The sequence below is a fragment of the Macaca nemestrina genome, unplaced genomic scaffold (assembly GCF_043159975.1).
Source record: "Macaca nemestrina isolate mMacNem1 unplaced genomic scaffold, mMacNem.hap1 Scaffold_84, whole genome shotgun sequence".
NCBI lineage: Eukaryota > Metazoa > Chordata > Mammalia > Primates > Cercopithecidae > Macaca > Macaca nemestrina.
This window is the reverse complement of record NW_027257875.1, coordinates 72,923-145,011: the sequence shown is the minus strand read 5'-3', so window position 1 is coordinate 145,011 and position 72,089 is coordinate 72,923. Positions and strand designations below refer to the sequence as shown.

The window sequence follows — 72,089 nt, the reverse complement described above, 5'->3', positions numbered from 1 at the left end:
AAGGGTCAGAACTGACCCTCCCTCAGTGAAACCTAAGGGCAAATGCAGCAGCATCTGGTAATGAGGGGCGCACCTTCGTGCCCATTCTGTAGTGTTTCCTGTTAGCTATTTTACCTTAAGCTAAAAATGGTTCCCCTTTACCCGGGACACGGTGACACAGACAGCAAAACACATGAGATTCAGTGTGATCCCACGCCCATCACTGCTGACCTCAAATTCTTTATTTTTTCGTTTTGCTTCTAGAGTTTGTACTCTCTCCCGGGGTTCCAGGCCTGTGGATTCAACCAACCATAGATCAAGAACGTTTTTAATGTGTTTGTACTAAACATTCAGATTTTATTATTCATTAAACAACTACTCGCATGGCATGTCCATGGTATAGCTGTTACGAGCAACCCTGACATGACTGTCTGCAGGAGGACGTGCGTATGCCATATGCAAATACCATGCCATTTTATAGCAGGGATCTGAGTGCCCACAGACCTTGGATTCCATAGGCAGTCCTGCTGCCCACCCCCATGGGCACTGTGGAATGGCTATAATAGAAAATATGGAGGTTTAAACAGTTATGTACTAAATCTAATCTTTTGTTAAGAAATTACTGTGTATCACTTGTATTATTTGGAAGTCCTTCCTGGCCCAGAGACTTGACATGTTCTTATCTTTTTGTCCACTGATCTAGTCATTCCAGTAAGTTTATTGAACACAAATCAATTTTACAATTAAATTCTTACAGGAATCACGCTCAATCTGTAAGCTGCTTTGGTTTTTAAAGTGAAATAACCAATACTTTTGCAAACCAGCTATATCATAGAATAACAGGATAAAGCAGCCCCATGACATGCAAAAACATGGGGTTTCAAAGCTAACCAGTATAAAACACGTTACAAACCTCCAAATATGAAAACGTTTATTCCAGAAGAAAACAAGATGTTCAAAAAAGGCCTTTGCAGAAAAGCACTTTCCCCTTCATTTTTCACATGATTTCCAGAAGCTTGTGTTTGGCGATGACCATGAACCAGAAGTAGCATCCGCTGCAACTACTGCCACGGCAACACAGAATATTAAGGCAAAAAAAAAAAAAAAAAAAAAAAAAAAAAAAAAAAAAAGACACAGCATATTTCCTATTGATGAGAACAGGTAAAGTGTTATAAAATGAGTGTGTTCTAAAGTCAACAATGTTCAAATTCTAGGTCTCCTGCAGACACTAGACGGTAACCTCCAAAGCTTATGTACTTGGTAACGTTCAAGGAGACCAAGTTCAGAGCTGTCACAATGCAGCAGTATCCTCACGCGATTATCTCAGGCGGGTTTGAGGGCAAGTGCCCCCGTCACAGTGGGAAAGCTGCCCAGCCCAGCACTTCCTGAGATCACAGACCTCCGCCCTCCCATGTCTTCAATAGTTCCTTTACACTGGGAACCAGACAGCAAAACCTAAAACAATTCCTCAAATCTCAGGACAGTCTTTAGAGCTCTTTTCCTTGCCCCTTCTCTTACTGAAAAAGCCTGTTTTGTACGCAATCTGTAGTGCTTACCAGAGCTGGGGCGGAAGGAGAACTAGTGTTTGGTAGATCGAGTTTCAAGCGTGGGGAGACCAAGAAGTTCTGGAAATGGATGGCCGTGATCGCGGCACGACAGTGTGAACGCACTTAATGCCACCAAACCATACGATTAAAAATAGAGTGCTATGTAATTTTACCACAATCAAAAGACTAACTGAGAAAACTCATCTATAATTACTGTCATTTCCAACATCTTGCATCCTGTAAGTTGCATTTGCTTTTGGAAATCTTCTGAGCAATCATGAAAGACTAATACCATGTCATCTCTGAAACTCAAAGTCGTTCAAGGGTTTTGATGGTAGGAAAGTAGCTGGAAAGCAAAGCATCCATTAGACACGGCAGCCGTGGTAGGACAAACACATGGTAGGAAGGTGGTGGTCATGTTACACACAGATGGGAAGGCTGTGGGGAGCCACAACACCTGATGCTCGGGAGGCACCTGGGCAGGAGCTGAGAATATACCAAACATGTTCGATCACGCAACATTCACGGACCGAGTCCAGCCACCGCCGCTGACATCCACTGTGGCCGGGGTGTCCTCTGCCAGAGATATACACCCTGCCGAGGACAGTGTACAGATTAGATGTCAAAGCACAGATATGCTCAGGTCCAGCTGTTCAGATAGAAGCAAACACATTTCCCAGACCGCAGCAGCATCACTCTCCACCTGACTGCACCCTGGTCCCATTTATTCTCGAACCCATCTCTCCCGGACCCGACAGCATGACTCTCCACCTCACTGCACCCCCTTTTATTCTCGAACCCATCTCTCCCGGACCCCACAGCTTGACTCTTCACCTGACTACACCCCGTCCCGTGCATCCCCGCACCTGTGTCTCGGCCCTCACTCACTCCCTCACTTCCTCATTGGGTCAGGAACCAACAATCTACTGTGTGCCTGGTGCACTGAGCCTTATCAGGGGCCTCTGGGACGCATGCCGGGACAGGCAACTGGGACCTCCCAGTGCACACGTTGCTCTCCTGCAAGACGCTTGGCTTTTATCTGCGGGAGCCAACACCCACCCCTACAACTGACTGCACGCTTAGAAAAGTCACAGAAGGCCCCTCACCAACCCAGCAGCACCGAAGCCACATCCCACTTGCCTGCTGGCTCCTGAGCCTCCCACTCTGTGATTACTTGCTCCTTTGGTTCCCTGCCTTGAATCCACTGGTTCCTCTCCACACAGGCCTCTTTCCTGTCACCTTCCTGTCAGCAAGCACATGTGTCCAGCCTGATCTTGCTGATGTGCTCCAGCTGGCCCTGGACTCGAACCGCGCTGCTGCGGCTTTCCATCAGTGTGGCATCTGCGAGTTACCTCCTGGGAAATGCCAGGTGATGGTAACATCAACTAGGAGGCACCGCTGAGAAGCAGAACGCATAGGTGCGGTGCCCAGAACGTCACGTCCTTGAACAGATGCTCCATGTCTACTCTCCTGGCAGAGCTTCGTTGTAGGAAGGCGGCCATTCCCCCAGTGCTGCTACTTCCAACACCGGGGAAAGCAAGCTTCAGAAACGAACGATGTCAAAGAGGCAGGACCCACCAGCAGGGCTGCCGGCAGCCGGATGACCACAGCCCCAGCGTTCCCCAGCCACCATTGCTGACAGCCCAGGCTCCAGAAACGCACGGCTTCAACCTTTGGAATAAAAACCCTCCCAAGCCAACTATTATTTTCAACAATGGGATTGGGGAGTGGGGTGTTCTAACCCTGCCTCTCTCGACAGCACAGATCATCAGATCCCAGTTCTTAAAGGATTGGGGAGTGGGTGGGGGGGTTCTAACCCTGCCCCCCCTTCATAGAAAATAACTGAGGTCTGATGATCTGTGCTAGGTCAGCACTTTGCTTCCGCCACATGCAGTCCTCATCAGCACCAGGAAAAGTCAGAAGCGTTGAGTGATGACACCAATACCAACACATGCGGTTCTGGCGGCTCCGGTAACTGGCTGCACAGATACAACCCGACAGTGGTGAGATCCACGGACATCACCAGTTTTCCCAAGGATTGTGTTCCTGAATCTTCTGCGTTCGGAATAACGGTCTTGTTTGCCAGGCCTGAGCCATGCTTCCCTCTCACCTGTCCTCTGCCTTCACCAGCTTCGTGCGCGTTTCCAGGCAAGTGTTTGTGCAGGTGCTATCACTTATTTCCACAGTGAGAATATACACAGACACCACACAGAAATGGGCAACCCCGTTCGGAGCTGTGCAGGGACATCTAACTCATCAGATGTGCCAAATTCCTGTTGCCATGGAAATTTAACTAAACTAAAGTTGCTTTGACCTCATCTCTTACTGCACCACTAAAGATCATCCGGGTAAGAGGAATGTGCCTCTGCATAGCATTCAGCTCATGTTTACATGTCGGTTTTTCCTGAATATGGTTATGTGAGATAGAAATCAGTAAGATGGGGTGTAACATCTAGTATAGGATCATTGTGTCACCTAGGCTCAAACACTTCAAGATCCTCAGAAAATGAAGTTTAACTCTGGGGACGTGAGTTACATAGTAACTTGTTTTGGATACTGTCTCTTTCGCCATCTAAATGTCAACACCAAAGAAGTTCTTGAGTTCCTTTTGAAATTGAAAGGAATTTACAAACCATAAAAACCCCAATATTAAAGGATACAATTCAGTCTGTTTAGCGTATTCTCAAAGCTGCACATCAACCACTAGTATGTAATTCTGGGACTTTTTCACCACGGACCAAAGAAACCTTGAACCCATTAAGAGTCAGCACCTGCTCCTTCCTTCCGCCAGCACCTGGCAATCGCCAGCCAACTTCCATTTCTCTGGATTTGCCCATTCTGGACACCTGTTGTGAGGAGAATCGTACAGTGCGTGACCTTTGGCGTGATCTTCGGTGCTGGCATCTTTCACGTCCAAGGTGAGTGGAATTCTCACAATGAGTGACCTGTTGACAGACACCTGGACTGTTTCTACTACTACGAATGCTGATGCTATGAAGATTCTTGCATAAGATTTTTTTTGTAAAAGTGTTTTCAGTTTTCTTGGGCATATGACTAGGAGTGAAATTGCTGGGTCGTCCGGTGATTTCATATTTAACTTTTCTGAGGAACTGCCAGACTTTTCCAAATCAACTGTACCATTTTACTTCCCCTCCCACTAGCAATATGTCAAGACTTCAGTTTTCCCAAATTCACCACGTCACTGTCCAATACTGGGGTTTTACCCCTCCCGGTGGTTGTGAAGTGGTATCTCACAGTGGTTTTGATTTCCATTTCTAAGATGATGAATTCTGGTAACCATCTCATGTGCTTTTTAAGGCATTTATATGTCTTTCTTTGGAGAATGTCTATTCAAATCCTTTGTCCATTTTTACATTGGATTTTTATTAAAAGTTTTTAAATATATTCTTGATATCAGGCTCTCATTGTGACAATGTATCCTGTTCTGTGGGTTATCTTTTAACTTTAATAGTATCCTCTGAAATGAACATTTTAATTTTGATACTGTCTTTTTCCCTTCAGTTGCTTGTTACAGCTTTAGACGTCTCAGCCAAGGAAACATTGCCTAATCCAACGAACCGTTTCTCCAGAATTCTCCTCTAAAGGTGTCATGAGCTGAACTGTCCCCCGCCCCCTCTCCAAGATTCCCATGTTAAAGTCACAACCCCAGAAACTCAAAATGTCACTGTATTTAGATACAGGGCCGTTAACTCGGCAATTTAGGTCCCATGAGATCTTAAGAGTGGGCCCTGATCCAGTATGACTGGTGTTCTTTTAAGAGAATTTAGACACAGTCCTCAGTGCTGCACGCACATAAAAGAAACCTGTGAGGACACAGAGAGGACGCCATCTACACAGCATGGAGTGAGGCCCCAGGGAATCCAACCCTGCCCGCACCTTGATCCCAGGCTTCCAGTCTCCAGGAAAAAGGAAATAAGATGTTGTTGTTTAAGCCGCATGGTCTGTGGTGTCCGTTATGGTACCCAGCAGACTGACAGAATGGGTCTCACAGTCGGCTCCTTACATTGGATCCATGTTGAGCTTTGCCTGTAGGGTGAAGAAGGGTCCAGTCCATCCTTTTCCATGTGGATACCCCAGTTGTCCCAGCACCATTGAGTTGTGAAAGGAAAAAAGAAAAGCAACCCTTACCGTCCTTTCCCCATCAACAGATTAGAAGATACACTGAAGAATCGTGGACAATTTTGTCGGTTTAAGCCAGTGGTTTTCAAACTTTTAAGTCTCAGGAACCCTTGGCACTTTATTAAAGAGCACAGAAAAGCTTTCTCATCAGGCCGGGAGTGGTGGCTGCTCATGCCTGTAATCCCAGCAATTTGGGAGGCAGAGGCAGGTGGATCACTTGAGGTCAGGAGTTCGAGACCAGCCTGGCCAACATGGTGAAACCCCATCTCTACTAAAATCCAAAAATTAGCCTGCATGGTGCCGAACACCTGTAGTACCAGCTACTAGGGAGGCTGAGGCACAAGAATCACTTGAACTCAGGAGGCAGAGGTGAAAGTGAGCTGAGGTCACACCACTGCACTCCAGCCTGGGTGGCAGAGCAAGACTCCGTCTCAAAAAAAAAAAAAAAAAAAAAAAGTAACAATTTAGTTCATTTTATAAGGATAAAGTCATTACATCTTAACACAGTCTTAAAGAAGAAACCACTTTCGAAAATAAGCAGCAGCATGACAACAGTTTGTGCTGCTGTGAAAACACCTAACATCTCTGCACCTCAGACAGCAGGGTTCTCTCATGCCTGCATCTGCGTTCAGTGGGCTGCAGAGCCGTGGCTGAAGTTTATGAAGAAAGTCCGACCCCATGCTGATATACAATTAGGAAGCAGTATTTTCACTGTGTTTTCAGATCACTTTAGGAATTCTCTGCTGCCAAATATAACAAGTGGCACTTCCGTACAGGCTGTCTGCAACACAGTCTGTGCTCTGGTCGTTGGACCTTTCTGCCCCAATTCCTTCTAAGTCGACTGGTACGTCCTGCAACTGAATGGCTTTTACCAGCACACGATTTTGTAATCACACATTGGTTAGATAACACTGATTCAGAGTTATGAGCAGCTTCCACATTTCGTTATATGTAAAAACAAACAAACAAACAAACAAAAAAAACCGCATCAATATCATCATTAATCACATGAGAAACTGGTAGACACAAGATTTTTATATTTTAATATTCGCTGGAAAGCTCAAATGTCTATCATTGGGAATAATGTAAGGTACTTTCCTTGAAAGTCATTTTGTTCATTTTTCAGGCCACAGCTGCAAATACCTCCATCTGAAGTGACATCTTTTGTAAGTCATTCTTTCTATAAAGGCGGCCGTTAGTGGAAGAAGTGGTTCTGCAGGTTCATAGCTCAGAGGCACCAGTGCTCTCCCAAGATAACCACAAAATCCGCAGAAGACGCGCCTGTGCACACTGCCTGTTTCTCACTCACAACGTTCCAGAAGGAACCCTGAATCCCAATGCCGCAGCGGGACTGAAGTTTGCTCTCACCCACACAATAAACCCAGGGAGCTCCCCCAGTCCCCACCCCGAGGCCACAGCCTTGGTCCTCTGTCTGGTCTAGGAGGGCTCCTGCAGCTCCAGGCTAACAGGGAACAGAAGGCACCCACATGTCAGAAAGCCCTCCCAAGGCCTGGCGAGCACTTTTGTTTATGTGCCAGTCAAGTCCGTTTGACAATTCTACAGCCAGCTGTATGGCAGGCAGCGAGGTCCCCAGCAAATACTCAGGGCTCACGTTACTGAGGAAGGGAGGTGGACAGCGAGGTACCCAGCAAGTACTCAAGGCTCACGTTATGGAGGAGGAAGCCAGGCAGATAGTGAGGTACACAGCAGGGTTCACGTTACCGAGGAGGAAAGGAGGGTGGAGACAAGCGGGCTGGACCAGTCTGTCATAACCTTTAGCATTTACAAGGCTCGCTGAAGATTATCCGATTTGATCTTAACAGCTCACAAGATAGGCAGAGCCATGACTGTTTTCACTTCATAAAAAGAGATCCCGAGAACTGATGATGAGCACGTGATAGGCTCCCAGAAATCATCCTCAGATCATCTCTCAGTTGTATACATGTGACAATATCTCAGTCACGTCCCCTCTCTGCAGGGGAATTTTACTGCCGACCTGCTGTTCCTTCGAACCCCTGCCCTCTCCTGCATTTCCGCCATGCCCACCATCCATGGGGAGTCTGCACCACCCCACCCCCACTGCTGCTGATGGCTTGGGTCACCCTGATCTTTCAGTTCCACCGGCAGGGACCTGTTCTTCCTTCAAAGGCAGCTCAAACTCACTCATTATGTGAAACCTTTTCCAGCCATCACAACTGTCATGTGTAAAATCAGTCTATGGAATGCTTCATTTAGGAGGAGCTTATGTTGCCTCATTGGCTGTGAGCAGGGCCAAATTCTGAGCAAACCCGGTGGTCCCCTCTCCCCATCTCTGCTCCAGTGCACTTAAAACAAGGATTCCTGGAAGCACCTTTTGAGTCCAATTCATGCATGAGTCTGCCCCACACCCTACAGAAAAGCCCTGGTGGTCGGCGGTCAGGGCTCGGGGCCCCCAGGTGGGTAAGGAGAGCTTAGCGCCCTCTCTGGACTTGTCGCTCAGAGACCCGCGGCTGGAAGGGAAGAAACTTTCATCCTGTGAAACATCCAGGCCCCAAGACCCACTCAGGAGCAGAAAACGGGAAAGGAGCCTTCAACAGACCCACGGCAGGGTAGACAGCAGGAGTCTCAGAGGCTACCAGGGAGAGAGGGAGGCAGGCAGTGAGGCCAGAGGTGATGTGGCCGGGAGGGAGTTGATGTGACCAGAGGTGACGTGGTGGGGGGATGACACGGCGTGGTGTGGGGAGGAGATGTTGCCAGGGGGAACGTGGCCAGGGAAGGAGACACGGCTGGAAGGAAGTGACGAGAGGGGTCTCCAGGCCTCAGACTATGCCTCAATTATGGATGACATTTTAATTAAGATGTTTTATCTAACTTTAACGAAAAGTAACAATTTAGAATCATTGTGTACATTTAAAGCACGGTACAAATAGAGCCCATTTCCCAAACCAAAGAACAGTGCATTGAAGGAAAAAGTAACAGCTCACCAAAAAAAAAAAAAAAAAAAAAAAAAAAAAAAAAAAAAAAAAAAAAACTGAGTAAAGAAAAAATTCATTTAAGATCAGAAATAGAGATTCTACAGCTCTTCTAGCCCAATCCCCACCCTAACGTGAATGGGGGGGAAAAGGAAGTAGATTCTAGTCAGTCAGAATTAAAGACAAAACCGATCCACTTTACTTTCTACTCGGCAGAAAACAACAAGCTCATGAAGGAATCCCTACAAGCAGTAGCTTTAGTAGTTCCCAAAATGCAAAATTCACCTACAAATTAAATCCACTGCTAAGTGTGTATAGAGTAATTTTTTTCATTATTGCCTTCCTAATCCCCAGGGGCTTTTTTAGACTTTTTTTCCCCAATTGCCTCCAACACCCAGGAAATTTACACCCCACAAGTAAACCGTGTCTCGATTCATGCACAGCGTCCTTTGGAGCAGACAGTCCATTGCTCTAAGACGTTCTTGTCACCTAAGCCCGAGTACAGCCTGAGAACGCACAACACGCACTCACACAAACTCAGACAGACAACAGGTGAGATACGGCACATGAGGAGGAAGACAAGATAAATGAGCTTCACCGACACCCCAGATCCGACAAGAAGTGACACACGCAGCCTGCTCGGGTGCAGGTGATTCCTAGAAAACAGCCAAGGGCAGAATTTGGAGAAGCAGCACCGCAGGCCAGGAGGGTCTGGGGGATTCAGAAGGGAGGGGTGCCCCGACCAGGTGCTGGGGCTTCAGAGGGGATTGGTGCCCCGATCACTTCCTGTGGGGTTCAGAGGGGAGGGGTACCCTGACCACGTGCTGGGACTTCAGACGAGAAGGTGCCCCGACCGGGTCGTGGGGGCGGCAGGACAAGCCCAGGGTTCCGTCGTCACTTTTCACTCCCTACTCCCGAATCTCGCCCTGAAGTTGCAGCCAGTCCAGGTATTCATTTACCCACAAATTTAAGTATCTGTGAGTAACACAAGTCACTAATCCACACAGATCTGAGTCCACAGATACCTCCCAGAGATGCCACCATCCCTTCTGGTAGAAGAGCAGCCCAGGGGCCCACGCTGCTAGGAAGGGAGACTGTCTCCAGCCTGACACTGCAGAGTCCTCAACACAAAGTCTACCTTCTGGAACCATGCCGTCTCCTACAGAAGCAACTAGGGGCATGTAGGGTTTTTTAAAATCTTTTTTTTTCTTGAGACAAGGTCTCCCCTCTGTCACCCAGGCTGGAGTGCAGTGGCTCGATCTCGGCTTGCTGCAACCTCTGCCTCTCGAGTTCAGGTGATTCTTCTGCCTCGGCCTCCCGTGTAGCTGGGATTACAGGCACCTGTCACCACGCCTGACTGATTTTTTATACTTTTAAGTACAGATGGGATTTCACCTTGTTGGCCAGGCTGGTCTTCAACACCTGACTTCACATGATCCACCCGCCTCGACCTCCCAAACTGCTGGGAACACACACATGAGCCACGGTGCCCGGCCCATATAGCTATTTAAATTTGACTAAAATTAAATAAAATTAGAAGTTCTCATTTACACTTCAAGCATTCAGTTACCCACAGGCGGCCATTGACCAGAGGCTGGTAGAGATGTCACACTCCACACTCTAGAAGGATCTAGAGACGAAATGGCTCTAAGATCATCTCAACATCTTTATGTTGAAGCTACTGAAGTTTTACTCTGATTATTATAGACATCAGCATTCTGCCACTTAAAAATGTCAGTGCTATTGCAATGATCAGATCTGTGACTTCCCAGCAGCTCTTCTCTTCCTGGACAGAGAACTGTAGAGCATCTGCACCCTGCCTTCACACTAAGGGATAGTAGAAGCCTCCGTGTAAAATCAGGGGGAGAAAAAAAATGAATCCCTAGTCCGCCTCTCCCCCTATGATTTTGTGAAACTCCTCTTAATATGCAGAATAACCGCCAGAGTTGCAATAAAGAAGCATCCCTTGACCAGGAAGCAGCAGGGAAGCAAGAGGAGGGAGATGCGAAGACCCTCCGTTCCCTCTGGGACCCCAGGCCCAGCCAGGACTGAGAAGGGCAGCACAGCCCGGCAGACCTGCACACCTGATGCGACCCATACACACGGCTTCCCTGGTCCTCGGTCCCCTGCTCTGCCCTCACTGGCCACTGTGGCTCTGGGTAGAGGCAGCTCCCGGAGCCCCAACACCCACAGCCAGTCCCCTCCTTGCAGGTCTCAGCTGTGCTCTCACTGCCTCCCTGATGATTCTCCTCATCATCCGCGTACCGTGTCCACTCTACCCCACAGCCCTTGCTACCGCCCACCCCACCACGGAGCCTAGCACACAGCAGGTGCTCGAGACGACTCAACGGGCGGGCATACCAGGGTAGGGCTTGGAGTTCCAAGGGCCATGTCCTGCATACCACCACAAGTGCCCAGGAGGCTGTGGAAGGGGTCTAGGCTTCAAGTCTGCACTCAGCTTCTCCCAGCCCGAGGCCAAGAACCTAGCAAGGCAGCGCAGCTGGAAGCAGGATCCCAAACCCCCTTTCCTGCTCTTCAAGAGGAAGGGGGCCTCGGGGCACAACCCCATGGGGGCCTTCCTCCTGCCAGGCTGCCTGTCACAGCAGGGAAACCCACTCCCGTGAGGAGAAAACCACCAAGTACCACAAGGAGCCACGTCCCCAGCAGCATCTCCTGAGACCAATCAGTGACAGCAGCAGCTGGGCCCCACGTAGCACGCACCGAGTCCGAACCCGCCACGCACACCACAATGCCGACCATCTTGAAGCTCAGTTTCGACTCGTCAGGGCCCTCTTCCAGGAGAGCTCGGTATGTCTATCTTCCCTGGGCTCACAGAAAGGAGCGAGACTCAACCCCGAGTGTGAACAGAATCAAGTTCCCACTAGCTGTGCAGACAATCTCCCTAGCCCTGGTCTGGAAAGGGGCCAAGCGCAAATAGCCATCTTTTGCCCGCACAGGTACGGAATTCAGCCAGCTCTCTCAATGGAGTTGTGACAGGTCACTCCAGGCTCCTCAGTGCTCTGGGGTTCACTTCGGGACACTGCACCTTTGAAACGTGGCTGTAGACTCCTCTAAGCTGCTCAGTGTCACGGCCCATTTCATTCAGACACTACAGGCCCCTGCCGTGGTGTCAGTACCCAGGACACCCCTGCCGGCATCCTCCGAGATGCTGCTGCAGCTGCAGCTGCTGTGATCTGAGAACAGCCATGCACAGGCATCAAAGGGAGCTCTTCTCAAGTGTCCTCCAAGAGCAGTGGCTACAGTTTTGGAAGACGTTGCACTGAATCCTGGGTGAGGCTGGCTTGGTCTGCAATCTAAGCCGGGTTGCTGGGGAGACACACTCTCTTGTAACTGACAGAGGCAGTTTGTGGCAGCCCTACCAAGACCGAGAATGGCAACTAATCTGAGATTTACTATCTATACTTTCTATTTGATGTTTAAAAGGAAAGCATCGTGAAGTTCCAGTAGCAAGGAATTTTCTATAATCTATCACATCAAGATACAGCAGAAATGTAGCTAAAATGTTCATAGGGTCTATGCAGAGGAAGAGACGGGTCTATTTCAGGAAAAGTGCTTGCTGACTTTGTAGAAACATAGTGAAATCCCTGCCAAGTAAAAGGTTGTTTATACTTTTGCTTTGAAAACAGAGGGAAAGTTCTTCCTTGTTATTTTAATACAGTAACTATATTTAAGTGTTCTGGTAGACTAAGTATTAAATATTCGAAAGGAAGTAATTCTGTTTGGTCTATTTCATTCTTTAAATGTAGCTTTCAAAAACTGACAAATACCTGGCCGGGTGCGGTGGCTCACGCCTGTAATCCCAGCACTTTGGGAGGCCGAGACTGGTGGATCACGAGGTCAGGAGATGGAGACCATCCTGGCTAACATGATCAAGCCCCGTCTCTACTAAAAACGAAAAAAATTAGCCTCGTGTGGCGGTGGACACCTGTGGTCCCAGCTACTCGAGAGGCTGAGGCAGGAGAATGGCGTGAACCTGGGAGGCGGAGCTTGCACTGAGCCGAGATCACACTACTGCACTCCAGCCTGGGCGACAGAGCAAGACTCCATCTCAGAAAAGAAAAGAAAAGAAAAAAAAAAAGTGGCAGACACCCCATGTCTGCCCTGACTCCAGCCATCTCCACGGAGTGGACAGAGTTTGGGAAAAGCTCACTGTGGAGGCCCAGAAGGCCAGGCCTGGCCTTTGCTCAGCAGATGAGCAAGAGGGTCAGCCACCCTAGGGAAGAAGCCCATGTTTGCTATGTTACTGATGATATCCACATAAATTTGTATTTTGCCTCCCACACAGACCTGGGATCTATGTTTGAGCAAGCGGCTCGTGCCAACAGTCCCTCCATGCCATCATTTCCCTGACCTCCCCCAGAAGAGCCAGGCCAGGCAGCGTCCCCACACGGGCACTGGGGCCCAGGAAGATTCGGGTCCTGCCCCTCTTCTCTCTCATCCTTGCTGTGGAAGCCCAGCAGTGCTGACTGAACCCACGTTCACTTGGGGCATTCAGGAGAAGCTTCTGTGCAGAAATCAGCTGGGAAGCAGGGCTGTGTGTGCTGGCAGGTCACTCGAATGGATTTGCAGAACTCAGTTTTCAACACAGGTGCCGCCACCAAGTCCCTGATGACCTTTGTGAGCCTAGAGCCACAGAGCCATTTGCGGCACTCTCACAATCTCTAACCACGCTGCACAGAGGCCCTGTTTATCCAAAGGACCATAAAATTTTCTGGGTAAACAAAGTTTGACATAATGAAATAAAGTGAAGTCACCACTTCTATTTTCCATTAATCCATTCATTCAGACAAGTATCTCTTGAGTATGTGCATCAAATACTGTGGAATTAGGATTTAGTCCATGCCTTCAAGAAATATACATCACAGAAGAAAAGGTATAGCTTGTAACTAACAGTGGTGAACAGGTAAGAAATACACATCACAGAAGAAACGGTATAGCTGGTAACTGTAACAGCGGTGAACAGGCAAGAAATAAACATCATAGAAAGAAAGGTAGAGCTTCTAACTAACATCATAGAAGGAAAGGTGTAGCTTATAACTAACAGTGGTGAACAGGACAGAATCTCACAGGCTCATCGGGCGCCGCCGAGGAGGAAGCCATGATTCACATCCACCTGCAGTAGATAAATGTTTCCTGGATAAAGTAACTTTTCTACAATGATATCTGCTCCTTATTGTTTAATCTTGCTCGATAGGGTATTAAATTACCACTGTATGTGCTGCTTATATAAAATACATCATTGTCAGGGGAGGTTATAAAATAATACTTCACACAAGCTTGGGCTGTGAATGGTGCGAGGCAATGGGACGATATGTTCTCGTGTTCTCGAGACGCAGAAGGGGCAAGACCCTGCTTCCCTTCTCCTCCCCACCACCCTGTTCCCAGATGAGGGGCAGAGGCAAGGCCACCGTGCAGTCCTAGAGCTGGCTCCAGGGCCAGGACACCACGCCCAGACGCTCTGCGCCCCATGCGAGAAATACAGACTGTGGGGCAATCACCAATTTACCTGGCAGTGGGGAGTCCTTCATCAAAAGCCTGTGCTTCCAGGAGCCAGGACAAAGCAGGAGGCCCCAGGAAAACTGTTCCGGGTGCTCCTGAAACCTGGGCAGAGTCACAGTCTGGCAGGAAGCACCAGTGATGCAGGTGTGCCCAAGACTGGGAGGATGGCCAGATGCCTGGAGACCAGACCGGCCTGCAGGAGATGACAACTTCACTCTGCTTCATTAGAGATACAGTCTGGGCTTCACTTTTGTATGTGGAGTCTCACAGTACAGAAATATCACAAAGAGATTAGACTTTGTATACCCCAATTTTTTTAATTAAAAAACACATTTATGGCAACTAATTCTAAATCCAACAAAGAAAAATAAATAAGTATATAAAAGCATGCCTCCAAAATGTAAACCACCATCTCTTTACCCATAGGAGACCCAAAATTTAGTTTACCTTTTCTTCAGTATTATCTCATTTTTTTTTAACCCATTACTGAGGTGTCTCCTCACTGCTCCATGAGGAAGTTCTTGGGCTCTTCAGGACTCTTTGCTGTTTCATCGTTTTTCAGGTTTAAGGGCAGGATCATTTTCCCACACTTGCTTGTTTCCCTGATCACCAATTTTTCACAAGGACATCATTGTGCCTCAGAAAACCTAGGAACTGAACTTCATTAAAAGTGAAAACAATAAGGACATGTTGACTGCTATGACAGCATGCTCAGTCACCGAATCTCCCTGGGGGACCACACACACCCCCAATCTCCTTGGAACCCCAGCATGCAGGTATCGTTGCGGCTGACAGGACTGACCATCCTGGGGGAGGCATGAAAGCAAAGAGAAGAGAAGGCAGGTGACTCATTTAGGAAACTCGGGTGATCCTCTCAAGTCACGTTTCTCAGGGTGTCAGGGGACCAGCCACATGTAGGGAACTTCCTTGGCCTGGCAGGTGGCAGACTCCTGGGACCCTCCTCAGACACGTTGGTCAGAGAATCTAAAGGCGGGCAGACTCTGAAAAGTATCTGTAAAGGAAGGACTTAACTCTGCTGTGAGCCCACTACACGTCGGGTCACGCAGGACGCCGCTTCCAGCGTCCAGTCTCCATTTCACCCTCCTGGGAGGAACACCCGTCAAGTCACAGAGCACGGTCTTCAGCGAACACCTTCCTGCGCGACCTCCACTGTCGCCCAGCCCTGCAGGCGTAGCCGCTGAGTAGGGGAAACAAGTCTTTGCTCCTGACCCAGCCACCTTGACGCTGGGCATAAGACCAGCACTGCTACGTCTCTGCGGAAAGCAGTGGCCCTGGGCAGGAATGCACTTGGCAGCCCCAGGGAGGGGCCAGGTATGGAGGACCCGGCCTCTGCCCGCAGACACGTCAGCACAGCATCCTGGAGCAGAACCTCCAGCCCAACTGAGCCTACAGATGGCTGCAGTCCTGGACAGCATCTTCACGGTGACCCGGGGGACTGGGCCAGAGCAGCTCAGCAGGGCTGCCCTGAATTTGCAACCTGAAGAAGCTGTACAGTCGTACGTGTACTTTGCCTTAAGCCCCTAGGTTTTGGGGTCACTTGTCACACAGTGACAGACAGTGGATGTGCACGGACTCCCAGGCCACGATGGCCTCTGCCGGCCTCACCCGGGCTGTCTCATCTGTTCCCGTGACATCATGTTTCTCAGAGCCAAAGGCTGCCAGGAACCCCTCTTTTCTTCCCAAAGTCGTTACAAGCTCACGATACAAACTGAAAAAAACCAATCTGTAAAATACAACATATGACGCAATACAGGGTGAATGCCCACGCACATACACACGTGAAACAGGCACAAGTGCGAAACAGGCGCATGCACAAACAGGTGTACATGCATGAAACAGGTGCACGCGTGAAGGTGTACACGCGTCAAACAGGTGTGCATACACACATGAAAGCACCAGACCTGAAGGGCTGTCTTTGGGAGCCTAGTTTTTAGACATCTCCCTCACCCTTTTACATCTGCACGATCACAAACACAGCACACCACAGTACTGAGGGGAAGCCCCAGTTTCTCATGGGGGCACATGAGGCTTTTTATTTATGCCACAGGTTGCATCACTACATTCTAGAACTGCAAGATCCCCCCACTGCCAGGACTGGGTCAGGTCCACCCTGTGCTCCAAGGACCAAGCCGCCTGCCAGCCCACACGGACCTGCCCCTCAGATGGTGCGGCTGCTTCTAAAACAGAGGCTTAGGCCCACCCAGATACCTGCAGTACCTGTTATTAAATCAAGACTTGGCTGTGGGTAAACGTGAAGATTTTTATTAAACATGACTCTGGAACATTCAAAGGATCATAACTGAATGCTCCTTTCGCAGTCACGGCGTGTCCAGACGCTCATAGAAGGCATGGGAACCCACGGAGCCCCAACAAGGCAGACTTGGAGCTGTGTGGCTCAGTTAGCATCCATTTTGTGTTGACACTTGCCTTTTATATTCAGATTAAAATAAAAAATATGTAAAAGTAGCTCACATTCTATTTCAATTCTCTATGTTTGTAGTAACTGGGCCCCTTTCCCTCTGGTTTCCCAGCCAAGCATTAAATAGGCCCAGCTGGGATTTGTCAAAGTCTGAGCCTCTGTTGTAGAGTAAGTGAGGAGGGTAGGAAGGGGAGCAGGAGTGGGAGATGGGGGGGGACAGAGGGAAGAATAGAGAGAAAGAAATCGCCGAGGGTTGGAGGCAGGAGGGATGCTCCCTGGCAGCCTCAGGCTTCCCGTTCCAAGGTAACTCAGCTGGCATCACACATGCGGTGCTGTCATATGACTTGGCTGACACACCAGAATTACAACAAAATGCTTCAGGAGAAGAGTAAGCACCAGCATCTTCAGGTTAGGGTAGAGTCCCGGTTTCACGCTTGCCTTGTATGACATTCTATAAATTATAAAGATAGCACATTTTCTTACCAGCCACGCTGTTCCCCAAACACCAACTATAATAAAGACCAGACAGCATCTGAGTACTGAGCCTGTGTCAAGCCCCGTGAGGTAGGCATCATTTACTTTGCTAGAGAAAGAAACAGGCTCTGAGAGAAACTTCCTGAGGCGAGGCAGCTGTCTCCAAACCCATCTCGCGCCTCCTGACACTGAACGTGGGGCACCCAAGTCATTCACGTGAATGATATACCTAAATGCATGTCAGATTGAGATTCAGCCCCCAGATCTAATCATTTCTATGCAGGAATGTGTCAAGCAAGGTATACAATTCTATGAGTTCAAGCTGGGGGAACAAAGGCAGGCACCCTCGACACATATGTGGTGCGGAGGCACGGGCCCAGTGCAGGGGCGGACAGGAGCATGTCCAGCCCTGCCCAGTGACACACCCACCCTGCCATGCCAGTGCAGGGGCCGCCTAAGCATCTCGGGGAAAAGTAGCTTCTCCTGCACAGGAATCTACCCCTGAAAGTGTGTTGCTGAGAAGGTTTGGACCAACATCTCAGAAATCAGACACCGTGTAACACGCTTATCTATACAGGTTGCCTATGTCAGGGAATCACCAATAATTCCCATCACGCCATCAATTATTTCTGGCAAATACTGGTTATTCTAACTGAGGCAACACAAGAACAACATAATGGAAATGTCAGAGTCAATCAGCTCCACCTGCTGAAGAGCTGGGACTAATGATGAAACCTAAGGAATCCTGCAAAAAGAAGTCCTTGGGCCCTCGATCCAGGACCACAGACCCCACCAACGAGGGTCTAAACAGGACAAGCCTCGGCCTGGAAAAGCTGGTGTCCGTGGGTCCTGGGAGGAGCACCAAGAAAACTCAGGGGCAAGCCCCACGCAAGCTCGGCATGTCCTATCCCACGCAGTCGGCATCAGCCACAGGGATCTTTTGTTGTTTTTTGTTCAGGAAGGAACATATTAAAAAGCCCGGAGCCCAGGGCCTGGACTCCTCAAAGCTCTCCACAGAGCCGGGTTAATTGGCACCTTCCCTCATGTTCAAGTCAACTATATATGGCTGCTGAGGGCATCTCAGAGCAGGTGCAACACTGAGCTTTCTTGCTGTCTGGGGAAAGCAGGAATTCCAGGCCTCTGCCTTCCTACCTCCCCAGAGGCTCTGGCCCAGGTGAGCTCAGCTTCTCCCAGGTAAGGAGCACAGACCAGCTTCCCCCATGCTCCTCAGGTCACACAGGAGCGGTGCAGACCCTTGCACCTTGGCAGGAGCCCTCGCAACCCACCCCAGAGGCAGAAGCCCAGCCCTGTGGCCCTGGCCTGGCAGGAGGCAGCTGCTGGGGCCCCTGCTCGGGGTTCATCACAGCGAGGTCCAGCCACAGCAGGTGAGACATCCAGCACCCGGCCATTCGTCTTTAACCTAAAACAGACACAGGAATGCGGCAAGGGGTTCCTTCCCCTGACAAACCGTCCGTCCTGTTCTCATCTCTCCCTCCTGCCCCAGTACTGTGCCCAAGGCCACCCAGCACTGTGCCCAAGGCCTGACTCCCAGTTTCACAGGGAATCCAAGACGATTATGATTTTGAGAAACTGGGAGCTACATAGAAAATGAGTCGGTAAAGCCAGTGTCCACTGATCCTCCACTCCACACAGCGGAGAACAGTCCCCGGGATAAAACCCACGGGGCAGGGAAGACGCGATCAAGGCGGGCAGGACAGAGGAGCCGCAAAGCGGGTGGTTCAGGGAACAACGCCACGTGAACACAAACCTAAAGTGCTCAGCGGCTGGAAGACAAAACACAGGAGACAGAAACACTGAACGTTTAAAAAGAAAAGAAAAAAAAGCCTCACTCTCAAGAGTCTATCAAGATTTAAGTTCTCAAGTCACAATGTATCAGCACAGACTTCTCATAATGCCTGAAACTTGGGGCAGTAAACACGTCCATCGTTTTCTTTGATGAGCCTCTTGAGTCTCAGGCTGGTTTCAAAATAAGCGCTTCTCTGTTTGTTGATGATTTAATAATTAACATACTTGAAAACACATTGACTTCCAAATTAATCTGCTAATAAAATATTAATTACCACACTGGCTGTCATCCACAGAAAAAAACACAATCACTTTCTGGTTGTAAAAACATTAGAATTCGAAGCCCCTTTGGCCATCTGAACAGCCCCTGCTTTTTACAAGGGCATTCCAAAGCTAAACTGAAAAACTAGTCCAGACCATGATCGCTGGGGGGTCGGACTTGCCTCATCACCCCACCTCCCTTCTGGAATTAGACAGAACTTAGACTCATAGTCTGATGGGAAACATTTACAATCCATTCTCTCCGAAGCTACCTGGAGGATTCCCTGCACATGACAAGGATTCCCTGCACATGACAAAGCCTTGGTCTCCACAACCCCTTATCTGACAACTCTCTCGACCAACTGTCAGTCAGGAAATTTTTGAATCTACCTATGACCTGGACACCCCTGCTTCCAGTTGTCCCACCTTTCCAGACCAAACCAATGTACATCTTACGTTTATTTGATCAATTGTCTCATGTCTCCCTAAAAGCTATAAAACCAGGCTGGGCTCTGACCACCTCAGGAATACGTTCTTAGGATCTCCTGAGGGCAGTATCAAGGGCCATGGTAACTCATTTGGCTCAGAATAAATCTCCAAATGCTTCACAGAGTTTGACTCTTTACTGACATGGTACCTTTCATGGGTATTCATCTGGGGGACTCACAATCAACCGGAGGCAGCAGTTGTCCACTGTGCAAAAGTCTCTGCAGGACTGAGCCTCTGGCACGGGGACTCCAACCCCTGAAGCAGCAGCTCTCCCACGTCCCACAGCCTGATAGACCTGCACCTCCCGGACTTCTCATTTCAGAGTCTCAGCAACAAATCTACCAAATGTCATCAACATCACAGAAGATTCCTCGAGGCTTTTGGCTGTTGTTTCTCCCCAAGTTTACTCTAGAACCAGAATGGCAACACTCGGAACAGGATGGTTCTCAGTCACTGACCCTCCTGGTAAATACACTGTCTCCAAGGCCCTTTCCTGCCAGCCACAGCTTCCTTGAGTCAGGCTCGAAGGCCACCTCCTCAAGAAGGAAACCTCTTCAATCCAGCAATCACAGCTCCTGTTCCCATCTAGAGCTTGTCTGCCATGAAGGGAAGATTCCTCATTCCAGAGACAGCAGGTGCCACAAACTCAGGGTTGTAGCCATTGCGAAGGCAAATGCTCATGAAATGAATATACTTTTTCCTCCTTGGATACTGACGTTTCCTCTTCTGGAGGTCAGCCAAAGCCATCTGCACGAGTCCCGAGCGTGATGGCTGCAGCCCCTCCTTCGGTGTCAGCAGTGTGGCTGTGCTCTGAGACCCTCCTGCACCAGCAGGGCCATGCACCTGTTCCCACGACTGCTGTCAGCAGACTACAGCGATTCTAAAATAATCAGCAAGCTGAGGTTCCGAAGGATGCATTTTAAAGAAAAATGTGTATGTTTTACTACATGAAAGCAGCTACATCTTTTGCTACTCCAGAGGCTTTTTGTTTTGCTTTCCTCAAGGTTTTCTACAATGATCCCGACAGTCAAGGTTCCCAGTTACAGGCAGAGGGTTGGGCAGGCCGCATCTGATGTTTAACACACACAGAGAATCCACGTCAAAGCATTTTCGCTGTTCACCATCATCGGGACAAACTTTAAGCAGTAATAATCTCCCTGTCTGGAAAACTGAGCTCGCTTGAGAACTAATGTAACAAATGTGTTTGACAAAGTTGCAGGTGGACATTTTAGTGAATGAATCACTATTTCAGGGAGGATAAAGGCTCACTATTCAAAGGCATATTTTTGTCAAGTTTTGTAATTTCAGCTTCATGCATTTAAATCATGAAGTGAGGCTTGTACCTGATACATTACAGAATCTCTACAAAATAGACAAAAATCCAATTCTGCACATTCACTCTCATTCTTTTCCACATGCATACGCATGGTGGTAATTTAAGTTGGCATTCCAACAGGATTTCTAAATTAAACTGTCTTCTATTTTAAACACTACATGTCAAACATTACACATTCCATTGTTCAACAGTTATAGCAGGGTCTGTATGGCCAGTTTTAAAGATTTCTTCCTCACTAAAAACAGGTATTTAAACAATAAATGGTCTACTCTAAAATATTCTAGAGACAGAAATGCATTTGGGGAGTGGACACACTTAACAAAGAAATCCGGAACATCAAACAGGCACAACCAGCAGTGAGGGTGGAAGGGGCGCCATGTGAGTGCCCCTAAAAACACACACAAGCCTGGCCGCTTAAAAGGAATGAATATAGCTCAACACTCCTATGTGAACATTGATGTGTCTACTGCCTTACAGAATCCTCCTAGCTGAGCCGCAGGAATCTTCCTTGGAGCCTTTTCTCACCTACACTGCCTACAGGTGCCCACTGGGCTCCCTGGGCAGTATCGTGTCTTTGTTTAGAATATCACAGTATTTGGAGGCCTGTTTAATCCCAAGTCAGAGCCTTATCATAACTCAGACACCATCCCTCAGGACTTCTGGGCCAACTTCGGCTAACGCAGTCTGCTCCACAGTGCCCTGCAGATGGGCTTGGTGCATCCACAAGATTTTAAGATTTGGGGCTGCCGTTTTCTGCAGTCACAGATGCGGACTTACATATTCATCATGACTGAAGGCAGCACGTGTTTTTATGTTCCTTCTGTAATGGTAATAATCATGGCAACATTTCTTCAATCCTTAAAAAAGCCTCCTAACAGCAGTTGCATTCCACCCCCTTCTTTAAAATTAATAGAATTTACCAAACTAGGTGAAATCAGTCTTCATGAGAAAGTGACAAATCAGTGTTCACACAATGGCATAGTAGCTGGGCGTAGAGTGTACGTCAACATCCCAAACTAAGCACCCATCACAGTTATTCCCAACTCGCAGGAAAGCTAGAAAAATTAGAAGGCTTAAAACATACTTATAAATGAAAATAACAAGAAACCAAAGTTTCTGAGGAGCATTTGTTAGCCAAGCAAGGAAAGCCATTAACCAGTGCTGATTACATTGCATTTGATTACAGCAGCCAAAGACGTGTCCAGAGGAAGAGACTTTTAAACATTAGTCTTTCGGTAAGAATGGTTGCTTAACAAGTTCAGACTACTGGGCTACACCAATCATCAATTAAAAAGCAAGGCAAACTAGTGTGAGTCATTTTCCTTAATCCGTCAAAAATTACCACATTGGCCAAGCTGGTCTCCAACTCCTGACCTCAGGTGATCCGCCCACCCCCGCCTCCCAAAGTGCTGGGATTACAGGCATAAGCCACCATGCCTGGCTGAGAAGTGTTTGACAGAGGCTGAGGGGCGGCTCCTGTCCCTTCGTGGGACATCCACATCTCACCCAGCTTCCCACACCGACTATGACACTCGAAGCATCACAGCAAGGGCAGCTGCATCCCCGCAGTTCTCTGTACTAATGCCACAACTGCGTGAGCAGTCACAGCCCTAGAGCTGCCACTCAGCCTTATCGTGCTGGCACAAGCACAGCAGAAACTACAAAGTCCCCAAGAGGAAGGAGTGGGGACCCAGGGGTGTGAACCAGGAGGGAGGAATGCGACCCTTCAAAATCACAGTTATCCTGGTGGTAACAGGGAACTCCTCAGCCTGCCGGGAGCTGGGGCCCTCGACAGTCTCATGGCTCCACACGCCAGTGTTCTAAGGATCACACGTGTGCAGATAGCAAAGCTTGCTGCACACACGCCAGGTGCTAACAAGCCCCAAACGTCTCACTCATACTTGCTAACCACATCTCTTCTCTCAGCCTCCACAGCGTTTCACACTCTGCCTTTATATAGAGATGAACCATGCATCCTGAGCGCCACAAAGATTCAACTCCTTCCGGGCAGAGGGGTGCATCTTTCCATCACGGGGTCCTCACTCGAGCCGGCACAGGATTTGCAGAGTGGGCGAGTTTAATGTTGATGACACTTTCTCAATATTCCCTTCACACCCCTCCAAAAACAAGAGTACTGCCAGCTTCTTACCGAGGTTGTAATGAGGGAAATATTTTTATCTTATTTGTCACTTTGTAATGTAATACTTGTGAAGAATGTGACTCTGCATGTACACTGTAAGCACCCACACCGTGAACATTCTGCTCTCCTGTGACTGTATTCACAGGTCACAAGGACAAAACTTCTCCATAGTAGCCAAAATATATATTTTATATATATATATATATTTTTTTTTTTAACATGACTTCCACTCATCTGAAAGTCACAGATGTTGCTTTTCCTTCATAAAAAGATCCAAATGATCCACAAACCAGGTTTAATAAACACATTGGTCTAGGTGGGAAAATGACCCCTCAGTCTCCCTGCCCTCAAAGACCAGGGCAGCCAGGAAACCGCTCTCCAGTCAATGACAGCTGGCAGGATTCCCTAAGTAAGCAGCCGGAAGATTCCCATCTCGCAGAGCGCGCCTTTCAAGACTCAAGATGTCCCCGCTCTCTGAATGTCCTACAAAGAACAGACTACCCAACTGAGGACTGAGGCAGTAAAGAAACATGTTTTCGGCCGGGTGCGGAGGCTGACGCTTGTAATCCCAACACTTTGGGAGGACGAGGCAGGCGGATCACAAGGTCAGTCGTTCGAGACCATCCTGGCTAACACGGTGAAACCCCCGTCTCTACCAAAAATACAAAAAATTAGCCAGGCGTGGTAGCGGGCACCTATAGTCCCAGCTGCTCAGGAGGCTGAGGCAGGAGAATGGCGTGAAGCTGGGAGGCAGAGTTTGCAGTGAGCCGAGATCGCGCCACTGCACTCCAGCCTGGGCGACAGAGCAAGACTCTGTCTCAAAAAATTAAAACGAATAAAATTTAAAATGTTTTCAGCAAATAGCATCATAGACCCCCAAATGAGAGGTACTGTTTTCATTCTAGGAGGGAAACACTACAAAGCATGTACATTTTAGCCCCATAAGTGAATTCTTTGGGCGTTCCTGTGTCCGCTATCAAATGCAGCACATCACCTCAAAAGGCAAAGTTCTATAAGTCACATCCAAGGAGGGGAAAAATCATTCTAAGTTTTAGCAATCCAGTAAGAACCTGATCCACAGAAGCCTACTTGTTCGAGACTCTAAGCAGCAATATATTGCTACAATGTAATGAAAACAAAGGGATAAGAAAATTTCAATGCTAATAAAAGACAAAAACGTAATTGGATTTATTCTACTCTAGACAGAGCAGCCAGGTAGTTCACCCATACATTATTATCGTTGGTGTTTTTCAGGGAGGGTCCAAACTCTGTCAACAAGGCTTGACAGCAAGGGCATGATCTCCACTCACTGCAAGGTCCGCCACCCAGGCTCAAGCGATTCTCTTCAGCCTCTGGAGTAGCTGGGACTACAGGTGTGCAGTCATCACGCCCAGCTAATTTGTGTGTTTTCAGTAGAGGTGGGACTTCACCAGGTTGCCCAGGCTGGTTCCCTGGGTCTCAAGCTCCCAGGCTCAAGCAATCCACCCACCTCGGCTTCCCAAAGCTCTGGGATTACAGGCGTGAGCCATCATACCTGGCCCCTTTTTTTTCTTTTCAAGTGATTAATGTGCTTCAGAGTCTTGTAGGCATTAAAAAAAACAAACAAAAATTATGTAAGGGAAAGAAACCATTAACACGTTTTACACATCTCAAAACTCAAAACTGAAATGCTAAGAATAAATATATTTTATTCACAGAAGCAGCATTCTTAAAGTTCTGTAAAAGTGGTACCATGGACACCACCACATCACAGATGAGTGTGGCAGGACTGCTCAGATTCAGAACACATTCTGAACAGTCCTCCTGCCACTTTCCTCAGTGGGAACACTTTATTCTGTCTTTTATTCAAATTAAGTATCTTGCAAGGGAGTTGAAGAAAACTGTAGAGCAGATTTTAAAACTTCAATGCTTTTCTCAATTTTCGCCACATTCTGATGCATTTTACTGACTACACGGCCAATAAGTCTAAAGCTTTTCGCATCGATAAAGACAATACTCCTTGTAGCAATAGGTTTTTGCTTTTCTATACAAAGATCTATAACTTAAGCTAGTAAACTGGGCATTTCACAAAGATTTTGCACAATTCCTAGCACAGATTTTAGCTAAATAAAACCGTTATCTTTCCGCAATTAAATAACCAAGCATAGGAAACTGCACAGTTAACATAACCATTCCATTATTTTATATAAACACAAATGAGAAAGTAGAGTATGCTTTGGAAAACACTATTTCCATATGCCAACGATGAAGCAGAAGACAGTTCCTCAGCCTCATATGACATTTGACAACCGAAGTATTCTGGCCCAAGCCCAGCCCCGTTAAACGGAAATGAAGTAAACGTGTGAGTGACCTTGGCGGGGCACTCTGATAGCCACAGTCCAGGAAAGAACAGCTAATATGTTTCTTCTTCATGGGAAAACCAAAACATACTCGAGAGACCTTGATTCTTTAAAACACAGTCTGCCCCAATCCTAACCTTAAGCTCCCATTGATGAAGACTGTTATAAACACAGAGGTGTTTTTCCAGGCCCTTGAAAATCACGGACATGGTACATACACAACGTTTTCAAACACTCAATGCTGCCAATTTATTAAATGTGCTGTGATACCGGAAGTCTTGTGCAGGACCAGAAGCGTCGCAGCCTAGTTACCTGTCCTGGTGTTCAATGCTTCGTATGTGCAAAACCTACTATTACAATTTACTGGGCTTAATGTGATTCAGTTCATCACGAAAGAGAGCTATGACATTTACTTAATTCCACGCACAAATTCTCAGGTTCACCTTCCACGAGTGAATGCTCTGTCCATAAGACAGCGGAGGGAAGACCCAGGAAAGGCCTGGGAGATGCCCGGTGCTCACAAACTGGTATCAGTCTCCTGGTTTTGGCTTAAAGGAAAACAGACATAGAAGAAACTAAAAGGGCTCATTACACCTAATATCACAATGTTCTCACCTTTACCTCAGCCAAAAATAAAAGCGGAAAAGCAAAACTACTCCAGGGCATGATTCCAGTGCTAATCTGAAACATGAAATATTTAGAAGACAAAGCTTATTGTGAGTGCAATTAATATACACATAAAACACTGGTTTTGCAAAACCCAGTCTTTGCGATTGCTTTTATAAAAAGTAAAATTCTCATGAAGATCGCATACATTAACTGATTTTCAAATGAAGGGACTGGTAAACTTCAGAGCATATGATTTCTGCCATACACGAGGGGAGCAGTGAGAGAAAAGAGCTAGGATCAAGTGTGCTGAAGCTGTCCTAGGACTGAAATTCAGTTTCTGCCAAAACAAAAACACAGGAGTCTGTCAACTTCGATAGCAAGCTCTGCTTGAGAGCGTCAAGATGTTAAAGTTGCAAAGGGGCTTCTCCCTGTTATGGGCACGTGTGATCCTTGCAAAGCATAGCTCAGCATCATCAAAAACCAGGAAAGAACACAAGCCTTCCAGACATGAAATCCAAGAGCAGAAGGGAGCAGAGTCCAAGCTTGCTCAGCAGAACTGTTCCCAGAGGAGAACAGCACAGAGGACGTCCCAGGGAGGGCAGAGCAAGCAACAGTAGCTTCAGTCTCGCCGCAAGCAGGGCCTGACCAGGGGCGCAGTCTCCTCCAACCTGACAAGGAGGCACGAGGAGCCACAGAGAAGTCAATTCAGGGTCCTTTTCAGAAAGGGGCAACAATGAGAAAATCTGGTCTTACCCACCCCCCACCCCCCACGGTAACAGCTGAACTCGCACGTGCGTCTGTCACGTTCCCCAACCCCTCTTGCAGATGCTCTTCCTGTACCCAGGTGCCCGTCTCTGTGCTGCTCCTGAGGTGCACATCCAGTAATGACCAGGAATACACCTTTGTCCGGGAGAAGCAAATGCAGAGTTCACACACTCCTGTACAGGTTTGCTGGCCGAGAACCTAACTGCACTGTCCGATTCCAGATGTGTTGGTACCAAGGAGAACGTTCAATGTCCGGCATTTATAAACGGTATCAGTGGGTTCTCCTGGGACTCCCAGGCAGCCACACGAGGGAGGGAGCTGTTGCCCTGTTACCCCAAGCCAAAGCAAGGCTGCGAGGCAAACACCGCAGGCCACATCACACTCGAGCACCGACTCTTGACAGTTCCTCGTTTGTGTGTTAAGAAGAATTCTGGGTACAGGTGTCAGACAGGCCTGATCTCAGCCATGGGACAGCAGTGACTGTGCACAAGTCCCATATCTAAGCCCCGACTTGCCCATGCGGCTTTCCTTCAGGAACAATGCCCACCTCACAGTGCTGCCATGAATGCTAAGTCAGCAGGTACATACACAACCAAATTCATTTCAATTGTGCTTTCTACCCCAATTTAATACAACCAGGCGCTATCATTGAGACTGAGTAACCAATATTAGAACAGAAGATCAGGCCAGGGATGGAGGCTCAGACCCGTAATCCCAGCACTTTGAGAAGCTGAGGTGGGTGGATCACTTGAGGTCAGGAGTTGGAGACCAGCTTGGCCAATATGGCAAAACTCCATCTCTACTAAAAATAAATGATTCTGACATGGTGGCACATACCCTGTAACCCCAGCTACTAGGGAGGCTGAGGCATAAGAATAGCTTGAACCTGGGAGGTAGAGGTTACAGTGAACGGACATCGTACTACTGTGCTCCACCCTTCCAGCCTGGGTGACAGACCAAGATTCTAATAAAAAAAAGATCAAGATGAAAACTGATTGCCAAGGTCCATGTTCCATATACTTCAAACATAAAGTTCGTTAGCTGGTACTTGATCAAATTGTTTTCTTCATTACAATCTTGTATATCCTTCTAACACAGCTCAAACTGTTTACATTTGAGCACACCTCGAGTATAACAAAAAATAAAGTGCCTATATTTCATAAATGGGCAAGTTCCAGTAAGGCTGCATCCTGCTCTAGTTAATCCTTTGACAACGTAAAACTGAGCCATCCTGACATAGCACTGACACATGGTACAAGAATAATGACCTCCAGTTAAATCGCTAGACTTAGAGAACACATAAATATAGTTTATCACTAATTCACCAGCGATTAGCAAGATTTTAAAGGAAGAAAAAGTATCGGGACTGTAACTAGGAATAAAGGCAAAAATAAACACGAGAAATTATTAGGTTTAAATCAACACCCTTTCTTTGGGGCCGTAATAAAGTATACACAACAGGTGTGAAAGCTGTCATGCTAAGCTGTTACCAAGCTCTCTATGAAGGTGGTAAGAGTGTCCCAAGTCGCAGAGCCTCCTATTCCTATTTAAACCCTAAACAGCCAACACGACACTCAGCACACAGTGAGAACTCTGAAAGCTCAAAGGAATGCATGATGGGATGAAGGGCCCCAGCCCTGCCATCACCCTGCTGCTTATTAAAAATATAAAACAAAGCCCTGCCTTCAAGGTGCTCAGATCTAACTAATACAAGGCTTTGCTTTTCACAAGTTAACTACGAATGATGAAGACTCTCAACAACTGTGCGAAATGTAAGGCAACCTGGTAAGAGGAACTTGGCTAAGACTAAACCCAGAGATGGTTTTTTAACCACAGAAGAGGAAACAACTGAAGAACCTTACAGAAAGTTGGCAGCAATTTCTATTTCTCTATGGTAGAACCTGGAATTTACAAAAGAGACAGACTGTCCTTCTGTTCTGAAAAATCAGATTATTCTTGCAATCCTCCATCAGGACTGAAATTCCCAAAGGCATGGAAAACCAAATACTAATTTTAAAAACCCAAAAAAAGCTACCTACGATCTTAGATGTGAGATTTAGTATTCTCAAATTCCAAATTTGGAAATATTTTGCACAAAGTCCTTATTTTCCCTGTTAACTTGAAAGCTCCCTATTCTTTTGTCCTAACCATCTTCTTTCTCATCCTTCCAAACAGAATCTGAAGATGAACTTACATATCGTTTTCAATGTTAACAAAGAAGATACTACATTTGTCATAAACTGTTTATATTCACAACTCTAGGAGGGATTTTGCTACATCATGAGGAATAACACGAGGCAGTAAATATGCCACGGATAAAGAACAGTAGAAAGCGGACACATTTCCTGATGAATGGCGATTTCTCATTGAGCTCCTGACAAAGTTATAATATGGAAAGCTAGACAGCTGCTCTGTTATTTCTACCTCACTTAAGTGACCGAGTCATTGTTGTTTCGGTTCCCTCTCTCGTCTGGGGATGAGACAGACCTCACAAAGCTGTTTATGATTTCAGGAACACACACATCAATGAAGTGACTGTTCCTAAATCGTTGCAAAGGGTATAGTAACCTGCCAAATTTCAACTAGGTTGCAACAAACAACTGTTTTCTTCCTACATTCTCTGGTGCCGGCGAGATAGTGCGTTCTTGGATCCCTCAGGGAGCCCTATTCCTGGTGCCATAGAGCACACACACATTTACATCCACATATTGTACGTATATGGTACACTGTAACACGTGTACCTGCATAGAACGTACACACACCCGAATACGTATAGTGTACATAAGAGCACTACATGTGTACAGAGTGCACACACATCCAGATCCATGTAGTGTACATGCAGAGTGTACACATATCCAAATATATATAGTGTACAAACAAGTTCACTACATGTGTACAAGCATAGAGCATACACACATCTTGTACGCTAACATGTATGCACTTGCATAGCATGTACACACATCTATATGCATACAGTGTACACAGGTATACTATAACCTGTATGTATATGCATATGGCATGCACATGCACATCCATATGTACACAGGTATGCTATTTACTATATGTATACACATGCATATAGCATACATTCTTATCCAATGCACGTAGGTGCACGACAGCATGCATACAAATGGGCAGTGTACACATATGCACATGTATACAATGTACATCAGTACACTAACATAGAAAGCGTATACACATAAGAAATAGTGTACATACATATGCAGCATGTATTAGTGTGTACATATCCAAAAGTTTATTCAGTGTGCATAGTGTACATGCATGCTTGTATGCACATATGTATATATACATCTGCAGAAATAATGTGCACATACTCACATGGTGTACATACACCGGTATGCATATAGCATTAAATACATGCATGTATGTACACATGCAGAACAGATAGGTGTCCAAGTAGTGTGCATATAACCATAGGGCCCAGAGATACACACATATGCACATGTACATGCATGCCTACAGCATGCACGTCTGTAGGACACATATGTAGTGTACATACTTATACACTGTAAATACATGCACAGTGGAAATACACGTAGTATGGGTACACCACATACAAACATGCACATTTATACAGTACACATATACCGAGACCCAGAACGGGTCATGAGTATTAACACTGCGGAAACGCTTCTAGTTCTACCTAAGTGAATTTTTTTTTCAAACTGTAATACAACTCATACAAAAAAGGGTTTTAAGGAAATGAACAAAGCTAGTGACAAAAACAGTGGGAAGGTCACAACCACTTTCCCTCAGAGCTCTGGGACTGAACGTGGAAGTCCAGAGGTTTCCTAATGCAGTACACATCAGAACTGACGATGAAGCGCTCCTTAAAAATTAAAAATGTGTCCTCATGTTTTGGCCTTTGAGACAAAGCCTTTTAGTTAATCGAGTTCTGACTGAATTTGACTCACAGTACTCTGGCAGATTCTTCATTTTCTGGTGAGACAGACAAATGTCCCAGGGTGAGGGCAATGCCAGCCCTTTCAGGGTCAGCTTTTCGAGGAGCGATGTCTGGCAGAACACAATCCAACCCCATAGTAGGATCCCTCACCCAGCCACTAAGACGCTTTCAGTCTGCTTGTTTCCCTTTCTTGAATTCAGCTGGGGGGAAAAAAACCCAAAAAAATCAAAACCAAAAACAAAAAGCCCATGTGTTTGTGTGTCTGAAAAATTAATCCATCCACATCCCACTTTCTAAATGAGACACGGCAGGTGTGATGGTCACCGAACAGCGGCCACTGTTGACAAAATGCAAAGTCTTCTGCAAACATGAACGAGTTTCTACGAATACAAAAGTCAAGGGAATTTACTTCACATATTAAAGCTGTCAAGGGTGCTCATCAAAAATGTACTTAGAGCTTTTCTTTTAACAGCATGGCGATTTCTCAAGGATCTAGAACTAGATGTACCATATGACCCAGCCATCCCATTACTGGGTATATACCCAAAGGATTATAAATTATGCTGCTATAAAGACACATGCACACGTATGTTTATTGCAGCACTATTCACAATAGCAAAGACTTGGAATCAACCCAAATGTCCATCAGTGACAGATTGGATTAAGAAAATGTGGCACATATACACCATGGAATACTATGCAGCCATCAAAAAGGATGAGTTTGTGTCCTTTGTAGGGACATGGATGCAGCTGGAAACCATCATTCTTAGCAAACTATCACAAGAACAGAAAACCAAACACCGCATGTTCTCACTCATAGGTGGGAACTGAACAATGAGATCACTTGGACTCAGGAAGGGGAACATCACACACCGGGGCCTATCATGGGGGGGGGGAGGGGGGAGGGATTGCATTGGGAGTTATACCTGATGTAAATGAAGAGTTGATGGGTGCAGCACACCAACATGGCACAAGTATACATATGTAACAAACCTGCACGTTATGCACATGTACCCTACAACTTAAAGTATAATAATAATAAATAAATTTTTTAAAAAAGTTATTTTTGAAGATTTTTAAGTTGCAAGACTTAAAAGCCTCTGGGAAAAGAAAGGATACAGGTATCTGGAAGATTTATACTAAATGATTTTCATGTCTTTTTGATAAAGTTAAAATAAGGTCAGCCTTGAAGTAATGGGTTCCACTACTCTGAGGCAGTGGATGGAATCCACACCACCACCAGACAATTGAATAAACAGCAAGGCTGCACACACAGGACACAGGCAGTGAGCCAGCCTGACTAGTTGTCAGCTTCTGGGTCAGTTCTACCCAGTTCTGCCCAGGCCCCACTGGAGATGAAAACCTGCCCTGTAGAAGCCTTCAATCCCCACCTTTCAAAATCGAATCCTCTTCAACTGAGGCCCGAGTCCAAAAATCTACTGACATCTTAGCCCGCGTTAGGCCAGCTGTCCCCCAGCCTTTCTGGCACCAGGGATGGGTTTCATGGAAGACAATTTTTCAGGGGGCTGGTTTTGAATTGCAACTGTTCCACCTCAGGTCAGGCATCGGATCCTCATAAGGAGCACCTCCGAGATCACTCACATACAGTTTATGATAGGGTACCAGCGCCTAGGAGAACACACAGCTTATGATAGGGTCCCAGCGCCTAGGAGAACACGCGGCTTATGATAGGGCCCCAGCACCTAGGAAAACATGCGGCTTACGAACAGGTATTATACCTAGGAGAACAGGTATTAAATGAGTTGGTAAAGCCAAAATCCACCCGATCTACCACTCCAAAACAAACATACACCACTGCCCAATATTAATCTGAGCCAAAAACATGGAAGTCCTGAGCGCCCACACTGACCACAGCCAGACACCACTTCTGCAAGAAGCAAGCACACGCCTAGAGATCACCCATGATGACCCAGGAGAGCAGTTTCAGCAGAGACAAACGTGAAGGAGAGGCACATGGGCCAGGGTGCTGGGTGTGCCCGTCTTTGTGACCTCACTGAGATTGCTGACCTCTGGCCCTTGGTGTCCGTCCTATGGAGGAGGTAGCCCCCAAATCCCTGCCTCCCTTCAGCACTGACTGAGGTGGCCCTGAAGTCTCCCCAGGGCTGAGTCTGCTTCTAAATCCTGTTAACTGCACACCCATATAAAAAACAAAAAACAAAATATCAAGTATGCAGACAGGAAAAGAAAAGTATGTGAATCCCCCCTGATTCAACAGGCATTTAAAAAGTAACAGGAAAATTGTGATAGTCTTTAAACCACGAGCTATCACGTCCTGTTGAAATGTTTTAGCTAATCAGGAATATCTTTACCAAGCACCTGTGTGTTCAGGAAATCAGTTGACAGATTCCAAATAACCTCGGAGCCTGCGACTTGACCCCCACTCACGCACATCACCTCTCCAGAGGAACGAGCCCCGGACACCTTTCAAATGGTGAGGAACAGGAACAAGGGTAGCTTTCCCTGAACACCACAAAACAAGCTCGACCCCGAGAAGCCTGGAGAAGCCTGGAGAACAGCGACGTTTGTTTAGATGCTTTCCCACTGACCTTGTCAGAGTGAACGTTCCCATCCCACACCGCCCAGTGCTTTACTCTCCCTAGGATACCAGCAGCTGTCAACTCTCAACAAGCAGGAAACAGAGGCCAAGCTGACAGGAGGCCTCTCTCCATTCCCTACTGAATTCGCTCAGGACACGGATGTTCCCAAACACATACGGCCCCGAGTATTCCACACCTGGAGAACATTCAAACAACAGACGCTGCGAAGACGTTCCCCTAAAGACAAACTCAGTTTCTAACTTCCCTTAGGGAAAAATAGGAGACCCAGAACTTTCCAGAAAATCAAGTGTGGGAGGAAGCCACTCACCTCTGGCACTCCTAACCCTGCCTTCCCACAGGTGCTCAGGAATGCCCCCGTGACAGCCCCGTCCACCCAAGATGGCAACAGGCCTCAGACAGCCAGCACCTGGGCAGCTGGTGAAGCAACCCCAGGGTGAAAACGCCATCCCAGGCACCACTTCCCAGAGCCCCTCAGCAAGAAAAACAGAGGCGGGGCAGAACCGAGGGCTGACTGGAGGCTGGGGAGCCACAGACTCGCACAGCTCAATCATCGGACATGCTCTTCTGTGGACAGAGCCCAGGGAGAGGCCAGCACAGAGACCCTCGTGCCGGCTCCATGGGCCAGCGTCCTCCAGGGCTGCAAGTTTGTGATCACAGCTTCAGAATTTGGTTCCAGAATCTTCCGGAATCAAAGACGCACCAAACTGTAAAGCTGCCAGGACAGCAGGGCCCAGGAGCAGGCTCAGGGGAGGACCACGTAGAAACCCCACACACAGCATACACGTGTGCATGCTTACTCCACACACGCCACCCCTTCACCCAATACTATACACGCAAACGCATATATGCACTCCATACACACCCTCAAATACCCTTACCAAATGTGATGCATGTACACACTCCACACACACCCTCAAATACATACGACACACATGAACATGCTCACTCCACCCACACCTGCTAAATACACTCACCACACACGCACAAACGTGACACACGTGCACACTCATTCCAGACATCACACCACTCACCAAGTACACAGGTGCACACACCCCCAAGTCCAGAACCTGCAGACTCCACAAGCTTTGATTTCCCCCACTGTTTCTCAGCACATGAGATCCACACATAGGTGTCATTTACTGACATCTAACACCCAGGGAGGCCCTTAGACAGAACTGCAGTCACAAGTCGGCTTCATTCAGGCATTCATCACCAGCCTCCTGAAGCCACCTCCTGTCCCCACGGGGAGCGGGGGCCAGACCGGAGACGTCACTGCAGACTGCCAGTGTCGGGGTAATCCAGTTTAGTCATAAAGGTGGGATTTGCTTTGCTCCCCTGCTGACCAGGTGCGGAGCCACTGTTGTAGCAGGTGTGTGGATCCTCTTGGGTGGTCCTCAGGTGGACAAGGAGTCACTGATTCGGATTCCCAGTGTTAAATGTGAGGGGACCATGGACCTCATGTGTTCAGAGGGGAGGAGTAAAAAGCTTCCCTTGTAATGCCAGGACTGTCTATCCCAGGAATGCCAAACCACTGGCTTTCACCTGACGCTGTCGTAGGTGACACTGTATGGAAATGAGGACTCATATTTCGCATACCTGAGCCAGTACCCGTCTCCCTCCAGGGTCGTGGCCGAGCCCTCGTGATTTCTCTGGGTTGCCAGCCTGGGGATCTGTAAGCCCAGTGTGTATATCGTCAAGCCCCCACATCTGCGCCACCTGCAAGAGGAACACAAGTCCTTAGTCCCAGGTTCTCAGGACGGCCTATGAGGTGGACGCTGGCACCTTCTCATCTCCCAGTGGAGAGGAGAGAAGGCCAGGGTCAGGACTGGTGTATCAGGAGGGTCGGGGTTCAAACCCCATCTGCCTCACAATCTGCCATCTGCCCCTTCCCGTTCAAGTGACTTCTATCATCAGCCTTAAAATGTACCACAGTTATCAGCAATTCTGAGTGCTGTTCCTTAGGACGCCATAAGCAAACATTTTGTTAGAAATAGTTTGCCAAATCTGCTTTCAAAATCCTATGTTATGAAATGACTAATGAAAATGTGAGCTATGAAATAAAGCACATAGTTAAATGAATCCCAAAATGACTATCGCGAAGGAAGCTTTAACTTGAAGTGAAAAATATCCTCTAAATGACATCAGCCAGAATTATCTTCAATCATTACTGATCCCATATGCTTCATGAATTATATAGCATCATCTCAGATATGAACTTAAAACCATTAGCTGAATGCACATTTCAGGACAACCAAAGTTCTGCTATAAAAAGCAGCACAGGCATCTCTGGAGAGGATTTTAATTGGGACTACAAACGATGCGCACGATTGTGGTAAGAGGTTTCATGCTGGCTGTTCTCCAAGGTGCGACGCAGAGAAACACCACTAACCTCAAAGACACCTGCTGCTTTGTAATGAGATGAGAGACGATGTGGACGGACTACTGTAAATATTTGAAAAGGAGAAACAATGCGAGGAAAGAATCATATCAGTTTCCCTTTACATTCTTAGAAAAAAACGATTTTTCTTTTCGGATGATTTAAAAAGAAAATGACATTTCTGGATTTTTTTTTTTAACTTTTCTTTCTGAGACAGGGTCTTGGCTCTGTCACCAAGATTGGAGTATGGTGGAGCAATCGCAGCTCACTGTAACCTTAAGTGATCTTCCCACCTCAGCCTCCAGAGTAGCAGGGACCACAGGCACGCACCACCACACTCAATTAATTTTTCTGTTATACAGATGGGGTCTTGCTATGTTGTCCAGGCTGGTCTTCAACCCCTTGGCCTCAAGTGATCCTCCTGCCTTGACCTCCCAAAAATTTAGCCTAAGCGACCATGTCTTATCGGAAAATAGACATTAGAGCAAATGCATTTCTATAAGATTTTCTACCTCTTTTCACTGGGGAAAAAGGTAACTTGCCTCCAAGGGTCGGAGACAAAGCTGTTACTGCAGACAAGAGCGCTGCACATTCCAGGAACCGCTACACCATGAAGCACAGCCGTGCACCGTGGACGCGGGAGTAACAAACGAGGCTAGCACAGGCCGATGTTGGCCCTCTCCAGAAGCAGGCCTATCCTTCCTCCTCTCCTCAGCCCCCTCCTCTCCCTTCAGGCCTCAGTGGCTGCTGACAGGGGAGAGGCCAAAACTAGAGGAGGCTCTCAACTCCACCAGAGACAGGAGACCCGGACGCTGGGGACTCAACTGCTGCCCTCCGTGCCCACCTCCTTCTGGGTCCAGCCTTCTCAGGAGCCAGACGTGGCCACTTTGACCCTCTTTCCTTTCTGTGGCTCCTACAAAAACCAGTCCAGCGAGCTCAGGCTGCCTCACACTCCAGGGACACACGGCACAAGCCCCCTCCATGTCCTTATCCAAGCCTCCTGGGGCCAGAAGGGTCTTGCAGCAATGTTTCATTTTCCAGTTGAGCATCCCCAGCGTGAAATTCAAAGTGCTCCGAAGAGCATTTCCTTCGAGTGTCATGGGGAAGCTCGGAATGTTTCATGTTTCGGAGCATTTTGGAGTAGGGACTCTCAGCCTTAATTTGAACCTCTTCAAGGAAGCCACACACTGAAGCCCCCGATGTCCACCCTACACAATCCCAGCACACCCTCTGAAGTCCTCAGCAACAGATTTTCTTTCTTCAAAAATAACCACAAGTCACAAACTCACACGCAATCACAGAAGGGGACTGTGGACACCCACACAGACGATGACATTTAACTGTCACATTTTTACCTGGGTAATTTAAAGTTATTCCTCAAAACACACCTGTTTTACTGAGTTGCATTTTAAGGTGAACACACACAAATCATTCCAGGGAAACAAACGTCACTTTGGGCTGCGTGTGGTTTCTTGACTCCCGTGAATAACTCAGCGATCACCCTCACTTCTGGATAAGGGAGAAGATGCCAAGAAATCTGTTAAAACAAAGACATGAAAACAAGTTTAAGAAGGATTTGAAAAGTTCCTCCCGTCCCCCTGAAGGGGAGACGAGGACTCCTGGAAAGCTCACGGGGGACAGGAGCACAGCCTCCTCGGTGTGCCATGGAAGCCGCCTCGCCAAGGGGAGAGGATGATGCCTGGAAGGCTCACAGGGGTGGGAGCACAGCCTCCTCAGTGCTTTCTACACTCAGCAGCTTCAGAAATTCCCGTAGAAGCAGAACACATGAGAACTGAGACTGGAACACCCCAAAGAAAGGGGAAGAGGGGTCCAAAAAAAAGCATTCGATCATTACCAAGGAGGGTGGGCATGAAGCAGCTTCAAAGACCATGTGAGAAGTCACTCATAGGCGTTTCAGAAAATAAGGGTAGCGCGAGATTGCTCGATCAGCTCAAACAGGCTGCCGTCCCTCAGGCCATGAAGTCCCTGACATGAGCCTCTCAGTGAGCAGAAGTCACTCGCATCTCTGCCAGAGAAAGTACTACAAGCCGACACATAACCTCATGAAACCTGGGCTTCAGCCCGTCGACAACAGTGAGTCTGACACGGTACATCCGTCCAGATGGTTAAAGACCCCAGGGGTTCATCAGACAACCTCGAAGGCTGTGTCTGTCCAGCCCCTTTTCCAAGTTCTGGATGATTTTTCCTAATGTACTATAAGGAGCATGTTCCAATAGAGACGTAATTAACTGGCTCTGGGTCCTCTTAATTTTGAAATTAGAAACACATTTGACCTGGCATGGTGGCTCATGCCTGTGATCTCAGTACTTGGGGAGTCTGAGGTAGCTGGAGTGCTTAAGTCCAGGAGTTCGAGTCCAGCCTGGACAACATTGCAAAAATCCATCTCTAAAAAAAATACATAAATAAATCAGGCATGGGGACATGGGGGACATGTGCCTGTGGGTCCTGGCTACTCAGGAGACTGAGGCAGGAGGACCACTTGAGCCTGGGAGGTTGAGGCTGTAATAAGCTGTGCTCACACCACTGCCTGGGCAACAAAAAGGTTTTTTTTTTTTTTTTGCCTGTCTCAAAAAAACCAAAGAGAAAAAGAATTATATACCTGACTAGGCCAAAATAAAAGAGGTCTTGTGGAACGACCTGAAACGCAGCTGCAAATTCTGGCAGGACCTCCTGGCTTGATTTCTGGTGAGTGTAGGACCACTCTGAAGGATAGGACCCCAGGCACCTTCCGAGACTAGACCTTACAGTACAACTTCCCTTCGCTGGATGGAACACTGGTCTTGGAGCCTGGGAAACCCTGGGGCAGTGCCACCATCACGAGGCCTCCATGGCACAAGGAGGCCCTACCATCATGAAGCCCGGGACGTCCATCAGAGCAGTTCCACCCGCCTGAGGCCGCCATGCCAGGGGAGCCGGGACATCATGAAGCCTGGGACATCCTGGGGCAGTGCAACCACCCAAGACTGCTGTGACACAAGGGGGCCCTGGTGCCACTGAGAGGCTCCACAGCAGGTCCAAGACCAGGCCAGGAGTGAAGAGGCTCCACATCCTTTCCATCCCTCCAGCTGAGTCCACAGACGTCTTGGAGCAGAAATGCATCACCCTCAATGTCCACGGGTAAGTTTTTGGCCACAGAATCTGGAAGCATAAAAGATGATTCTGGGCTGGTTCGTTGCCAGCTCAGACCTGTCCTCTTTCCACACAAAACCTGGCTCACACCAAGCAGCATCTAAGTCCTGGAAGACCTGCTAAACACAAGTGCAGTTACAAAGCGGAGAAACTGGAGGGGGCTGGGCTGTGCTCCAGTGGCACCAGCGTTTCTCACGAAGACCCTGGGCATTACAGGGTCCAGGACCATGGCTTCCTGGGATCCAGGACATGGAACAAGAACCCATTTCCCGGTCCTGTTGAATATGAAGCGGCTAAGGGGCGATTCCCTCGGAGGACTGAGCACTGCCCCACAACACCTTGGTATGGGTATGTTATTACATACGTTGGTATGGGTATGTTATTACCCTTACCAAGGTAATAACAAGCCCGTTACCAGCAGGAGGCTGGTGATGAAGACAGGAAGACCAGATGAGCACGAGGGATCCTGACAGATCATCCCTGGCACCGAGCAAGGGGCAGACAGCACCCCCTGTTCCTGATGCATCAGCTGTGGCACTGAGCGAGGGATGGAAGCATGGCCTGTGCCCCTGCAGATGCAGAGGGATGTGAGGGGGTGCAGGCTGGGCTTGGAGGCTAACTCAACCACCTGCGCTTGCACTTTCCGTTCCTCATGGTGGGGAGGCGAGGCACAGGCAGCATGAGGGCTAACCTTGCCCCCGGGCTGCACTTTTTTCTGCTTATGAGTCGTGCTCGCTTTACATGGACAGGCATAGCTATAATAACGGTTCCCTGAATATTTCACTGCCTACATAAAGGGCTTTCAGAATTCACTTCCATCCTTAGGAAAGGAGGCCAACACCATGCTGTCTCCCTTAAGATGCCATGTCTCATATGGGGGAAAAAATCAAGAGAAATCAAATAAAGGCCATAAAATACATCCGTTTCAACATTAAAATTTAATAGTACGCTTTAAATTGAAGATGAGTTCAGTCACATTTCCAAACCTCTGAAAGCAGGGTTCCTGGGAGGGAGTGGTTTGCAACACACAAAGGCAGCTCTGTAGAACGGCCCAGGCTGAATGAAGGCTCAAACGTCAGTGCACGGAGAAAGTCTGAACAAACTCTCTCCTACCCTGCTGCTGTCCTCTTCCAAAACACACTGGTTATCTGTCAGTTTAGAACAAGGCCGAGGGAGGTGGGAGGCAGGCCTGGAAGGGTCACCTAGCAACCAAGCTCCTCACCCACACAACCGCACCAGGCTGAGCTGAGCAGCACACACAAACACGACTAATTCTCCCCAGAAAGAAGATGGAAGGCAGCACACTGCCACGCCAGGCGCCCTGCAGGTGAGAAGACTGAGGGGAGCCAGAGGTACCTTTAATCTTGCTTGCATGGTGGAGGGAGGGGAATAATGCCACTCACTTGAGTGTTGCACAATTCTTTCTAGCACTGAGTGGCAGTAAACAAAAATTATAGATGCTTCCTCAGATAAATGTTTCTGAAGAACTGAACCTAAGTTATGTTCAAGAAATAGCATTACGAATGCCTCAAGTGCTTCTGTTTTCAATAAACTCAGAGTAATTCTATAAACCCGGGAATGTCTCACCCAACTCCAGGATCACGGCCCAGGTGATGTGGGCACACACATCCTGAAGCTCCAATGCTCAACTCAAGTGGGGCGAGTGAATATGATCCTGGGTATAATTTACACGGACACAGGAAGGTGGCTGAGCCCTAAACCCCTAAACCAGAAAGACCAGTGACCTTCAGGGGCCTCACCTCTGTCCTTTCCCAGCCTCTGGGAACCACCACTCTGCTCTCTACTGACACAAATGCCCCTCCAAGGTACAACCAGGAAGATCATCATTCAAAACTGAGGAACGTGGCAGACCAAAGCTGTCAGGAGATTTTAATCACCAACACCACTTGTTACACGACCCAAAGATGATTAAAATCCCAGGCCCTTCAAGACTGAATGTTATCTATACTTAAATGCATTTCATCACCATATTGGGGGGTTATTCCTTTGTTTTGCCGCAAATATATCCCACTGCTGTAAAAGGAAAAGGCAACTTGTTAACGAAGCTTCTTGGAGTGTCTCAACAGGCCTCGAGGTAGGATAAAAGGCAGGACCTCATTGCAGAAACGCTCAGCTCTGAGGTCAGGTAGAATTCTTCAGCACCAACAAAAGCAAAAGAAGGTCGAAGACCACACCACACTTTCCTCAATCACATCTTCATTCCATGTTTCCTTCTGTTTCTCGCGACTTCACTGGGAGAGAGAAATTGTGCTGAAAGAAAATAGAAAGACACACATACATAGGAGACGCTACAGATGCTGAGAATGGGTGCAGCCGTCACAGTCCAAATGTCCTTTCAGGGCCATCTGACCTGGCTGGGATCCAAGTATCCAAGTACAGGATTGTACGTCAGACCCGTGAAGCCAGGATTACAGCCACTGAATGGCAGTTTTCCATCCCACGGCAATCAGCCTTGCTAGGGGCTTCCTCGGGGCCCACCGACTTCACGCCACTACCCCTCAACTACTTCAACTAACCTACATCATGGCAGAGGCCTCTCCAGGCAGACCAGCCCTACCCGAGTCCTGCTTCATGGCAAACCCTCCAGGCAAACGTCCTTGGCTTCCTCTGGGAGGCTGTGCTCGGAAGGTGCCCTCATTTACTTCTGTGGCTCTGAGACATTTAACTAGAGCCCAACACACTTCTTCCTGTTCATATAGTATTGAGTTAACAGATTTTTTTGAGTCAATTTTCACTGGGAAAAACACCATTTCAGGAGCCCCAGTGACCACAATGAAAATGTTTTTACCTCCCCTTACGTGACATCGGCAACGCCAGGTCCAGGAAACGTTCTGGATCTCAGATAATGGCGTATCCACTCATAGTAAGTCTTGATCTTGTTTCACAAGCTATCAAATGCTGCCCAGAGACAGGCAAAAACAGCGTGGCGAGGGGCAAAGAGTGCAGGGTCTAAGGCCAGACCGCCCGGGTCCCACTGACAGTGTGGCTTCAGGAGTTTCCTAAACCCTCTGCTCTCCAAGTTTCATGTCAGAAAAATGCAGTGATAACTGTGTCCACCTCGTTTAAATATTTATATATATATATATATATATATATATATATATATATATATATATATATATATACACACACACACACACACATACCCCAAACCTACAGCCCTATAAAGGTCATTACTCCTAGTTATCTTCAAGGCATTGAGCGACCAATAATGAGCCATCCCCCTACTGCTGACCTACCTTACCCCACCCTCCGGAAACCCCACATCCACACCAGCCACACAGGATGAGGCCCGGAAAGGAGCAGGACTGTGTCTTGGGAACTTAAACTCTGGAAGCTGAGTTAAATCAGTGCCACTCAAATCTTGTCACCAACTATCTTGTAAAATTGGGAGATTCCATCTCTGGGGATCTTGAAGGAACCTGAGGCTCTACATTGAGTGAGGTGAGCACTGGTGCTGGAATGAGACGGCAGGGAAAGCAACCGAATCTGGGGTCGCAGCTGCCTGAGGCTTGGGTCCCACCGGGAAAGTGGCACCAGGGCCCTCAGGACGGTGGCGGAGGTCCCAGGAGGCAAGTCCCGGCGCAGAGACTCACGGACCCAAAGCTTGCTCCAGGGCCAGGAGGAGCTGCTGCGCTGACAGCCACGAGGCAGGCAGCCTTCGAGCTCCTCCAGCTGCCATCCTGCAGGCAGGGATGACAGTGCCCAGACCACCCCGGGGTTCCCCCAGCCTGCCAGGCTGGTACTCTTACTCCAGCCACTGACAAGAGTCCCCATGTTCCAAGCTAGGTGGAAACAGTGCCTCAGGCCTCGGGTCACAAGCACCCCCCTGCAGGGCCTCCTACCCAACACCTGGGTATGGCTATTCCCACACATCCCCAACTCACAGCAAAACTCAAAAATGAAAGTCGGAAGATACAGCCAGGAAACCAATGCTCAAGAAGCAACTCCAGGGTGACTCTTCCTAGAGCTATTGCTACTAAACATCTTTAAAAACATTTCCAGGGTGACTTCCTAGAGCTATTGCTGTTGAAAATCTTTCAAATTCTTCATTTCAAAATTAGCTTTTATTACACTGTCTTCCCTATTCTACCAAGACTCTAGGAAACAAAACCGTCACAATTTCCAATTCTATCTTATAGCAAGCTAGAAATACACGTTTCCTCAAAGGATTCTACGTGTTTCCTTGGCGATGTCCTTTCCATGCCCCATGCTACTGCCCGCAACAGGGAAGGCCTTGCCTTCGCCTTCGCCTTCGCCTTCGCCTTCGCCTTCGCCTTCGCCTTCGCCTTCCCTTCCCATCCCTTCCCATCCCTTCCCATCCCTTCCCATCCCTTCCCATCCCTTCCCATCCCTTCCCATCCCTTCCCATCCCTTCCCATCCCTTCCCATCCCTTCCCTTCCCATCCCTTCCCATCCCTTCCCTTCCCTTCCCATCCCTTCCCATCCCTTCCCATCCCTTCCCATCCCTTCCCTTCCCTTCCCTTCCCTTCCCTTCCCTTCCCATCCCTTCCCATCCCTTCCCATCCCTTCCCATCCCTTCCCATCCCTTCCCATCCCTTCCCATCCCTTCCCATCCCTTCCCATCCCTTCCCATCCCTTCCCATCCCTTCCCATCCCTTCCCATCCCTTCCCATCCCTTCCCATCCCTTCCCATCCCTTCCCATCCCTTCCCATCCCTTCCCATCCCTTCCCATCCCATCCCATCCCATCCCATCCCATCCCATCCCATCCCATCCCATCCCATCCCATCCCATCCCATCCCATCCCATCCCATCCCATCCCATCCCATCCCAAGGGCCCTGAGACAGGCCCCTAACGAATCATCTACCAACTCTTGAGACAGGCTTGCCCTAACAAATCATCTGAAAACTCCATCTTCCATTAAAAACAGTCCTGAAAATGAGCATATTACCACTTTTTAAAAATTACTGTAAAGTGGACAGTGTTCAGTTCTGTGAATTTCGGCACAAATATTCCCATAATCATCATCACACAAGCAGAACAGTCCAACAGCCCCAAAACCACTCACGGGGCCTCATAGGCATACCCTCCCATTCCCAGCAACCACCGTCTCCGTGTTCTCCCATCCCCTGGGTCTGTCTTTTGCGAGTGTTGTGGCAAAACTCTCGCAAAATCATGATTTCCTGGGCATCGTGCTTGGAGGTGCACCCAGGGTGTCCTGTAATCAACAGCCAGGCCTCGGGGTTGCTGGGTGATTATTATGACACGTATGGCTGTGGCACACTGTAACCCGTGTTGGGCAACTATAGACAGCGCTATTAACATCTGCGAACAGTTTTTCTTAAACATCAGCTTCTGTTTCTCTAGGGTAAATACACAGGATTGGGGTCACCGGGACCCACGTTTATGTGAGTTCAGTTTTGTAAGAAACCGCCAAGCTGTCTGCACCATGCTGAACCCCAGCATCGCACAGGAGTCCCGACTGCCTGTCCTCACCAGCATCTGGGGCTGTCGGAAGACCTTAGTCAGGCGCTCCAGCAGGGGTGTGAACAAATTCACTGCGGCTTCGTTGCACATCTCGGTGCAACCAGTCACGCTGAAGGTCATTTCAGATGCTTTCGGGCCATCCTCCCGTCCTTCTCAGTGAAGCATCTGTTCAGGTCTCTTCCTCTTTTAAGTCAGGTGGTTTGTTCTCTGTCATGAGGCGCGGGAGTCCTGTGCATTCTGGATACGAGTCCTTTGCCGGCTGCACGGTTCATAGACATCTTCTCCCCATCTATCGAAAATGTGTCTCTTCAATTCCCTCGGGGTGTCTTTTACATTAGAAGTTTAATTTTCATGAGTCTTACCTACTTGTTTTCTTCCTTGATTATGGATCATGGTATCATGGCTAAGAGCTCTCACCCTAGGTCTCGACAATTTCCGTTTCTTCTACAAGTTGTGTAGTTTGGTATTTTACATTCAGGGCTATGGTCCACCTTAATTTTCATACAGGAATTTCTCCCTGTTTTCACTCTTTTGCATACGGCTGTCCCATAATTCCAGCACCATTTGTTGAAAAGACTCAAATTCCACTGAACTGCTTTTGCGTCTTTGGATCTGTTCTGGACTCCACTCTGTCAGCTGACCCGTGTGTCCATCCTGAGCATAATTTATGACTTTAATGGCCGTCTCTGTGAAAAAAATAATCCTGTCTGGAAGCAAAAACCACATTAGAAATGCTCTAAATAAGATTCTTCCTGTTGTCAGGAGAGCAAAGCCACTGCCCTAAGCAGAGGTGAGGCCTCAACAGCTCCCAGGCACAACCTTAACACACAATGGGGAAGGCAATTCATTTCAAGGGCCACAACCTGAAACCAGCATAGCCGTGAAAACTGCGATAATTTCACAACAGAATGAAATTCATAAAGAACTGCTGAGAAGCGTGTAATAAGTTACATAAATTACTGTTCCTTAAATTCTGATGGTTGACTAGGACAGAAATAGCTTCACGGTACAGTTCAAACGGGAGAAAGGTAGGTAGGGGTGGTTTCCACACCACACAGGGCCTGCAGGAAAGGGACACTCTTCCTCTAAACGGGAGATCCTGGGAGTGATGTGATAAACCATGGTGAGAGGCACGGAACTGTGCAAGCCGGAGTCGCGGCCTTGGCCCCACCACGGAGCCTGTGTCCATGAGCGACGAGGCTCAAATGTCAGGCCGGGGCAACCGAGGCAGTTATCAGGGGACAAGAAAACGAGCGCACGGTGGAGGCAAAGGTCTGAAACTGCGCGGCAACTTCGAGTCAAGTGGGACAAACTGACTCAAAATGCAGATTCCAAAAACCATCACAGAGAGCTGTTCCTCGGCTCTGGAAAGGTTAAGTGACTAATGCCCACACTGAGCATCTGCTCCCAGAGACGACCCCGGTGACTTAAGGCTCAGCTCCTCCGAACCCGCGCCGAACCTCAGTGAGGAACTTTGTTGGTATCTTACGGCACATTGACATGTTCCCTTAAAATCTGGTATTTCATCAACAATGCAGGCGCCAGCTTTGACTCATACACATTTCGATTAAACAAGATAATTTACAACCTGACCATGCCAGGTAAGAGGTTTACTACAATCTTTAAACAGAGCCAGAGGCTACAGTCTGCTCCTACACAACACCATGTCTCTACAAGTTCGATGGGTTTTTACTTTCCATGTCTTCACTTGCCTAGTGCTAGAAAGCAGATTAAAAACAGAAGGAACCCCGAAACACTATTGAATGAAACTCAAATATCTTGCAGTCGTCATCCTGATGAGATGTTTATTAAACAGAAATGTTCTCCCCTGTAGAAAGCAGCACACATCAACACACACCGATAACTGTCGCCAACATTCCAGATCATCTTCCCTTCCATGGCCACAGTGCAGGGCAACGGATCACGCACACCTGCAGACCCACGGAAAGCGGGGTGACACGGCCGATTCTTGGAGCGAGCAGGCCAGTGTGCACTCAAAGTGCATCTCTTTCCAGAGGGCCTCCACGGAAAGTTACACATTTATTCCACGAGTTAATGGCACTGCACCAAACATTTCTGTAAGATTCTCTAAGCAAGCTCTTCCTTCTGCCTAAAATGTCCTGACACAAACTGAAAAAGTTCTTGGAGCTGCCAAAGACTTCAGTATCCCCTTAACTATTGTCATGCACGCCCGTGTGAAGAGACCACCAAACAGGCTTTGTGAGCGCAACATGGCTGTTTATTTCACCTGGGTGCAGGTGGGCTGAGTCCAAAGAGAGTCAGGGAAGGGAGGTAAGTGTGGGGCCGTGTTATAGGATTTGGATAGGTAAAGGAAAATTCCAGTCAAAGAGGGGTTGTTCTCTGGCGGGCAGGAGTGGGGGTCACAAGGTGCTCAGCGGGGGAGCTTTTTGAGCCAGGATGAGCCAGGAAAAGGAATTTCACCAAAAAAAAAAAAAAAAAAAAAAAAAAAAAATCATCGCTTAAGGCAAGGACCGGCCATTTTCACTTATTTCTGGTAGAATGTTATCAGTTAAGTCCAGGCAGGGCATTTGCACTTTTGTGATTCTTCAGTTACTTCAGGCCATCTGGGCGTATATACGTGCAAGTCACAGGGCACGCGATGGCTTGGCTTGGGCTCAGAGGCCTGACAACTACAGTCTTTACTTTTAAGGTGTGGGGTAAGATCATATAATCCCCAACTAAGCTCCTGATGCTGTGTGTGGCATCCAGCAACAGCACGTTTCATTCCTGGATTACATTTGACTCAACAGTCCACAGTGAGAACGATTTCTGGTGAATGAAACACCAGGCAGGAGAGTGATTCCGCTGGGCAGCTCTTCACACACAGCCCAGGAGCTGAGGGGAGAGGAAGAGGCCCAGGCGTGTCCACCGTGCTCACGCCCCCTTCGAATGTGCCCCACTCCTAGAGACCCGGACCCAAGGGAAATCTGACCTGAAAATGGGCAAACCCTCACTTTGGCAGAGGGACAGGGACTTGGGGCCACAACTTGACCTCAGAGCAACACAAGTGCAGACACAGCACCCCAGGACACCCTCCTCACCCAAATTCAAGGAGGAAAACCAACGCCCCGCCCCCTTGCGGAAACCCCGGGCTGCTGGAGCAGACGTCTGCCGGCGTGTGCAGCCTCTCCCGTCCCACGTTCCCGGCTCAGCACCTGTGCCTCAGCCCTGGCACTGCCCGCCACACCCACAGGTGTGCCAGGAGGGGCAGGTCCTAAGGTCTCCACTGCACCAAAGCCTGCAAGGCAAAGGGGCTGCTCCCTCCAGCAAGAGTCCAGAAGCACAGACTACACCAGCGTCAAGGCGTGAGAATTGTCCCCTGGGTCTCCGAGTCTCCAGTCTGTTGCCCGCCAGGGTCTTCTGCCAACGGCGAGGCCCAAGCTGGGAGGCACATTTGGTTCTCACCATTTCCCTTGTCAAGATGAATACTGCAAACATATCCAATTCATCCTGTCACTAAAAATGAAATAATCCGCCATCTCCATCACAGATGACGCAATCAGGTTTCCATTACCGGGGTGTTTTTTTTTTTTCTCCCGATTTTGAGATGGAGTTTCTGCTCTGTCGCCCAGGGTGGAGTGCAGTGGCGTGATCTCGGCTCACTGCAACCTCTGCCTCCCGGGTACAAGTGATTCTCCTGCCTCAGCCTCCCAAGTAGCTGGGATTACAGGTACCTGTCACCATGCCCGGCTAATTTTCATATTTTCAGTACAGACGGGGTTTCACCATGTTGACCAGGCTGGTCTCAAGCTCCTAACGTCAGGAGATCCACCTGCCTCCTCCTCTCAAAGTGCGGGAATTACAGGCGTAAGCCACCAGGCCCAACCATTACTGGTGTAATTTCTAAGCCACTCTCTCACACCCACTCCCTTTTTTTTTTTTTTTTTTTTTTTTAAAGAACCAGTTTTATGTCTACATTTTTTCCAAGAGAATCAGTTACCCATTTGAAGTACAAATAAGACACCGTGTTTAAAAACCAAAAATGCCCATTTGCACAGAAGTCTCCAAATACCCAGTCGATTTGAGCCTTGAGAATAAGATCAAGCTGTTGGCTGAATACAACTTTCCTTTCCATCGGTCTGCCTGTGAGTTAGACACAAGGACAAAGCCACGAGCTAGCGACATAAAGGCAGGAACCATCAAGGCAGCCGAGACTCCAAATAAAAGCTGGAAGGACCAACACAAATGCACCACACCCTGCACGCCCTCCTCTCCTTCCTTTTCAGAATTTCCAGAGGATGAAACAGGGACCTCCTCAGATGTCCCATGATGCAGGCGGCCAGAGAGGAAGGTGGCGGCAGCCTGAATGAGGTGACCGGGAAATCACATTCCACAAACAGAAATTCTCCATGTGCTTTACATCCTCTGTCTCCAAAGAACTATGCCAGTCTAACAGTTGCTAGAAAACCGCCTTCAAGTGTCATTTCCCATTTCAAGCAAAGAAAACAGTGGTGGGCCATGAGGGAAAAACATAGCCATGTGTTCTGGAATATTAAATAAGTTTTTTTCTGTCATAAACGTATAATTTTATATTCTCAGATTTCTGTATAATTGATATGCTTCCTAATGCAGACATAGTAATAAAAAGTGAATTCCAAGTGTAAGATCGGAGGACCCGTTCACATGGCTTCAGGTTCTGCTACTGTGTTTCAACTTAAGAAAATGGTTCTGTGCGTTGGTAACAAGGCCTGAGAGTCTGTGCATGAGTCTGTGTGGCTGTCATCAGGGTTCGTGTTGGCTCCGTAGCAGAGGATGTTACACTGTTACATTATCTTCTACAAAAAATCCTGAAAAAACGAAGGCTGAATAGACATACACACCCTCCCAAAATAATCCAAATGTCCACCGATATGAAAAACAGGTGAATTACGGTTTCCATCATGGAATATTCCTCAGCAGTGAAAACAAACTATAGCCACAGGTGCCAACTAGGATAAAGAAAACCTTTTAAACAAGTTTAAAGTGAACTGACTAGGTGGAATTCCTCGATTACAGGCATCTGCTCCAAAATGGTACTGTTCTGAATCCTGTGATGTAGAATGATAGTTAGCAATCCTGTTTCAGGGCATATCTAGAAAAAAGCAAAATAATGACTACACAATTTTAAATTCTTTGTAAATTATAACTATTACTATGAAAATTCTAAAAATGTGAAAATCTTCCCAACTGTTATTGGACAAGCTTCAAAACAAATACCCTGGCCTTGCTTGCCACACCCACAGATGTGCCAAAATAAATGAAAATATAGCCCAAGTTAGTAGAATTGAAACCTGAAGATGTACGAACCGTCCCTGCCTCACTATCTATACATCATGTAGAAATTTAAGAGCAGGTAGTGACACTGCAATGCAAGGCTCAAAACAACTGAGTATTTTGAAACTTCTATGCAAATTGGCATTTTCGGTTTTTAAACACGGTGTTATCTGTACTTCAAACAGGTAACTGTTTGGTTCCCTTGGAAAAAATATAGCCATAAACCTAGTCTAAAAAAAAAAAAATACGGGAGTGGGTATGAGAGAGAGTAGCTTAGAAATTTTAAAAGTATCGGCAGGGAGCAGTGGCTCATGCCTGTAATCCCAGCACTTTGAGAGGCAGGCCCCACGGGGCCTTTGAGGAAGGCACCGGTCTCCTCTGCTGCCTTCCTCCTGGACTGACCCCACGACATTCACTGGGTTTCCACCCCTGTCTCATTCAACTTCCCAAGGGTGGTCTTCACCCTCATCTAGGGCTCGGCTCTGCCCCAATTTCCTAAATCTCTGCCTTCAGAGCCTGAAAACACCCACGCCCAGGGTCACCCTAAGTCCACGTTTACCCCAGAGAGTCCCAATTTTATGTTTTCCCAGCATCGCCTTAGTGATCATTTATCCTGTCAATTCCAACTGCCTTCACACCTCACCCCTGCTGTCTCCCAGCAGACCCCACTCAGATGCACATGCCCCAGACCCCACACCCAGGTCTGTGCATGCTGCCCTGCTCTGCCCATGTGGGGACCACCTCTCTTTCTTGAGGAATCAGCTGGCGATCATCTCCTTGTGGAGGGCTGCCCTGACTTCCAACTCTCTCCAGCAAGGGCAGAAGCCGTCCTCGGTACTTCCCCAAAACTCAGGCCAAGTATGAAGATGGCGCAGATGCTAGCTGTGCCTGGGATGCCATGGGCAGTGTCCCCAGATGCTCTGCACATGACCCAGGGCACCGCCTGAACACAGCAAGTGCTGAAGAAATCAAACTGACGTGGGCTGACCTCTGATAGGGCCCCCTTCACCATCCACATCTGTCTCCCCTCTGGACAGTAAAATCCACAAGACACGGAGGGCTTGTCTCACTCATCTTCAAACTCCCAGGGTCACCCTGGTAGGTAAAGGGGACTCAAATGTCTTCTGAAGGAAGCGGCTGGCTGCCGCTTTAGCTGCCGAGTTAAAGGGCCTCTGAAATTCAGAGCTCTGCATAGGAGTCCAGCACATTTTATTATGAATGACTCCAACCACGGCAGAAGTGGCCGTGGAACCAGTGCTAACCAATTCAGGGTTTGTTCACTGTTTCTCAGTTCATAATCACAACTCTCTCACAGAGCATCCGCGCACAGATCCTCAGACGTCTACACAGAGTGGGACGATGGCACCGAGGCACATGAACGTCCTGTTGCAGACTGGGAGACACCGGTCAGACACGGACCCAGGCAGAGCACAGATCTCGCGTTAAATTGGCTCCGTGTAAACAGCACTCCCTGTCAGGTCCTTTCCTATCCGCACAGCTTCTACAAATTCAACTCTCACACCTGACACCTGAGAATACTGCACACCCCCATGTGAATCCCCCATTTACCTCCCAAAATAACCCAGCATGGCTGAGTACAAAAATTTTCAACATAAGGGAACTGGAGGGCATGTGGGGATTTCTCGAGTCCCTGCTACCTCCTGAGGGTAAGGCCCAATGCTTCACACCCTGAGTGAAGGGTGGGTCTCTTCGGCCCCCCAGTTTTGACCTGGAGCTAATCAGCATTAACTAATTTCACTTTCCAGGACCAACTTCAAAGGCCTGCAAAGCCAGAGAAGGGAGAGGAGATGGAACACGACCTCACCTCAGACCTGCTGCAAGCACGTACTTCTCAGATGCGTCCCAAGATGCACAGCGTGTCCGTTGCCTGTTTCACATCCACTGACCTGCAGGTCTTCTATGTGGCATCAGACTCCTGGGCACTGGAAACAAGAGGTATAATGGCAAGTCCCCTCTGCAGCAAAGGTGAGGAAAAGGGACCCAACGCAATGGAACTTACCTTTTTCTGACAGTCTCAAAACAGAAGGAAAATACTGTACAGCCAACTTCCCCTCACACAGGTTTATTTACCTGTGACTCAGAGGCCATGACAGACAACTTCAGGTTCTCACCGATTCCTATTTTCCCCATCCAGGGAGCCTTTGTTTTTAATATCGTACGAACTTGCCATTTTGTAGGCCAAAAACAGCAAATATTGGCAGTTTCCTACAGTTCAACCGAATAAAATATGATCATGGCCTTTTGTGAAACCATGAAGAAAAGGTGGATATCTCAATATATGTTTCCAGACTGGCTTTGTTCCTGAAGCACCAACTCTGTTCACTCAGGATTTTAGACACTGAAGAATAAACATCAATATCCCACCAAGAAAACCAAAAGGATGAAATAATTTTGCATCTACCTTGGAGCCTTTTTAGGACAAGGCAGGACACAAACTTTTAAAAAGCTGCAGTTGTCCCTCTGTATACACAGGGACATGGATTCCAGAACATGCCCCGAGTTTACCCAAATCTACGTATCCACAGGACTCCGCGGCCACCCTATGGAACCGCATGTAGGAAACGTCAGCCCTCCACAAAGCCAGGTTTTTTCAGTAAGGGTTGGTTGGAAAATAATTAACATAAGTGATCCTTCGAAGCTCAAAACCCATGTTGTTCAGGGTCAGCTGCATTTACTACTTCTGTCATATATGAGGCCTGAAAGCCATCATTCTCGGTACCTTAACGTAATGGTTAACAAACTAACTGTTCTGATTAGAAAGAGGTAAAAGCTTATTTTTAAGCTGACAATGAGAGTGGATGCGCTACGGTGAACGGAGAACAGACCTAAGCCATCACCAAGGTTGGGGTGACTGCCTGTGCTCAGACCCACGAGGGCCTGTTCCTCCATCTCCCTCTGCTGAAAGGGATAACTGCTTCTCCCCCACGAGTAAAGGGCCTTTTTAAAATATTCACACGAGAAGTGCTATGAAAAGCTGAAAGGTCACAGATAACATTTTAAAAAATAAACATTAACGTAAGCATTTAACAAGCCCATTATGATTTAGTGTGGTGGCTCAATTCATAAGCCATTATGATTTGGGTGTGGTGGCTCATGGCCGTAATCCCACAACTTTGGGTAGCCGAGGTGGGTGCATCCCCTGAGGTCGAGAGTTTAAGACCAGCCTGGCCAACATGGTGAAACCCCGTCTCTAACGAAAATACGAAAATTAGCCAGGCATGGTGGCAGACGCCTGTAACCCCAGTTACTTGGGAGGCTGAGGGAGGAGAATCACGAACCCGGGAGGGAGAGTTTACAATGAGCCAAGATCGTGCCATTGCACTTCAGCCTGGGCGTTGAGTGTAAAACTCCATCCCAAAAAGAAAAAAAAAAAAGTATCAAGTTTTCCTTCCAATGAACCTATCATTCAGCCACCAAGGTATACTATAGCTACTTATTCAGCCATGAGATACACCACAGGAGATATAGGCGAACAGGACACAGTTCTTCCCTGAAAGAAGTCTACACCCTCAACAGAAGGGAGGCGCACACTCCGAATGGAATCGGCATAGGAAACAGATGCTGCTGCAGGTGGAACTGGCTGCACAGAGCACCCGCTCCAGTGTCTGAGAAACAAGGAGCCGTTGGTGCCATCACCTTCCATACCTGAGCTGGGGCAATGGGGAGCCTGTCATCACCACCACCACCACCCGGGACAAAGAGCCCCAGAACCACACAACGAGCTTACAAACTCACCGAGACGATGACCGAGCAATGTGCGTGGAGTGATGCGAACACACAGACGTCAGGGCCACGCGTGGCGTTGGTTTTGTGCATCAACCTGAGCGTGCCCGGGGTGCCCAGATGGCTGGTTCTGCATTATTTCTGGGTGAGATGCATGTTTGCCTCTGGATTGAGTGGAGACCCATCCTCGCCGGTGTGGGGGACACCACCCTGTCCACCCAGGGCCCGAGTAAAACAGCAAGGTGGGGAAAACTGGGTTCACTCCACCTGTCTGGCTGATAGGCCAGTGACATCTGTCTTCTGCAGCCCGTGCTACTGGGTCTCAGCTCCTCAGACCCGGGTGGGATCTGCACCCTCCGCTTCTCAAGTCTTCAAGCCACACCCTCCCAGGACTCTAGCTTGCAGGCTGTGGGTCCTGGGGCTTCTTGGACTCTGTAGCCCCTGCAGCAAGCCTCCCCCTGGAGACACACGCACACCCGGCTGGCTGTCTCTCTGGAGAGCCCTGACTAAAAGCCGCCCCTAAAAGTGGTCTTCAGAGTTTCTTTCTAGCCCTAAGATCCCAGCGCCCCTCCTACAATTCTAAGCGGAAAGGTGAACGGAGACCAATGGACAGAGGTGTGTGCGAGGACACGCCAGGCAACCGCACTGGGCAGGAGGGCACTAACGCTCACTAAGCAAAGAATCAATGTTGCTTGCCACAAAAATGAGAACCGTAAAGATTTCTTCAAACAGAAATGAGTTTGTTTGATGATTTGCTCTTAATACAGAAGAAAGCATAAAAGTAGGCCTATTAACAATTACGTAAGTGTTTAGAGGCCCTTGAACTACTTCTGTCCCTTTGTGTTTTTATAGAAAATAAGCCTGAGGTTAAAGAGAACAATATCACTGGCCACAGCTGGGGCCACGCGAGGACACAGCTTATACCCCTGAGGTCCCTGGGTGCCCCGAGTCCTTCCCTTGCTATTTATGGCAATGTGGGAGAAACCAGGACGTCTGAGCATGGACCTGACCGTGCTCCCAGGGGCCGAGGAAAGCACCTATCTGTCCAGTCTTCTCTCCACCCCGCCGTTCCCTCCTACCCAGACTCTTGGGCTGACGCGGCTCATGCACTCAGCAGCGCCATCATTAAACGTTTAGCTTCGCATCACAAGGGCCTCCTCTGGCCTCCTCTGACCACTCCTGAACCTGCAGCCTAGAAGGTTGGGGTTGCAGTGATCTGTCATTGCACTACTGCACCCAGCCTGAGAAACAGAGTGAGACTCTCAAAAACAAACAAACTAAAACAAATTAAAGGAGTTCAAATGAACTCGCCCATACCCTTTAAATTTTCATTTGGGTACATGGGGTGATCTAGTTCCTTTTTCCCTTGCAATACATGAATAATCTAATAATTAAATATAATCTAACAATTAAATGGGAAAATTTAATTATTTTCTCATTTCATTATTCCCTATCTCAGGGAAAAAGTTAAAATTATTCCCTATTTCAGGGAAAAAGGTAAAAATCATTTTAAACCTTCCTTCCACAAAACAGTATACTCAGTCATCTCTATCTGCTGTATCATGTGGAATTCAGCTTCACATGTCTACAATACAGTTTTTGTTAAACAGTGTTTATATAGACAGGCAAGAGAAAGAAACACTTGGTCTAGCTAGAAGCAGCAGAAGACACGTTTTAACAGAAAAGGGAGAAGATAACACCATGTGAATCTGGAAATTGTCCTCATCTTGTCCACACACACAGAAAACACCCAAGCACGTGCCTAGTGTCCAACAGGAGCACAGAAAGGACAGGGATCCCTCCAGTTGTTTAATGACCAGCCCCACTTGTCACCGCCACATAACAAAATCCGCATGGCAACTTCAGCACGTTTCATTCACGATTCCACGGAAATCAGGCTGAAGAACATACAGATGTTTTGCCCACATTTAAAAATCCAAGTATGGGACTCATAGAAGTAAAACACACTATGGGTTCACTTAACTTTTCCAAATTTTTCCTTGGAGAAACCTATAAAGTTCTTGTCAGTTACATCCTTAAGTTTTTCAATAATTTCTCAATGCAAAGGTCGGGCAAGACTTGTAAATAGGTACACACATACGGCCCGGCGCGGTGGCTCACACCTATAATCCCAGCACTTTGGGAGGCCGAGGTGGGCAGATCACGAGGTCAGGAAACCGAGACCATCCTGGCTAACACGGTGAAACCCCGTCTCTACTAAAAATACAAACAATTAGCCAGGGGTGGTGGCAGGTGCCTGTAGTCCCAGCTACTCGGGAGGCTGAGGTTGGAGAATTGCATGAACCCGGGAGGCGGAGCTTGCAGTGAGATCGCACCACCGCACTCCAGCCTGGGTGACAGAGGGAAACTGTCTCAAAGAAAACAATGGAGGTACACACATACATACCACGTTCTTCTCTCAAAGAGACGGGCCCTTTTTTAAGATTCCAGAAGTAAATGTGGTTGTCACCCTGCTTTTGAGAGGATGAGCTGTGTTTTAAGCATGAACACACTTTCCTCCATGCACCAAGGATGCACCATGGGGGCAGTGCTACCTCCACCTCCCCAGTCTCTGCTCAGGGTGGGGCAAGGGGAGCTCAGTTGTCTCCCGTATACACCGTCAACAGGCCAGGTGCTCAGAAGGAGGCTTCCAGGACTCGCTGTAGGCATTCGTTAGCAGGGTAGGCAGTGCCTCGTGCTGGTGGGCATCCAGCAGTAAGGGGGTCTTGCACTTCACTCCCTGGGCCCAGCCCCAGACAGAGGGGAAAGAGACACCTGTATCGTAACTCATGTATATTTATAGACACACAGAGACTCTGCAGTGCAAGGTGCAGAACTAGAAGGAATCATGGAAATAAGAGGGAAGACATTTGGTTACAACTGGCAGAGCCACCTCAAGCCTCAGCATTTCCTGCCGGAGCCCTCACTGACCAGACTCCTCCAGGGTCACTGCCACTGCGTTCCCCAGCTCATGACAGGGCAGACAGTGACAGAGCCTCAGAACAACCTCCCACTCCTTCCTCACCAGCCCAGGGGACGAGCTGTCCCAAAGCCTGAATGCGGGAACACAGAGGTGATTGAGCAGAAAGGGGGACAGGAACAATGGCCGCGGGTGAGCAGATATTGCGGGGCACCCCAGCAGCCCTTTCCACCTTAAAGAGGACGGCCATGGGTGTGCGGATGCTCCCGCGTGACCCAGCCGTCCTTTCCACCTTATAGGGGAATGGCCACAGGTGTGCGGATATTCCCGGGTGCCCCAGAGCCCTTTTCACCTTAAGGAGATTTTCACAGTCTCATATCAGTCTCCAAGCTATTCAGTGAGGTTGGAGGAGTATCACTGTGGACCAACACCGATTGGCACCAAGTAAGGGCAATTTTATAACCATGTCTCAACCATGAAACAATCAGGTCTTTGGCCATCTGATCTAAGCTTTTTCTATAACAAAGTTGGATAATTAAGTGGAACTTTGGTTTTCCAAAGCTTGTTACAGAAACCACATCTTCCTAGGTGTGGCTCTGTGATGTCACGTGCACACATCAGTAGCCAGGCTTGCCAAGACTCACGGCACATTACACGTTCACCTGAGAAGGCTGCTCAATCACTGAGGGCTCTGGCGTGCTCTGAAATGAATTTGCCACTTCGGCCTACACTCTCCTCCCTTGTTTGGTTAAAGAAACCCAAAAAGCAGAATTTGTTTTGGCCAATCGCCTGCTGACCCAACTGCAGAGGTTTTCATTAGAGTACTTTCATTGCATCATAGAAAGCAAAGTCATATAGATCAATTCATGATTACCACTCCAAAGGTTTAGTAAGTCTCCAAATAATCAGGCAAACATTTTAAGAAGCTACATTAAGGTTTACAATACTCAAAATTTAAAACTACATCCATACTTCAAAAAACCACCATTCCCATTTTAGATGGCCAAATGCATATGAGAAAGAAAGAAACGTGCTGAGCGCATTTTTTGGGTCATCTTATGGAGAAACTGCCACTTTAAAAATGGCTCTAGTTCCTGGCTCCAGATGGGTGTGGCGGGTTGTCTCACTCAATTTCAACTCCACCTGAAGCTGGGACACTAGAAATCCATTCCCAGACTCCAGGGCACAAGAATTCCCACTTCTGCCGGGCGCGGTGGCTCAAGCCTGTAATCCCAGCACTTTGGGAGGCCGAGACGGGCGGATCACGAGGTCAGGAGATCGAGACCATCCTGGCTAACACGGTGAAACCCCGTCTCTACTAAAAAAATACAAAAAACTAGCCGGGCGAGGTGGCGGGCGCCTGTAGTCCCAGCTACTCGGGAGGCTGAGGCAGGAGAATGGCGTAAACCCGGGAGGCGGAGCTTGCAGTGAGCTGAGATCCGGTCACTGCACTCCCGCCTGGGCGACAGGGCGAGACTCCGTCTCAAAAAAAAAAAAAAAAAAAGAAAAAAAAAAAAAAAAAAAGAATTCCCACTTCTGGAAACAGCCTGGAATGCAGACGTGTAGCAGAGAATTTTCCTGCCCACCCTAACCGTCCTCTGTGGAAGGCAACAGTCAAAGACAAGTCCATCCCCCTAGGCGCAACTGCACCACGAAGAACAATTTCAAGGTGGGAGGTGATTGATCAGTGGGAACAGACAGTTTAGCTAGTCACTTATAAGGCAGAGATGGGGGGTTTGAAGGCCTGTGTCTGGCCTTCTCCTCGGTAAATGGTCATCCGCCAGTCAGCCTAAGCCACATGGGAAGGGGCTTCTTGCAGTAAAAGTGGGGGCCTAGTTGTGGGGAGGGGGAATGTCTTAACCACCACTGTTTTACAGGATCACAGGGCTCAGGAAATATTCAGTATTATCACACACCAAGGTTTTTACAGTCTGAAGAAAAGTACAGTCCTAAGGTGTCAGTTCTCAAAGCCTTAAGTTCCTCCTGCTAAGATTCCCAGAGGGTCTCAACTTCTTGCACTGAACCCCAACATGCACAGGCACCTGCGTCTTCCTCCTGCAGCAAATGCACATGAGAAGGCTGTGGCTCTGCTGCAGTAATGATGCCATGCAGCCCTAACACCGTGGCAGAGCAATGGCTTTGGCCTGAATGTCCCCAAAACCTCATGCTGAAACCATCTCCGATGGGATACATTAAGAGGTGGGACCTTTGGGAGGTCCTGCTCTCAGGACTGTGGTTGGTGTCCTTGTTGGAAGATGGAGGAGCCCTCCTGCTCCTCCACCATATGAGTCCCGATGAGACGCCTGCTGCCACGCAAGACCCGGTGAGATGCTGCCGTCTGTATGCCACAGGCCCTGGAACACCAGATGTGCAGGTGCCTTGACTTTGGACTGCCTTGACCTTGGACTTTCCAGCCTCCAGAGCTGTGAGCAATAAATGTCTCTTTACAAATCACCCAATCGACAGCAGCCGGACAGAGAGACAGTAATGTTACAACATGAGTCACTTTCTCAGTGGGCCAGAGGCCTCCCCATGAGCCACCACCATAAAGCAAGAACTCCCTGGAGGATGCAAAGGGGTTCACAAGGAATTCTACCCAGCACCGAAAGAGTGTCTGTCCTTTCTCGTAGGAACATAGCTGAGCCATGGCAGGAAACTACGGGGTGGGTGGGGCTGGACAGTAATGTGTCACCTGCTCACCTAAGCCTCAGTCTCCTGCCTCTCATCATGACAGCGGGGGTAACCCCCTCACCTGAGCTGTTGGGGGAGGTAAGAGTGTTGGGTGATTAACAATTGTTAGCTCCACAGAAATTAGGCAAAGTATCCGCCCCTACGTCTTATAAAACCAAACCAGCCCAGGAATTCCACATCACTACTAATTTGCATGGGAAAATGCTGGATTCTCATAAGTTCTGGCATGTCATTTGTATTGATAAAGTTTGCAGAGTTGTCATATACTAAGTATATAAAACAGAAGAAAAAATCATGCAATTTGGAGGTTGAAGCAGGAGAATCACTTGAGTACAGGCGGCGGAGGTTGCAGTGAGCCGAGGCCGAGCCACTGTACTCCAGTCTGGGTGACAGAACGAGACTCGATCTCAAAAAAAAAAAAAAAATTTGCTGCTTCATGCTAGTAAAGTGGGCAGATTCTACATGCCAACTCTTATTCAAAGGTCACCTAACACTGACTCAGGAACTCTGGCCCTGATGTGCTTGAAGTTTTCATCCTAACAGTGTTAAAGACCACTCCCCCAGGAGCTCTGAACAAGTACTCCAGGTATACACTGAACAAGACCACACACTCTCTGACCGAAATCTAACTTCACAGACCCAAACTACAGAACCACAGAAGACACTGCTTCTGTCCAACTTTGTGTTCTGCCACCGTTTGTGTCCGTTATTTCCTACAAACCATCTCATTAGAATTTAGGGCACACAAAAGGCCGATACAACAGGGTTACCTTTCAAAGGTTTGGAGGTGAAGAACAGATACACTGCATTAACTTCCTATTGCTGCTGCAACAAATTACCACAAACGCAAACCTCCTCTCAGCCCTGGAAGTCAGGAGTCCCAGGGCTGAAGTCAAGGGGTCAGTAGGTTGTGCTCCTGCCTGGAGTCTCCCAATTCATAGAGGCCACCATGCAGCTTGGTTCACAGCCCCATACCCCTCTGACCACTGCCCCGGCCTCAGCCCTGCACCCCTCCAGCCCCTGCCCCACCCTTGGCCCATGCCCCTCCGGCCCCACTCCACCCCCGCCCTCAGCCCCACAGCCCTCTGGCCTCTATCTCATCCTCAGGTCTCCTCCTCTGAGGCAGACTCTCGTACTCCCTCCCATCAATGCACATATGAGGACGCTAGACCCCACCTGGACAACCCAGGGTCCTCCCCCATCCCACTGTCCGTTACAGTCACATCTGCAAAGCCTCTTTTGCCATGGAAACTTCATTATACTAACAGTCATTTAACAAGTCCATTATAATGATGTAAAAATTGGCATTGTTTGCCTCCTAATGAACAGATCAGTCACCCATGTAACCTATAAATATTTAACTATTAAATATACAATACTGTAGGGGACAAAGATGAGGAAGACGGTTCCTTCCTGAAAGATGACTGGACCCTAGATGGAGGGATGAACATTCTGAACAGAATCAACCTAACTCAACATTTGAGTCCGAGAGGCCAAGCAGTAAGACTTTCAAAAAAGCAACCAGAAAGTCTGTACCGTGCCTGTAGTTCACAGCTGAGCCTGGCGTCATGAGCACGAGCGTGCGGACATGCATACCAGGCCCAAGTTTAAGATCAAATATAAAGAGCTTTCAACTGTAGTATTTAACTAGATCTTATTACACAATAGCTTCTTGATTACAGTTTTTGTCCAAAAAGTTCTCTGTAATTAAAGAAATTAATTTTCCCCTAAAAAACACTTCTCCATCTATCATCCCATAAAAACTAAATGGGTATATTAAAGAAAAAAGACAAATGTTTGACTTCGGGGGTTTGCCTATGACTTGGATAAGCATGATTTTCTTCTGGCCAAGCAGGGAGCAGCTGGACCAGACTGGAGGGAAGGAAAAACAAATTTCCACTCTGACCTCGTTTGGGCACCAGAGTCTTCGCTGTCAGAATGTGGGTGTGGTGCTTCCCACACACCAGCCTCTGACAAAACTCAGCCCAAGGGTGTGGGAAAAGGCCTTCTACTTCTGAAAAATCTATAAAGTACAGACACATCAAAAGCCTCAGAAGACTGTACAGTGCCAAGGAGACCACTGCACGCTTGGAGTTTACAGAAAATGGTCAGCATCACACGTGCCTGAGGTCCAGGTTCAGCTCCCAGCTGCCGCGACACCGTGAGCGCAGTCCTGGCTTCCCCTCTGATGCAGAGAGCTGGAAACTCCGCTGGCAGCACTCAGAGCTCAGAACATTCTAGATGAAAGCAACGTGTTCCTTTTAAAATGGGGAACCGGGGCAGCACAACTGAAGCTCTATGACTGTCTCAACTACTGGGTTTCGGGGTAGCATTAGGAAATCGTGAGAATCTAAATCTCAATTTCATACAGATTCCAAACTCACTGCAGGTTCCAGAATTTCCTGAAGCATTCTTCCACTTTATCACTCAGGATTCCCTTGCCAAACCTAATAAACTCTAAATTCCTTACGGAAAAGCCACCATAAGCACCACCACAAATAAGATCAACTGACGCCCGCCCTTTGCACCAAACCTATAAACTCTTCCTCACACAAGACTGTGCTGGAGGCAGCTCTCAGCTGAAGCCGAATCCGTGAGACTTCATTATCCCCATTTTGGATCGAGTGCGAAGACTGTCAGCAAACCAGGGCCCCAGTGTGAAGCAGAGAACAGATTCTCTGACACCTGCCTGAACATTTTCTTCCCACCTGTCTTGGATATTGAGCACCCTCAGAGCTACTGAGTCACCCACATTTGCAGGTCATTTATCCAGCCACCAGGATAACATAATTATGCGATAAAAATGCCTTCTCAGGGCTTTGTCATACTCAACAAGGCAGCTCAGAAGGCTTGGTAAGCCCAAGAAAGGGGGAAGCGTCCTCCAAATAGACAAAGACCAAGGAAAACCATGCAGAGACTCTCTCAAGACAGCAGAAACAGAGCCCGCTGTAGCCTTTCAGGCCCTGCTGGCCACAGCCCTGCTTTAGGTGGCACCATTTCCACAGATGCAGCCTGCTGGGCCCATTTGAAAGGTCCTGCTTGCCACACTCACCCCCACTTCCAGTTTCTGCAAGACCCGCTGCAGCCCCACTCCACCCCGGGGGCCAACTGTTCAAGTTTTCCCGGCGAGACCCCTCAGAGCCTGCACAGCGTCTGAGACTGGGAAGCACCAAGGATCCAGAAACGCACAAACCCGTTCTCCTCATGTTGCTTTCTGGGTTCCAAGTTGTCTTAAGAACGAGTCTTGCATAAACCCCGGACTGGGGAGCCAGTCACAGCCCAGCAGCACCCAGCTCATGTGCTCCACCCACCCCACAGAGGACCACGGAGGCCCCAGCACACTCTGTCCGGGGCAAGACACCAGAAACAGCCACAGTTCAGGGTTCTGCCACCCACCCCGCTGCCGTAATTACCTGCTGTGATCTGAATTCTCATTGGTTGGGTAGGTGATCCCACAGCTCCGCTGCCCTAATTATCTGCTGTGATCTGAAATTGCATTGGTTGGGAAGGGGATCTCACTGCTCAAGCACTCCCTGCTGCCTCCTTGCAAACAACATAAGAAATCCAAAACCCCTCTTAAAGAACGTTTACTATAACCTCAAAACAAGACACATCACGAGACCAGGGAAGATACATACGCACATCTGACAGCTGGTGGGCGTCAGTGACCGACGCCACGGCTTCCGTGTGGCGTGTGAAGCGGGAGGCCTGTCACGGTGACTCAGGCTGGGGTCTCAATGGGGGTATTCCAAGCAACTAGGCAACCAGGACGCACACCCCAAAACCCAAGTCCCCGCAGTCATGTACCTGGCAGAAATGCTGCGTGGCCATTGACACCAGTTGTGAACCAAGACCGATCTGCGTCCTGTGGCCCTCACAACGTCCGTACACGTCTGGGCCCAGCACAGGCACGCATGGCACCCTGCTCACCTCCAGTGGAGCTCTCTCCTGCCAAGGGGGATGGCCCTGAAGTCCGTTGAGATTTCCAAAGCTCTACAAAGTCGTCCTTCCTCCTGCTTGTTCAGAAGACCTAAAGCCCTGAAGACACCAGTGAGAATTGACCTAGCCTCTTAAGGCAGCTCAAACACCTAAACACAGGAACGCTGGACCTCTCTGCCCTCGGGAGCAGCCAATAACCCACTGGGCTAAGCAGAAGGCACAGATGTCACATCCAGAAGCCAGTGGCGCTCACGTTTGCATTCCAGGAGCTGCCCATGTGAGTCCCTCCAAGGCTTCCAAGTCCCACTTGATTGTTTTCATCATATCTCTATAACATCAGAGACATTATATCTCATGGTATCTATGAGATTCTCTCTACTTTTATGAGCATATATGCTCCCTGACTTACCGTGGGATGAAACCGTTCCAATAAACCCGGCGTAAGCTGAAAATATCCTGAATAGAAAGTGCATTTGACATCATAGTTTCAACTTACAATGGGTTCATCCAGAGGCAGCCCATCTCGGGCCGAACAATGCACTGAGTGTGACTAGTTCACACCATCACAAGGTTGAAAAAAAAAAACACAAATGTAACCATTGTGAGCGAGGGACCATCTGTATTGTGGCTCCTGTCTTCAGAGACAACAGAAACCTCTTCTTAGACAAGAATCACAATTTATAATCCTCAAAATGTTAAACTTAGTTTAACAATCTACAGATTCAAACAAAGCCAAAGTAGGCCCACAAGACCGTTTGTGCCATTCGCTAAGACACACAACTCTGTAATAACCCTCATCACAGCCCCTCAGGGTGAGTCCCAGAGGCGGCTGTGGCTTGTAGCTACAGACACTAACAAAACCAAAATCAGAGTACGCAAGTGCAGTCAAGTCATATGACTTCTCCACTAGCATATGCACAAATGTTTATCAGCAAATCTGATCTTTGCTTTACCTCCCTCCCATGACCTAAAAAGGAGTCCACCACACACACACACCACACTTCAAAAACATAATTCGTACTTGCTTTCAATTCTGGGCATTTAGAATAAACCTAATGGGTGATTAAACCTCTCCTCCAACCCATTGCTTAGTCTTCTTAGAGGATGAAGGATTTTGTGTAACACAAGTCAGCATATAAAAGATCTTGTATAGAAACAAACTTTCAAGTTGTCCTCATTATAGTGATTCAACTAATATACAAAGGACCCAACACACAACACAATGTCTCTTAGAAGAATGATTAATTTGTTCCCCTCAAAATCCTAATATCTACACAGAAAAAATACCCGATACACATTTTATCATTCTTTACCAGTATAGTCATACAAAGGAGTATCACAAAAGCAAAAGAACACATTTGGTTTCACTCGCAGTTCTAAATTTAATATAAAATTGCTAAAACCACCAAGACAAATATGACTATGAAATATTTAACGAGCTTCACCTAAATTCAAGTCACTATTCAATCACCAATATCTCTGCTCTCCTTACAGGAACTTTCCAAAAGTAAATTCTGGAATTAACAGGACACATTTTTCTAGTGATAGAAAGTAGGAAGAAATTGGTTGAAGGTGGTTCCTTGGCTGTCAAACTTTTTCTCCATAATAGTTTGTAAAATAAAAGCATCAAACAGATCTTTACATTAACTTACAATCTATCAAGCAATACTGGAGCAAGCTTTAAATATTAGCCACATTCTGTCAGGGCTGACTCACATTAAATCACCATCAGTCTCATGTCTTGCAGCATCCACAGCTCATCTTCTCAAAACCACTTAAGATTTCATAATTAACTCAATTAAACAATCTAAGTCCTCTCCTTGATCATTGACATGAAGGGATAATTTTCCCCCAAAATAGTACCTCTTTCCTTGACATGATTTAATCTGTAGTTAGAGTATTTAACAGGATTTCTTTCCTTCTTAGAAAATAAAATATACACCTTTCCAATAAGAAAAACACTAACTGATAATGCTATAGCTTAACCAGGTCAAAAGGGGTTTTTTTTGTTTTTGTTTTTGTTTTTGTTTTTGTTTTTAAGTTAAAAAAAGAACCTAACTGCATCTTTGGACCTTATGTGAGGTAGTGTCCAGGGTCACTGGGACCCCCACTTGGTCAGTGCAGCTGGGTACCAATTAAAGACAGAAACCCAAGGGTTCACTCGAAGCCCCTTCCCAGCTCTTCATCCTAGTGGAAACCATGGGCACAAAGGAAAGCGGCATTCCACGGAGGACTTTGGGGAATGGCTGCTTGAGAACATCAAAGTGGCTCACGTCCCCCGAGTATAAAGCCAGTGACTGCTCTCAGCTTCAATGCAGCACCATCCACAGCAGCCAAGATCTGGAATCACCTGAGTGCCCGTCAACAGGGGATGAAGGGAATGTGGCCCGAACATTCACAGGAGCAATACTCCACCATACAGCTGAGATCCCTGTCATCCGAGACAGGATGGATGGAGCTGGAGGACATTACGTTAAGCAAACGAGCCAAGCAAAGAAACGGAGCATGTTCTCACTCATAAGCAGGAGCTGAGAGCAGATCTCATGGAGGCCAAGAGTAGGTGGTCAACAGGGCCCAGCAGAGTCCACTCATAAGCAGGATAGGCAGAGGCTCATAACGGGCACAAACACACAGCCTAATGGGAGCACAAGTCCTACTATTGATAAATCACCAGGGGGATGGCAGTGGGTCATCTACTGTGTATTTCAAAACAGCTAGGAGAGAATAACTTGACATTATCAGCATAAGGAAAAGAAACTAAAGTGAAAGACATCCCAAGTACACAGATTTCATCAATATAGGGATGAATCAAGATATCACATGCACTCTGAAAATATGTACACATATTATGTATCAACAAAAACAAAAACCAATGACAGAACCATTTGCGAAGCATGTGCAGGAGAAGAATGGGAAGCCTGATATGGTGTGGCTGTGTGTCCCCACCCAAATCTCATGCTGAACTCTAACCCTTTGTTGGAAGTGAGCCCTGGTGGGAGGTGACTGACTCATGGGGGTGGTTTCTAATGGTTTAGCACAATCCCCCTAGTGCTGTCCTCATGAGAGTTCTGAGATCTGGTTGTTTGGAGGTGCATGGCACCTTCCCCTTCACTCTCTCTCCCCTTCCAGCCATGTGAAGACATGCCTGTCTCCCCTTCACCTTCCATTCTGTTTCCCCAGAAGTAGAAACCTGTATAGCCCACAGAACTGTATGCCGATTAAACCTTTTTTCCCTTATTACCCAGCCTCAAGTAGTTCTTTATAGCAGTGGAAGAACAGTACAGTCCTCAGGACCAGCAATGTTTTCCTTCTACCCAGCAGCCAACAACGTCCCACACCCTAGCTGGTTTTCCAAAGCATTTGCCAGAATGCTGAGGCTGTTTTGGGGATACGGACTTTCCCCATCTCTGGCAAACCAGATGGGGCATCCTATTTGCCTCTTACCACCTTTCTCAGACAAACCCCACCTCTGAAACATCCTCCGCCAGGGGCCTCCTTCAGCAGCAACAAAGCTGAGTATTCCTTGCACTTCCCTTCTTCTGAACAAGTTAACATCTTAAGCTTATTTTTCCATCTTCCCAGCTCATTGAAAAAAATATCTTATGCTTTCTATTTTCCTAACACACACACACGGAAGAGAAGTGCCGTGAGGGCAGGGGCTCTTGCTTTCCTGGATCTGAGCCTGGCCCTCAAACACTAGCCGAATTCATACTGACACGATATCCAGAAGCAGAAATGCAAATATCCCCACGACTTCAAATACCCTAAGGATCTAACAGGCCGAGTGGCCCATGTAACTATGGTTTGTGCTGGGCCATTCAACTGGTGTCCAAATCCCTGTCCAAGTGAGCTCTTTAATTTTGGGACTTTTCAGACAGCTCTTTGTTGTTGTTGTTGTTCTGTTTTGTTTTTATTAAAGGGATCTATTACAGTTACAATCAAGAATATCCCAGGCCAAGTGTGGTGGCTCATGCCTGTAATCCCAGCACTTTGGGAGGCCAAGGTGAGCGAATCAAATGAGGTCAGGAGTTCAAGACCAGCCTGGCAAACATGTTGAAACCCCATCTCTACTAATACAAAAATGAACCAGCCATGGTGGCAGGCACTTATAATCCCAGCTACTCAGGAGGCTGAGGCAGGAGAATGGCGTGAACCAGGAGGTGAGGCTGCAGTGAGCCAAGATCACGCCACTGCATTCCAGCCTGGGCAACACAGCAAGACTATCTCAAAAAAATAAAAATACACCAATACGCCCAGTTAGTTCTTCACCAATGTCAGATACATCAGTTTAAAGAAAAATAATATGAATGCATGTTTTTAAATTTCAGTGTTGAATTTAACCATATCTTTTAAGAAGATATGAAGATAGAATTTCCCCAAGGATCGGGGGAGAAAAAAGCAGTTAAGAAAATGTTAAAACCTTAGGAGAAAAACAAGGATGGGGTAAGACCTCAAGGCAAAACTTTTTCTTTGCACTTTGATTTCAAAAGAACAGAGATGCCCAAAATATGAACTCTCCCATCTGCATTTTATATTCCTCTATGTCCTTTGAAAGACTGGAGATGGGATCCCAGGTTCCAAAGTGCCCGGCCAGGGCTCACATCAGGCCGATTCCTCTACGTCCTTTGAAAGGCTGGAGATGGGATCCCAGGTTCCAAAGTGCCTGGTCACGGCTCACATCAGGCGACATCTTTCACAGCCGTTTACTCCCCTGACTGTGCCTAGAGAGCTCTGTGCCCCAATTTACACAAAAGGGTCCTAATTTACACACGTTCATCACTTTGAGCAGAGTCTCAACAAATGAGACAAATATTGACACTCCACAGAAGCAAGTATTCTTTTCCGAAAAATTAAGTGTCAGGTTCCCATCAGCCAGGCAGCTTGGTTACAGAAAGCACTGGCTGACTTGCTGGTTTAATGTTAAATGCATTTAAAATGTTAAGTGATCTGGCCCCCCTCTCAGTGGGTGTGTACATTGAGCTGGTTGCAGTAGTGATGCACAGACCACGTGGTTTTGCTTCAAGCAGAGCACCCCACACCCAGGAAGAGGCCAAAGGACGGCATCGAGGTCTAGGACAGTTCTGAGGAGAGCTGCAGTCTGAATGCCTCGTCTGCAAATAGTCTCTCATTTCAGAGGAAGTCACTGAACAGAGTTCGTAACACATGAATTTTAAAAATTCCTATTTCTAATTTCATCCCATTAGAACTTTTGAAGAACAGATGTGCATCTGCTCCAAGTCAATGAGAGGACACTCAAGACAGTCCCTCACAGGTCCTCGGCCTCCGCCTCTCACCTAGAGAACGTCAGCTCAAGCCAATCACAGCACAGTGCGATTTTCTATAATATGCACGCCTGCATCTGACCTGAGATGTCAATGTCTGGAATGTGCCTGCCAGGCCCAGGAAGAACTGCAGCAGCTGTGGGGACATAAGCCGCTAAGGAATCCGATTTGGAGGAAACTCGAGGCAACTAAAACTAGTTCCACTGGTTTTTCTTAGCAAGGTTTGACCTGGCAAACTGTTATCACTGTTGCTAATTCATGGTAATTGGGATGGGGACTTAACAGTAAGTAATTAGAGCAATTCTAGAATTTGCTACTCAGTTACAAATGGCACAGATTCCTGAGAATGGAAGAACTGTTGCCCAGGAATAGAGCTCAACAGGTCCTCCCCATGCCCCAGGAAACATGACATTTCCATGCACCCCTGCTTTGTTCCCCCGCCACCTGATCTCAGCCGTCTGATGGCATCACTCCCCAGAGCCGGAAACACCTGACCTCTTGTCACCCTCCCATCTGCCCTGCTTTCCTCCAGCCCGGGATATTCAGGGACGCCCACATACAGGACCAGGAAACCAGGGTTATCCTAAACCACTGCCTGCATTCAAAGTCCTCCATGGCAGGACAATCACCAATGGCCAATACTCCCAGAACCTTCCACCTCAAAACGGGAGCACATCTGGATTCAAGCTGACAACGCTGCATTCTCTTTGCCATGTACACATGGAGGCATGTCAGGTTCCACCTAAAGGTATCAGGTTTCACTCTGGTCAGGAGCCCAAGCCTAGTCACTCTGCATGATCTCAATTCACCATCCACAGAGAAGCCTGCAGTTTTCCTCTGGTGCACGGTGTGGATGGTGGATGCATCTCCCCTGAAGACTCGGAGACGGGCTCCTGGCCAAGGAGGCCAGTCACCCCAGCCCCTGCAAGACCCAGATATGCCCCTCTGCTGTCTGCACACAGTACCCAAGTCTAGCAGTGCTGACTCTGTGGTGGGATAGCTCTGGGCCTGCAGAGGACACAGGGCACAGGAACCGTGCAGCCTGGCTGGAGCCAGAGGCCTAAGGGATCCCCACGAGGCTCTCCAGCCGAGGTGCCTTCACCACAGGCAGAGCCATTCAAGAGAACTGCCTGCTGAACCAGAAACGTCCCAATCTGCTGAGCCAACACAGAAAGACAACAGCCACCTAACAGCTGCTAAGCCCCAAAACGTGGCCACTGGGCCTGAAGGGCTGAATCCGGAATTTAATCTGTGAAGCTCTTTTCAAATGTGTTTGGCTATGTTATCAAATCTTTATTCTAATTAAATTTAAAGGAGCCTCTGGCTATGGGCTCCCTTGTCGGGCATCACAGCTCCAGGGAGTAAGAATGGGAAGGAGAGGCCCAGAGCCTCTCTGCATTCTCCACCCTAATTCAACACGTCATCATAAGGAAAGGCACTCCAGCAGCAGAAGTGTGCACGGGAAGAACTGGGTTGGCCCTGATACAAGCATGACCCCCATGGCATCACAGCTGCCTCAGCCAACAGGCAAGACAATATGCCCACCTGGACAGGTCACCAGATGTGATGATGCACCCCAAGCCCTAGTCCCACAGCAGCCAGAGACCACCCGCTGCTCGTCCCGGGTGAAACAGGCAGAGCTGTCCGAGCCCTCAAAAGCAGAAAGAATTAAGGAGGCAATTCCCACGATTCCCACGACACACACGACACTCCTCGCAGACAGACACAGGCTTCGCTGTGAAAGTGCAGAGGACGGTGCAGTCCCTAGGCGGGCTGCTTCTTCCAACGATCAGGGAAGAAACTAGATCCGTTTCCTTGTAGGAGAATCATCTGTACCGCGATTAGACAGAAGGTGGCTGATGTTATCAAATCATCAAGCACCGCACGGCTCTGTCTCCAAGGAGGACCTGGAAACTTGCAGCCACCCGAGTAGGGACCGCAGTGTTAATGGAGACACGGGTGACTGAGGTCTGGCTTCCTCAGGGAAGCTAAATTTGAACTTTCATCACTGAGGAATCGGTCATTTACAGTCACTCACCCTCAAGGCAGAAGAGGGCTCAAGACACTGCACCAGACTTCAACACTCAGGGTTAGGGTCAAATTCACAGGTTTTACAAAACGTATTTACTAGGGATGCCAGAAGAGATGTAGTTTCACCCCCCTCCCCCCAGGGTTTGCTTAGCCCCTTCACCAGTGGATCTCACCAACGGATGACACATCCACGCCTCGTCCATGGCAGCACAGAAAACCACTCGGAAGACAGCCACTCCCACCAAGCTTCCTGGCTTTAGTGTTTAAAATCTCCATCGTTTAAAATCTGTATCTCATACGTGAGATTACACTCCTCTGAACAACAGACATTGCGACTGTCATTTCACCCAAAAGGGCTTCAGGAAATGACACGTGGCACAGACGCCAGAGGTCGCCGGCCGCCTTACTCTAGCCTAATTCCTTTGTGCCTCTATACGGCTTCACAGATACAGCCCAGTCACATTAATGACCATATGAGAAGCTCAGGGAATAGATGAACTCAGTGCTGAATTTTTCTGTTTATCGCCCTTTTGTTTTATCCAGAAGACAGCTGAGAAAGGCTGGGGCAGATCATCTCCTCGAGTGTAATGACTCCAGCCACTTCTCTTCACCCCAGGTCACCCCTCAGTCACACGCTTTTGAGAAACCAAAGCAATTCTGTTCCCTTCACTCTGGGTTCCAAGCACTAAATTCCTCTGTTTTATCAATTAGATTATCAAGCAGCCGTTTGTAATCTGGACTGCAATCTGATACAAAATTTAAAGCTAATTTAGGTTGCGGTAATGCTCCTATTTACGTTATAGACAAGGCATGAATGAAAACTTTATTCTGTTCATAGGACCAATTTGGTAAACAAGTCAATTATTCAAGCAATGATTGTCTACAGTTAGATGCAAATTACTTTGCTCATAAAAGATATTCCAGTAGGAAGTTTTAAATCCATGGTCTGTATTTCCCGAGCGTGTGTCTGCACCTTCCCCGAGTGCACAGCAGGACTTCCCAGGGCATCCCATCAGCAGACCCACTGAAGAGAATAAGCCCACAGCCCCCAGCCCAGGAATCAAGTCCGAGCCCCAGCAGCCCCTCGTCCAGCCGGGGCTTCCTCACCAGCACAGCACCCAGAGGTCTTCCAGGTTTAATGCCATGTGTGCGTGGAAAGTAGAGTGCTGGAAAGACCACAGCTGACATTCTACAAATGCAAATTCCCTCTTGGAACAGCCCAACAACCCTCTGTACCTTCCCCAAAGTACCCATGCCAGGCAGGCGTAGACAGTCTAATGGGGTACCTAGGAATCAGCATTTAACACGATTCTGATGAATAAAAAAGTTGAGAGGCCAATCAGCGAGAGGCTGCCGTGGCCTCCACTCATTTGCAGGCTCTGAAGGGACACAGACACAGGTAACAGGCCAGACAGGACAGGACAGGGATGGGGAAGTGGAGGGCCAATTCCATGGACCACCAACCACCCCGCCATCCCCACTGAGACTCCATGATTTAAGGAGAGGCAAAGCAAGGGAGAAAAGATGCCCACATCACTCGAGGGACTGAGATTTCACCTACAGTGCACAGCATATGGCTGAGGGCCAAGGTTGGGCAAGCCGAGAGCACAGAACGGGGTTCACAGGCCCAGAGGTGCCACCCACACCCCGTGCAGACCTCCCAAGCACAGCCTGTGTCTCCTGCCTGGTTTATTTCCTTCTCCCATTCTACTGTGTTGGTTTCTCAACCACCCCCCACCACCACACACCCCTCTCTACAAGCTTGGTGAACTGAAAAGAGCAGGGGGGGTTAAGATCTGGGCTCTCGGGCCAACGTCCTGCCTGAGACATTAGTTCCAACCCACCCAGCTGTGATGTAAGCCCGAGATTTCTCAAATGGGAGAAAGGAAGGTGACTGAACCCACTTCCC

General features: G+C 48.0%; 1 long non-coding RNA gene across 2 annotated transcripts; it reads right to left on the bottom strand.

The window, feature by feature from the left end:
- Positions 1-30,288: 30,288 nt before the first annotated feature.
- LOC139361652 (uncharacterized) lies at positions 30,289-63,252 on the bottom strand. 2 transcript variants are annotated; one of them, XR_011619231.1, is made up of 4 exons: positions 62,736-63,252; positions 37,066-37,186; positions 34,897-35,016; positions 30,289-30,921 (listed from the first exon to the last, which is right to left on the bottom strand). It is a non-coding gene; the product is annotated as an uncharacterized lncRNA (long non-coding RNA). The 2 variants fall into 2 exon arrangements; XR_011619230.1 differs by lacking the exon at positions 30,289-30,921 and having other exon boundaries at positions 33,677-35,016; positions 62,736-63,251.
- Positions 63,253-72,089: the final 8,837 nt, after the last annotated feature.